This window comes from Lolium perenne, chromosome 3, assembly GCF_019359855.2.
Source record: "Lolium perenne isolate Kyuss_39 chromosome 3, Kyuss_2.0, whole genome shotgun sequence".
Taxonomy (NCBI): domain Eukaryota; kingdom Viridiplantae; phylum Streptophyta; class Magnoliopsida; order Poales; family Poaceae; genus Lolium; species Lolium perenne.
Window position 1 is genome coordinate 123,858,187 of NC_067246.2, and position 72,089 is coordinate 123,930,275.

At 45.3% G+C, this 72,089-nt stretch overlaps 1 protein-coding gene across 1 annotated transcript; it reads left to right on the top strand.

Moving 5' to 3' along the window:
• Window positions 1–17,803: 17,803 nt before the first annotated feature.
• On the top strand, window positions 17,804–19,453 carry LOC139837981 (uncharacterized). Its single transcript, XM_071827322.1, has one exon. The coding sequence runs from the start codon at window positions 17,804–17,806 to the stop codon at window positions 19,451–19,453; it is 1,650 nt and encodes a 549-aa protein (XP_071683423.1).
• Window positions 19,454–72,089: the final 52,636 nt, after the last annotated feature.

Genomic DNA, 72,089 nt, shown 5'->3' on the forward strand with positions numbered 1-72,089 from the left:
CCAAAATCACTCCTAAATAAGATATTTGTTCGAATCTATGTTTTTGATATTTGTATCATGATATTTAATAATATTAAAATATATAGATGAACACATATGTACATAGCCAAATTCGTATGCACTCACTGCATAGTTTTTGCATGTTCGGAAAACTAATACAAAGAGAAGTTTTGTTACAACATAAAATTTAAATTTAGCACAAGCAATTTTTTTAGCAATATACATTACACTTGAATTACAAAACACACTAAAGATATTTTTTAGAAACATTGTTATGTTGTTAATTGTTACATATAACTAATGAATTGTACCCATTAATGTTGTATTATGAAAGACAAGTTGAAACATGTATAAGATTTTAGTATAAAACATATTTATTTTTTATTTTCCTAAGAAATCAGTATGTTCAACTCAACTAGGAAACATGATAATAATATAGGAGGATGAACATTGTGTTTACCTTCTGAAGTAGCCATGGTCTGCAGTGATACCCAACATTTCGCATGCGGCAAACCATTGAGCTAGTTCATGCCACCGAGTATAATTGATACGTCTCAACCGTATCTATAATTTCTTATGTTCCATGCTACTTTTATGATGATACTCACGTGTTTTATACACACTTTATGTCATTATTATGCATTTTCCGGCACTAACCTATTGACAAGATGCCGAAGAGCCAGTTGATGTTTTCTGCGGTTTTTGGTTTCAGAAATCCTACAAAGGAAATATTCTCGGGATTGGACGAAATCAACGCCCAGAGTCTTATTTTTCCACGGAGCTTCCAGAAGACCGAAGGAGATACGAAGTGGGGCCACGAGGCACCGCCACGCTAGGGTCGCGCGGCCAGGGAGGGCCCGCGCCGCCCTAGTGTGTGGGCCCCTCGTGACGCCTCCAACCCTACCCTCCTGTAACACCCCAAATTTTAAAACAAAGAGAAAATGAATTTCCTTTTTCCAAAAATGAGAACCAACAAAAACTTTTCCTATATAGAGTGCTATGCATAGTGCTCATACCGTTTACTTGTGATTTTGCCATGATGAGTGTTATTATGCTTAGGTGATAAACCCTAAAACCCTAAAGTGATCAAGTGAAGATCACAAACCAAATAAAATTAAAAAAAAGAAATCAAATAAGAAAAACCCTAAACCCTAACCTTCTCAAAAATCATGTAGATCTATTTTGAGAAACCCAAAATAAAAGAAAAGACATATGTGGGCATGTAGCCCTAATGTGTAAATTTTGAACTCTACCTTTCTTACTTTTCTAAATGGTGGTGAACCATTGCAAAACTTAACCCTAAACCTCATCCCTCTTGTCATCAATCTTTGAAAAACAAAATAAAAGGAAAAGATCTTATTTAAGAAAAAGGCATATGCAAGCCTATGGCTACTTTTTGAAAATGATGATCTTTGCTTTGTCTACCTTGGGTAGATGAATTGAAATACCTCCACATACTCAACAAAGCACTTACCAACTAATTCAAGTAGGAAACAAAATAAAATCAAATATATGCATAGAGGCATATGTGGCACTTAGCGAAATTATCAAATCTTGACCTAGCCACTTCCATTGCCTCAAAATGGTGTGAACCTTTCACCCAACTCAATATAACACCAAATAAACCTTACTCTTGTCAAAATGAAGCAAAGAAAAATAAAGGAATAAAAGTTAGAAAATTACAAAACCCTCACATATGGTTTATGCCATTTTTCCAAATCTTTGACCTAGACCATTTTGGTCTTCACCATTAGTTGAATAATGTTACTAAACACTTATTACAACTTTTGGAATCAAAGAAACACAATTCAAATCAATTTCAAACTCAAATTGTGAGCACATGTGATATTGGTCAAATCTGCCAATTTCAGTCTGGTCACTACTTTGAGCCCCTCTATCTCAAATGTTTCAAACTAAACTTTGCCAACTCTTTTCACCTCATCCAAGAGCACATGAAGGAGAACAACTTTGGTCAAGACCACCATGTAAAATTCTTTTTAGATCAAATACTATACTCATCCAAAGTTGGCACTTTTTATTAAGTGGAACATTCTCACACTTAGCAAATTTTGCAATACTTTGAATTTGGAAATTCCACCACCACACATCTTTCTCTCTGGTCATTTACAACTCAACCAATCACATACATTTCAAATCTTGCCACCTTTGAACTCATTTGAATTTGGACAAAATATACAAATTTACAAATAGGGAACTATGCCAACACTATTCTAAATAGTGATCTACCCAAACCCTACTGCCCCAAATCACTCTCTTTGGTTCCCTTGACCTCTCTCACCCTAGCCAACCCACAGGAACCCTAGGAGGAGCTAGCCAAGCTAGCATGGCATGGCCATGTCGGCCATGTCCCTCTCCTTCTTCTCCCCTTCACTCACCACCCTGGCCACCATGCCCAAGAGTGCCACCTCGACTCCCTATAGCACCTAGCACCGTTACCTGTCGAGGAGGACGAAGGACATCGCCGGAATTCACGCGCCCTGGTCGATGCCGAGGACGTCGTGGACGCGCCCGCCGGCCGACTCTGGCCACGTGCAACGCCGCCGAAGCAAGCCTCCCCTGGACCCCCATGCACCACATTGAGCTTCGCCCCCGTGCCAGAAACCCACCAGACACGCTCCTTGTCTCGCTCGAGCACCGCCGCCATCGACATCATCGCCGGAATCCCGCAACCCTGCCGCCAGCACCTCGCCCTCTCGCGCGCATATCAGGCCGTCCCCCACCTCGCCCTCTATCTCGCTAGCACCGCCTAGTCGCCGCCTACCTCGCGCCTACCTCGCTAGCCCCCTTCCCTCGCCGGAGCAGCCGCTACGCTGACGACCTCGCCGCTCACCCCACGGCCAACTGGAATCCTATAAATAGGAGCCACCCCGCTCCTCCATCACCAAAGCAAACCTGCTTCCCTCTCTCCTCTGATCCTCCTCGACCACCTCTCTCATTTGATTACTCACCGGAGTTGCCCAATTGATCGCCGGAGCCCGCGGCGGAGCTGAGATCGCCGTCGACGAATTGGAGCACCATTGGCGACGCCACCAGTACCATTCGACTCGCAGTCGACGACAACGTCGCCGCCGCACCTCGCCACCCCTCGCCGGAGCTCCGGTTGGCTGCCGACCCCCTACCTCCGCCGCTCCAGCAAGCTTCTCCTCCCGACGACGACGACGATGCTCCTTCGCACGATCTGCTTCTAATCCGACGACGCACGTTGAACGGTACCGCTTTGGGTGAGTACTCTCGCTGACGGGTGGGTCCTGCTGTCAGCAGGCCCGCAGTGTTAGTTGGGCTGGCCACCCTGAGATTCAAATCTTTCGGCCCATTTATTTTCCCGCCGGCCCACTTCTCCTTTTCTGGTGAAATAAATTGGCAGAAATTTAAATACTGATCCTATTTTAGAAATTGAATAGTTTCAAATCTACCCAACCAAATTTGATGAATTTTATGTTGTTGGAAAGCTAGAGAAAATATCTATCCAACCCCACTGGTCCCACCTCAAGATTTGTTGTAGAATTAATATGATAAAAATAATAAGGCAGGGACTTTTTCATATTCAAATAATTATTAAAAATCAACCAAAATAGATATTAAGTTAATTCCAACTCCAATAGCTCACATTTGACTTACACTAATTGTTTTTGGAAGAAAATGATGTGGTCATTTTGCATGATCATGCCCTAGTTTAGTTAATGGACAATATGGTTAGTTTAATTAGGTGATATTGTCCAAAACTATTATGAAAATTATATGAAGTGCTTCACTTCATTTAAATCTTGTCCCAAATACTTTCATATGAAGTATTGACCCCTGGTCAAATACTCTCAAATGAAATGCTTGGTGATTTTAAATCCTAATAGGCATTATTAAATGGTATGAGGTATGCTACCTCATTTAAATCATTTTCTCAAATAATGATGATGAATGGTTGACTTAGGTCAACGTGATATCATGTAGGATTGTTTGAGAAATTAAATCTTAAGAAGATTCAATGAGAGGAAATTATTCCTCAAGAACTAAATGGAAACTATCATTTACATATGTAAGGAGAGAAATTATTTCTCTAATCCTAAGTAAGAAAACCCTAGATAAATTTTAAGTAGCAATGTTAAGTGATGATGCTAGATCATTTGGAGTGAGCCATTAAGGCTAATCAAGGTTACTTAAGTATTGTTTGGTGATTGTGTCCTCGTATTCGTGTATAGACGCTAGTGCCGGAGAATACCAGGAAGAGGAAGGATTCTACCCAGAAGAAGAAGAGCACTTTGACCACCTCAACAACCAAGGCAAGCTAACACCAATGCAAGCTAATATTCTTGCAAAGTGCAAAGCCCTTTGGGGAAAGGCACCATAGTCTTATCTATTCTTACCATAAGCCTATCCCAAGTTTCTACCTTACAAGTTTTACTTGTTGTTTTCCAAGAGTTACTTTTATAGTTAACTTTGGTCAAAGTGAAAGAAGTTTACTAGAGTAGTAAAGTTAGTCTCAATCAAGCAAAGCAAGATAGCACCCCTCATGATTTAGAGCTAGTGCTAATGATTAAAACTTGACTACTCTAGATGGGAACAATGTGACTTGAACTGAATTTTGAAACCTTGGAATGATGATGCATTCCATTGAATGATTTTTGAAGGTGAATATGACAAATAGAAGATGGTGATTTTTGATAAAACTAATATTGGTTTGAATGCGATACCTTTCCAATATTGAGTACCCCCACAATACCTGATTATGGGTAGGGATTAACTGGAAGTTTATGCATCTTAGTATGGGTTCCCTCTGAACACACATCATAGGGGTTATGCTTGAGGCTGCCTCCGTTGTTGAGAAATGATGTGAATTGAGGTGAATTGTACGGCCAAGCCCTGTGCAGTTCCCAGGTTGACAGTTGGTCTTCACTGGGAGGCCAAGCTCATGGGGAGAGGTGCTCATACTAGGATTTATAAGTGAAAGGTTATGGTTGATGATCCACGTACTGTGTTACGATGATTCGGGGTAATCCCGACGGATGAAATCAAATGTTGTGGCACAAGTGTGCAACCTCTGCAGAGTGTCAATCTATTCGAATAGCCGCGTCCACAGTTACGGACGGTTGGAAAGGCCATACAGTTTCCGATGTCAAATTCTTGAAAATGATGGTGAAATGAATTGTGAAGTGGTGAATTGAATTGAAATCACCACTTGAACGGCGGGAATGACACTAATGTTCCCACTTGAGTTAGTTACCACATGAATAAGCTTTTACTCAAATACTTGTGAACTAAAATTGGCTTTATGCAAATAAACTAGAGCTTAGCCAACTTTACTAGAAATGTCTAGCACTTACATTAGTATTAGTTTGCGAGTACTTGAAGTACTCATGGCTTTGTCCCTGGCTATTCAAATGGCCAGAGTATGAAGATGAACAAGGAGATGACCAGCAGGACGCCTACGACAACTAGGAGTCTTCCGACGTCAAGCGTTGGCCTGTGGACTAGAGAGTCCTTGTATCTTACGCTTCCGCTATGAACTTGTGTTTGTTCGTTGATCAATAGATCAACTATTCGTGTAATATGGATCATGTGATTCCAATTTGTAAGACAATATGGTTTGTAATGAATGATGACTGTGATACTTAACTATTATGCCTCGCAACAACAATATTCCTGGGATTGCGATGTATGACATAATAGGCATCCGGACTTAAAAATCCGGGTGTTGACAAGTTGGTATCAGAGCCATTGTTTGACCTTAGGAGACCCTAGTTAGAATGGATGTCTGAAAAATTTAGTTTCAAAAACAAATAAGTGAATATTTGTGAAAAACTTATTCTCACTCTTATCCTTGAGATCTTTTTCAAAAAAAAGGGAATTTCATGCTCTACTTTTTCCTTTGAGAACTACATAAAACTTTACACACTTGACCACTTCTTTAAACTTACTCATCCTCATTGCTCACAGATGGAGTACAAATGGTGTAGGGATACGTTGCATAGAAAACAAAAATTTCCTACCGCGAACACGCAATCCAAGCCAAGATGCAATCTAGAAGACGGTAGCAACGAGGGGATGATCGAGACTCACCCTTGAAGAATTCCAAAGCCTAAAAGATGAGGCTCTTGTTGCTGCGGTAGACGTTCACTTGCTGCTTGCAAAAGCGCGTAGAAGATCTTGATCACGGTGCCACGAACGGGCAGCACCTCCGTACTCGGTCACACGTTCGGTGTTGATGAAGTCGACGTCCACCTCCCCGTTCCAGCGGGCAGCGGAAGTAGTAGCTCCTCTTGAATCCGGCAGCACGACGGCATGGTGTTGGTGGTGGTGGAGAATCCCGGCGGAGCTTCGCTAAGCGTGCGGGGAAGAAGGAGGAGTGGGGCGGCTAGGGTTTGGGGAGAGGGGGGGCGCCGACCACTATAGGGGTGCGGCCACCTTGTGGTGTTGGTGTGGCCGGCCCCCTCCCCTTGGCCCTCATTATATAGGTGGAACACCCAAGAGTTGGTCTACAAGTCTTCGAATAAGACCCCAAACCAAAACCTTCCATATCACATGAAACCTACCCAAGCTAGGACTCCCACTATAGGTGGGATTCCCACCTTCCCTTGGGAGGGGGTGGCCGGCCACCTTGGTGGAGCCCAAGGTGGACTCCCCCCTCCTAGGGTTGGCCGGCCATGGGAGGTGGAGTCCTTCCGGGACTCCGCCTTCCTTAGTGGTTTCTTTCGGACTTTTCTAGAACCTTCTAGAACCTTCCGTAGAACATTCCAGATCATTTTAAATCTTATAAAATGACTTCCTATATATGAATCTTATTCTCCGGACCATTCCAGAACTCCTCGTGATGTCCGGGATCTCATCCGGGACTTCGAAAAAATGTTCGAACTCCATTCCATATTCAAGTTCTACCATTTCAACATCAAACCTTAAGTGTGTCATCCTATGGTTCGTGAACTATCCGGACATGGTTGAGTACTCTCTCCGACCAATAACCAATAGCGGGATCTGGAGATCCATAATGGCTCCCACATATTCAACGATGACTTTAGTGATCGAATGAACCATTCACATACGATACCAATTCCCTTTGTCACGTGATATTTTACTTGTCCGAGGTTTGATCATCGGTATCACTCTATACCTTGTTCAACCTCGTCTCCTGACAAGTACTCTTTACTCGTACCGTGGTATGTGGTCTCTTATGAACTTATTCATATGCTTGCAAGACATTAGACGACATTCCACCGAGAGGGCCCAGAGTATATCTATCCGTCATCGGGATGGACAAATCCCACTGTTGATCCATATGCGTCAACTCATACTTTCCGGATACTTAATCCCACCTTTATAACCACCCATTTACGCAGTGGCGTTTGATGTAATCGAAGTACCTTTCCGGTATAAGTGATTTACATGATCTCATGGTCATAAGGACTAGGTAACTATGTATCGAAAGCTTATAGCAAATAACTTAATGAAGTGATCTTATGCTACGCTTAATTGGGTGTGTCCATTACATCATTCACATAATGATATAACCTTGTTATTAATAACATCCAATGTTCATGATTATGAAACTAATCATCCATTAATCAACAAGCTAGTTAAGAGGCATACTAGGGACTCTTTGTTGTTTACATATCACACATGTATCAATGTTTCGGTTAATACAATTATAGCATGATATATAAACATTTATCATAAACATAAAGATATATAATAACCACTTTTATTATTGCCTCTTGGGCATATCTCCTTCAGTCTCCCACTTGCACTTGAGTCAATAATCTAGATTACATTGTAATGTACCTAACACCCATGGCATTCTGGTGTTGGTCATGCTTTGCCCTAGGGAGAGCTTTAGTCAACGGATCTGCTACATTCAGATCAGTGTGTACTTTGCAAATCTTTACTTCTCCATCTTCGATGTACTCGCGAATCGAGTGGTAACGTAGCTTGATATGCTTCAGCCTCTTGTGTGACCTTGGTTCTTGTGCATTGGCGATGGCACCCATGTTGTCACAGTAGATGACTAGTGGGTCCAATGCACTAGGAACCACACCGAGCTCTACAGTGAACCTCTTCATCCATACCGCTTCTGATGAAGCCTCTGAAGCCGCTATGTACTCTGATTCTGTTGAAGACTTCGCCACCGTGCACTACTTCGAGCTTGCCCACCATCGCAGCACCATTCAATATAAACACGTACCCAGACTGTGACTTAGAGTCATCAGGATCAGTGTTCCAACTTGCATCGGTGTAGCCGCTTACAACGAGCTCTTGGTCACCTCCATAACAAAGAAACATATCCTTAGTTCTTTTCAAGTACTTCAGGATATTCTTGACCGCTGTCCAGTGCTCCATTCCTGGATCACTTTGATATCTGCTAGTCAAACTAACAGCATGTGCTATATCCGGTCTAGTACATAGCATGGTATACATGATAGATCCTACTGCCGAGGCATAGGGGATATTACTCATCCTTTCTCTTTCTTCTGTCGTAGCCTGTCCTTGAGTCTTACTCAAGACCTTGCCTGGTAACATAGGTAAGAACCCTTTCTTACTTTCGTCCATTCTAAACTTCTTTAGAATCTTGTCCAGGTATGTACTCTGTGATAGCCCTATTAGGCGTCTTTATCTATCTCTATAAATCTTGATGCCTAATATATACGATGCTTCACCAAGGTCTTTCATTGAAAAACTATTATTCAAATAACCTTTTACACTGCTTAATAGTTCTATATCATTCCCAATCAATAATATGTCATCTACATATAATATCAGGAATGCTACAGAGCTCCCACTCACTTTCTTGTAAATACAGGCCTCTCCATGACACTGTATAAACCCGAAGTCTTTGATCACCTTATCAAAGCGTCGGTTCCAACTTCTTGATGCTTGCTTCAGTCCATAGATTGAACGCTGAAGTTTGCATACTTTGTCAGCATTTTTAGGATCGACAAAATTTTGGGTTGTACCATACACAACTCTTCCTCAATGTCTCCATTAAGGAACGCCGTTTTGACATCCATCTGCCAAATCTCATAATCGAAAAATGCAGCTATTGCTAACAAAATCCTCACAGATTTTAGCTTCGCTACAGGTGAGAAAGTCTCATCGTAGTCAACTCCTTAAATTTGTCGGAAACCCTTTGCGACAAGTCGAGATTTATAGACAGTAATATTACCATCAGCATCTGTTTTTCTCTTGAAGATCCATTTATTCTCGACAGCCTTGCGGCTATCAGGTAAGTCTACCAAAGTCCATACTTTGTTATCATACATGGATCCCATTTCGGATTTCATGGCTTCTTGCCATTTGTTGGAATCTGGGCTCATCATCGCTTCTTCATACGTCGCAGGGTCCTCATCATTGTTGTCCACAATCATGACATTTAGACAAGGATCATACCAATCAGGAGTGGCACGTTCCCTTGTCGATCTGCGAGGTTCAGTAGTTTCCTCGTTTGAAGTTTCATGATCATTATCATTAGCTTCCTCTGTTGCCGGTGTAGGCGGTACAGGTACAACTTCCGGTACTGCGCTACTCTGATCAACGAGTATAGATTCATCAATCTCACCGAATTCTACTTTTCTTCCAGTCACTTCTTTAGTGAGAAATTCTTTCTCAAGAAAGCTTCCGTTCTTAGCAACAAAGATTTTGCCTTCGGATCTGTGATAGAAAGTGTACCCTATAGTTTCCTTAGGGTATCCTATGAAGACGCATTTCTCCGCTTTGGGTTCTAGCTTGTCCGGTTGTAACTTCTTTACATAGGCTTCGCAACCCCAAACTTTAAGGAACGACAGCTTAGGTTTCTTATTAAACCATAATTCATACAGTGTCGTTTCTACGGATTTTGATGGTGCTCTATTTAAAGTGAATGCGGCTGTCTCTAATGCATAACTCCAAAATGATAATGGCAAATAAGTAAGAGACATCATAGAACGAACCATATCTAAGAGAGTTCGATTACGACGTTCGGACACACTGTTTCGTTGTGGTGTTCCCGGCGGTGTCAATTGTGAAAGTATTCCGCATTTCTTTAAATGCATGCCAAATTCATAACTCAGATATTCACCTCCGCGATCAGATCGTAGAAATTTAATCTTCTTGTTATGTTGATTTTCTACTTCACTTTGGAATTCCTTAAACTTCTCGAAAGTTTCGGATTTATGTTTCATGAAATAGATATACCCATATCTACTCAGATCATCTGTGAAGGTTAGAACATAACGATGACCACCGCGCGATGCTACGCTCATTGGTCCGCACACATCGGTATGTATGATTTCCAATAAGTCAGTAGCTCGCTCCATCATACCAGAAAATGGAGTCTTAGTCATTTTTCCCATTAGACATGCTTCGCATCTATCAAGTGACTCAAAGTCAAGTGATTCAAGTAATCCATCAGTATGGAGTTTCTTCATGCGTTTCACTCCAATATGACCAAGACGACAGTGCCACATATAAGTAGAATTATCATTCAATTTAATTCGCTTAGCATCAATGTTATGTATATGCGTGTCACTACTATCGAGATCTAACAGAAGTAAGCCATTCTTTTCAGGTGCTCGACCATAAAAGATATTATTCATAAAAATAGAACAACCATTATTCTCAGACTTGAATGAATAACTGTCTTGCATTAAACAAGATCCAGATATAATGTTCATGCTCAACGCGGGTACAAAATAACAATTATTTAGGCTTAAAACTAATCCCGAAGGTAGATGTAGAGGAAGTGTGCCGACAGCGATCACATCGACTTTGGATCCGTTTCCAACGCGCATCGTCACTTCATCTTTCAGTAGTCTTCGTTTATTCTTTAGTTCCTGTTTCGAGTTACAAATATGAGCAACCGAACCAGTATCAAATACCCAGGTACTAGAACGAGAACCAGTGAGATAAACATCTATAACATGTGTATCAGATATACCTTATTTCTTCTTCTTGACAAGGCCGCTCTTCAGATCAGCCAGATACTTGGAGCAATTACGCTTCCAGTGTCCCTTCTCCTTGCAGTAATAGCACTCAGCATCAGGCTTAGGGCCGTTCTTAGGTTTCATAGGAGGCGTGGCAGCTTTCTTGCCACCCTTCTTGAATTTTCCCTTAGACTTGCCCTGTTTCTTGAAACTGGTGGTCTTGTTGACCATCAACACTTGGTTCTCTTTCTTGATCTCAATCTCAGCAGCTTTTAGCATGTCAAAGAGTTCAGGTAACTCCTTGTTCATGTTCTGCATATTGTAGTTCATCACAAAGTTCTTGTAACTTGGTGGCAGTGATTGAAGGATATGATTAATCCCCAGTCTGTTAGGAATCACTATTCCCAAGTCACTGAGTTTCTTCGCATGTCCGGTCATAACCAGCATGTGCTCACTAACGGAGCTGCCTTCTTCCATCATACAGCTGAAGAAATGTTTCGATGATTCATAGCATTCCATAGCCGCATGAGTCTCAAATATAGCTTTTAGCTCATTGACCAACTCATGAGGATCGTGGTGCTCAAAACGTTTTTGAAGATCAGATTCCAGACTGCATAGGATGGCACACTGTACTTGAGAGTACCGAGCTTTCCGAGTAGCGTAAACATTCTTTACTTCCTCGGTTTCAGTTTCTGCAGGAGGGTCACCTAGCGGTGCATCAAGCACATATTGCAGATTTCCGCCAGCGAGGAAGATCCTCACATGACGGAACCAGTCGGTGAAGTTGCTACCGTTGCTCTTAAGCTTTTCTTTCTCTAGGAACTGGTTAAAATTGATTGGGGACGCCATCTCTACAACATATATTTGCAAAAGTTTAGACTAAGTGTAACACCCCATTTTTCAAAGCATATTTTTACAAGTTAAAAATTTGAGCCAACAAATTTTTTTATTTAACACTTGTGATTGAGTGTAGGTTAGAATTCTTGCTTAGATAAACTCAACATTTCTCTTGGTGTGTTATGTGTGTCACCACACCCTTAGGTAAATCTATGCACCACTCTCTAAATTTTTAGGGTTTGATCTACTTATTTTAAATGGCACCACCTCTAATGCATTATGCCCTCAAAAACCCTAACCCTAGGGTGGTAAGCATCACCTTTGGATGTGAGGAACACTCTACCCTCTTCTCTACACCACCACCAATTCACCTAAGGTTGCACCATCAACACCATCACCACCTTATTAATTTGTCCTCAAATATTTTCACACTTGTGCACATGCATTTTTGTCACACTTGGGCACATGCACATGGCATGGTCTCTCTTTCTCCTTTGCACCCCTGCCCCCTTTTCTTTTCTCTCTCTCTCTTCTCTCTTTGGTTATGGCCGAGAGACAAGAAGGGGAACCTCCCCCTCTCTTTTTCCCTTCTCTCTTCCCTCCTTTTTTCTTCTCTGTTTTGGACCGTGGCCGACGCCACTCCCCTCTCTCTACCCTGGCCCAACCCTGGCCCTCTCTTTTTCTCTCTTTCTCTCTTCTCTGGCCCAAAGGCCACCATCCCACCTCCCTCTCTCACGCCCAGAAAACCCTAGCCCGCGCGCCGGTCAAGCGACATGATGGCACGGAGCCTCGCTCGACGTGCCATCACGCCTCGTCTGTAGCGCGTCGCCTCGACTCCCTCCCCCGCTGACGCTCCCTGGCTACGTCACCGCTGGGCCTACGCGTGACGCCACCACCCGCTCGCCCGTTGGCCGTCGCCACCGCCCACGCCACTGCCTCGCCTCCCTCCGCCTATATAAACCCCCCCAGAGCCACGCCTCCCTCTTCAGCTCCCACCTCCACTACGCCGCAAAGCTGCTCCACTCCCTCTCTGGCTGCTCGAGCAGCTGCTCGAGCCGCTGCCACCACTGCTGCTGCCACCCGACGCCGTCGCCCGGTGATCACCGTGAAGGTGACGAGGAGGAGCCGTCGACGACGCCGTTCCCCTGCCACTCCCCACTCTCCTTCACCGCCAGCACCTCCTACTGCCTCGCCTAACCCCCTCTGCTGCCCTCTGCCTTGCAGATCTGCAGCAAGGCGACGACGAAGGCGACGCACCGGCGACACCCATGACGCCGACGCCGCCAAGCAAGGCGACACCGACGCATCCGAGCCTCGCCAGGACGCCAACAAGCTGCACACCTACGCCACCACACCGCCTGCACCGATCCACACCATCGCCAGCCGCCGGTAAGCCCCTGGCCGCCCCCTTTCTTCCTCCGCGCCGGCGAGCGCCACGGACGTCGCGCACGCGCCAGTTCTGGGCCGTCGGATCCAGATCGGGCGGGCGCATGGCGCATGCACGGCTACGTCGGCGTGCATGGCCACGTCGGCCTGCCTGGACCGCCACGGGCCCCCGGCCTTTTCTCTTTCTCTTTTTTTTCGCTGGCCACCGGAGAGCCCCACTGGGCCGGCCCATTCGGCACAGCACCTGCACGGCCCAGGGCGTTCCCGCCCATTTCATTTATTTGAAAAATTGATTAACAGAAATTAAAAATGAAAACTGACCAGTGTACTGTTTTGCTTATAAAAATAATTTGGTAGCTCGGATTGATGTGATTCCAATTGCATTAGAACCGGTATGTAATTACCTTTCAGATGCCACTGGCCTTGTATTTTTAGGATTTTTGTGCGATTTTTAATAAACGAAACATGATCTCTGTTTCTGGGTAGTAATTTGGACCTTAAAAATTGAAAAATAAATATTTTTGAATGATTCCAATTGGGTTAGTCTTATTTTGTTACTGTGCATCTAGGAAAAATACCAGTAGCCTCTGTTAGTAATTTTTCATCTCTGGTTATAAGTGCATGTGTGTCACATAAAATGATAGGGCTATAGTTTGATGTTTATATTTAAACTTTAATACTTCTTGTTTATAAAAATGGCCAAACCATGTTTTGTTACTGTCAAACAACTCCCCTGCATATTTTCCCTTTTCATTTATTTATTCTTGTTTCTTGAGCTATGTGTTGATTGTATGCATCGTTTACTTTTGCGACGCTAGATACAAACGAGGGAGAAGTGGAAGGGGAGGACTTTGGTGAAGAACTTGAGGAGGACCAGGGACAAGCCAACCAAGGCAAGCCATCTTTGAACTCTGAATGATGTGTGTTGGATGTCATTTGTTGATGTCCCTAAGCATCTTATCTATTTATGTGATGCTCTCTCTATGTTGGTCCATATATGGTTGTAATAGGAATAGTTCCTTGTGGTGGTTCTTCATCTTGGTTCACACGTTGGAGGGATGCATGGTGTCACTGCCGTGCTACTCCCTTGGGTCCTTATGAGTGCTCAACATGAGCATGTATCGTTCCAAATCGGAGTTTTACACCACACCCCCACTTTATTGAGTATAGAGATATCAAAGTCACGATGCTTGGTGTAATTCTCACATTGAGAGGACTATGCCGTGTACCCTCTTGACTTGTTGAATGGGTCATACACCCACACCACCCTAGTTGTAGAGTAGCACCACCAATATGAAAGTTTGATCCACCCTATGCTATATTCTTACATGCTTACCCTAAGCAAGTAAGATTTTCTTTATGCCACTCACATATGCTCTCATGGCATGATGACCTTCATCTCGGCCATGGTACCATAGTAGTTCATTCTCATGAAACTATAGGTTGGGAACCCCTCAAGGTTTACCTTGTTGTAAATGTTTACGAAAACCTTGGGTGAGTTAACCCAAGTGTATGGTTTATAAAGGCAAAGGATCTTGATGTTTTGGGAAAGATGTGTATGGAGGTTGGTTGAGCAACCGAGGTGTTGTGGGAAAAAGAAGTGTTTTCTAAAAAGGAGCACTGCGTATATGTGTACACCAGCCCAACTCTATTCGCGCAACCACATTATCCAATATGGGCACGGGCTTAGTCCGTAGTTTGTTGAAATTGGCATGAGCACCCTTCACAACTCTCTAGGGAGGGTCACGATGACCTCCGACGCCGGGTTGCGCTCTGGAGGAGGCAATACACTGTCTAAACCGATAGCCGGACGATTACTGAGGGTCTTCCGTCATGGCGCCGGAGATACGCTCAAAAGGAGGTATGCTACCGGGGTGCTGGGAAGGGGTAAGCCCGCATGGAAGGACTTGTGCCAATGGAGACAGGCGAAAGACTATGACTGGTTATCCGAGACTCGCATACTTTCGTATGACGATCCGGGGATGATCCCGACGGATTTATCAGTTCTTGTGGGGAAAGTGCGCAAACTCTGCAAAGTTAAATCTATTCGAATAGCCGCGTCCGCGGTCATGGACGGGTTGAAATGGTCTACCTTTACCGGGGCTTGTGTTTTGTTTTGAGCAAATGTTTTGCAAAGAAAGTGTTGTGTTGGTGTGTACCGATGAGGTACGGAAAAAGGGCGTGTGTTGACCATATGGAGATGGTCGTGGAAATAATGAGACTAAGTGGGGAACTCTTTCCTAAATGTTTCTTGAAGAGGAACTCTTCTTTAACAAAGATATAGAGATGTCATAGGATTTCCCTCGCATATTCATCACTTGAGATGAAAGAATGCAACTCTTCTTTAACAAAGATATAGAGATGTCATAGGATTTCCCTCGCATATTCATCACTTGAGATGAAAGAATGCAACTCTTCTTTAACAAAGATATAGAGATGTCATAGGATTTCCCTCGCATATTCATCACTTGAGATGAAAGAATGCAACTCTTCTTTAACAAAGATATAGAGATGTCATAGGATTTCCCTCGCATATTCATCACTTGAGATGAAAGAATGCAACTCTTCTTTAACAAAGATATAGAGATGTCATAGGGCAATCTTAGTGTTCCCTTCCCTTGAGGAGTCGAGATGCCATGCCAACAATTGTTGTTGGTACATGCTATATCCACAAGAGAAACTCACGCTCTTGTGAATGCCACATCCACAAGAGAAACTATTTCTCCTCTACATGCTATATCCACAAGAGAAACTATTCTTCCTCTCTTGTCTCCTTTAGTTAGATTATGTTAGCACCCCTCTTATGATGGTTTGCAAGTACAATTCCAAATGTACTTACGGCTTTGTCCCTGGCTATTAACTTGGCCAGACTATGAGGAGGACTATGAAGACGATGGAGGATATCATGACGACTATGCGACCTAGGACGCTCTCTGAGTCAGACGCCTGTAGGATCTAAGGCATGACTTGGGCCCGATGACGTTGATTTGTATCCGCTGCTGTGTTTGTGAACTTGCCCATTGAGGCATTTATGTAATCCAGGGTCATGTGACCCCGCTCTGTAAGACTTATTTATTCGGTACTGTAATGGATGATGTAATTCTGGATATTCAGTTCGGTTATGTGCTCACGGTGCACTGATCATGGGATCGTGAGTTGAATGCATAACAGGGTATTTCGGACAGCTAGTCCGGGGTCCCCATAGAGCTGGTATCAGAGCCATCCTGACCTTAGGAAGCCCTAGTTAGCATGGACGCAAAGTTAGTACCAAACTATTTTCTATATCAAAAACGAGATGACTATTTGCTGAAATAATGCCTAGTCTCTCCCCTAATTTCTTTTAGATTAAATATTACTTGCATTAATCTTTAATGTTTTACATTATGCACTTAAAATTTTGCACACCTTGATCATGATGCTAATTATGAACTTAAAATTTTTGTGTAGATGGATCCACCGATGTTCACTGAGAGCATCCAGCTTGGCTTCAAGAAGCCCCCCTACCTGTTTGAGACCTCCCTCGTCGAGGTGTCACAGGCCGTTGGACGCCTGGCACCCGAAGTGAAGGGTGGGCAGATGGAGAGCACCAAGGACGGCGAGATGTCCTGGATGGTGGTTTGCACACTTCGCGGCTCTCATGTGAAGCAACTTGAGGAGATTGAGGTCCAGGTCTTTGACCGCACATGGGAGGATGGACTTGTGAGGGTGCTCCAAGCAGCCCTCTCCCGCCTTGTCTTCCACCACCGTGTTGAGTTGGAGGCCATGGGACTTCCTCACGCCTTCTTGGGACGCCGCAATGAGGAGGGGGTTCCCACTATGATCCCCTACTTTTGCCCCCTTGGGCGCCAGGTGTGCCAGTTGGAGAACTTGCTGTTCAAGACTCAGCTCAGCCTTGACTCCAACAGGATGGAGAACGAGGTGTTGAAGCATGAGCTTGAAGGGCTCAAGATGGATCTGAAGTTGGCCAAGCTCAAGCATCGCCGCCAACAGAAGAAGACCCTCCGTACTCGCGATTCCAACTACATGCTTAAGGTCAAGGTTATGCACCTCAAGGCCGCCCTCCGCGACGCGGAGGACAAGCTCGAGAACACTCAGGACGACGGCGAGGATATCCGCAAGGAGCACACCGCTCTCATTAGCGACGATGAGGACTACATGGAGGAGGAAGGACTTGATGGGCTTGACGACGAGGATGAAGATGACCGCGCCTTCATCAACAACGCGGCAGAAGAACCCGCACCACTTCGCACCGTGGAGGCTACTCCGGAGGATGAGGAGGATCCCGAGGAGCCTCCGTTTGATGGCCCTTCCGCACCACTTGATGACTTCTAGGCGTGCACCCCCGCGACTTGTTTTATGTTAGGATGTCCCTTATGTATGGCGTACTTTGGATTGGTCCATGTGTGACCTTGATGGATGTGAACTTGATGCTTTTGGTAGTACCAACGATGGTGTTTGATTGTTGCTATTCGTGTTGTTATGTTTTGCTACTCTTTTTCCAAATTTTCTTTTCTTATGCATGCATGTTCCTTCCCCTTGGCAAAGCACTTGAACTTCGAACATCCCTCTTTCCCGTCATCTCATGACCATGGCTATCCTCTTTACCTCCCCAGATGGTTGAGACTCGCCATGGAGGTTCCACCTCCGAAAACCCACCACCACCACCTCCGGATCCCAACATGGCTCAAATCCTGCGCCTCTTGATGGAGGATCGCCAGCGTGCCCGCCAGGAGAGTGAAGCTAACATCGCAGCGCTTCGGCAGATCGCTCAAGTCGCCGCGGGAAACCGCAACAATGAAGAAGGAGAAGGACACGGCAAAGAGGCGCCAAGATCACGCCTTCGGGACTTCCAGAACACCAATCCACCCGTGTTCTCCAAGTGTACCGCTCCCCTCGATGCAGACGATTGGCTCCGCACCATTGAAAACAACTTGGAAGTCGCTGCCGTAGGAGACAACGAGAAAGTCCTCCTCGCCACCCACTTTCTCGCTGGACCTGCACGAGCATGGTGGGAGAACGTCAAGGCCATGCAAGCTCCTGGACATGTCATCAACTGGGAGGAGTTCACCGCCAAGTTCCGTAAGGCTCACATTCCTACGGGATTAATCAAGATTAAGCGGGATGAATTTTTCAATCTGAAGCAGAACAACTCCAATGTGGTGGATTACCTTGACAAGTTTAACACTTTAGCAAGGTACGCCCCTCAAGACACAGACACCGATGAGAAGAAGCGCGACCGTTTCATGAATGGCCTGCATGAGGAGATTCAGAGTATTCTAGTGGTTGTACCCTACCCAGACCTGGAGGCGCTTGTGGATGCCGCCATTATGGTGGAGTCTAAGCGCAAAGCTGCCATTGAGACCAGAAAGCGCAAGATGCTACAGCAACAGGGTGGACCCAACAACCCCAAGTACCGCAGTCCGCCCCCATCAAGACCCGCCAACCCACCCCAGAGGAACCCTTCACCAGCCCCAGCTTACCGCCCCAATAACTACGCCCCCAATCGTTCAGCTCCGCAGCACCGTTCTGGAGGATTCAATACCAACCCTCGCCCCAATCCGCCAGCTCGCCCTCAAGGCGATGGATGTTTCGCTTGTGGGAAGCCTGGACACTTCTCTCGTGAGTGCCCTACCAAGATGAGGACGCCCCAACGCGCCAACGCGCCAAGACCCAATCAGGCTCAAGCTAGGACGGCGTCAGGGAAGAATCCGGTTGTCAAGAAGCAGGCCAACGCCGCCCATGGACACTTGAACCACGCCAGCGCTGAAGAAGCTGAGGAAACACCGGACATTGTGATGGGTACGTTCCTTGTCAACTCCACTCTCGCCCGAGTTCTCTTTGATTCCGGAGCATCTCATTCTTTAGTTACTGAGCCTTTCGTTAAGAAAAGTGGGATGAAACCAACCGTTATGAAACGCCTCATGTTAGTACAAATACCTGGATCCACCGCTAAAACCCGCCTATCTTGCAAGCAAGTTCCTATAATCATACAAGGTGTACATTTCCAATCCGACCTAATAGTTTTAGGAGCCCAAGGTTTGGACGTAATACTTGGAATGGATTGGATGACCAAGTACAAAGGACACATTGACTGCGTCCAAAAATCTATTACCCTAACCAATGATCAAGGCCTACCAGTAAAATACATCACCACCATACACTCATCCAAAGCCTTCTGTAAGAAAAGCATCTCTGGACCCGACCTCGAACAAGTTCCTGTTGTCTGCGAGTACCCTGATGTTTTCCTGGAGGAATTGCCCGGTATGCCTCCTGACCGAGACATCGAGTTCATCATAGAACTAATCCCAGGAACTGCACCCATAGCCTAGAGACCTTACCGTATGAATCCCCAAGAATTGATCGAGTTGAAGCGACAGTTGGATGATCTGTTGGCCAAAGGTCTGATCAGGCCGAGTGCATCACCATGGGGATCGCCTGTGATCTTCGTGGACAAAAGAGATGGCACCATTCGCTTATGTGTGGACTACCAGAGACTAAATGATGTAACCATTAAAAATAAGTACCCTATGCCCAAGATCGATGATTTATTCGATCAGATGAACGGAGCAAAAGTTTTCTCCAAGATCGACCTTCGCACCGGGTACCACCAACTCAAAGTCCGAGAATCGGACATTCCCAAGACTGCATTCACCACCCGTTACGGACTGTATGAGTACACCGTAATGTCGTCTGGACTCACCAATGCCCCCGCCTACTTCATGAGCCTCATGAACAAGGTCTTCATGGAATACCTAGACAAATTTGTGGTAGTGTTCATCGATGATATCTTGGTCTACTCTAAAACTGAGGAAGAACATGAAGAGCATCTGCGACTAGTCTTGGGTACCCTTCGGCAACACCAAATGTATGCAAAGTTCAGTAAGTGTCAGTTCTGGCTCAAGGAAGTTGGATTTCTTGGCCACGTCCTGTCTGCCGGAGGACTCTCTGTTGACCCCTCTCTGATCAAGTCTATTGTGGACCGACAACCCCCTAAGAATGTTACAGAAGTGAGGTCTTTCCTCGGATTGGCGGGATATTACCACAAATTCGTTGAAGGATTCTCGAGCATCGCCAAGCCAATGACCCTTCTGCTTAAAAAGGGTATGAAGTTTGAATGGACAGAAAAGTGTGAGGAGAGTTTTCAAGAACTAAAAAGGCGACTCGTATCAGCCCCCATCTTGACCATGCCCGACGTCACTAAGGACTTCGTCATCTATTGTGATGCTTCCAAACTTGGTCTTGGAAGTGTCTTAATGCAAGAGGGAAAAGTGATTTCTTATCTCTCCCGACAGCTGAAACCCCATGAAGCCAATTACCCCACCCATGACCTGGAGTTAGCCGCTGTAGTTCATGCTCTCAAGACTTGGCGCCACTATCTTATAGGAAATAGGTGTGATATTTACACCGATCACAAAAGCCTTAAGTACATCTTCACTCAGAGAGAGTTGAACATGCGATAGAGGAGATGGATAGAGCTCATCAAGGACTATGATCTTAGTATCCATTACCACCCCAGAAAAGCTAATGTAGTTGCCGACGCCTCAGCAGAGAACCATGTTCCCTTAATTTTCGTTTGAAAGTCGAGCAACCCCTGCTTTATCAAGAATTCGAGGAATTCGGATTAGAATTGGTTAGCCATGGATTCCTTGCTGCCATGGAAGCCAAACCCACCCTCCGAGATCAAATCAAGAAAGCACAAGTTGGGCATAAGAGTATTGAAGGGATCAAACACCGCATGGGCAGGGAAAAGGTAGAAGGATTTTCGATGGACTCCAACGGAGTACTGTGGTATAATGGATGCCTCTGCGTACCCAATATCCCTGACTTGAAGAACCTTATAATGGAGGAAGCCCATAATACTCCTTATTCTATTCACCCTGGAGGATCTAAGATGTACCAAGATCTGAAAGACACGTTTTGGTGGCATGGAATGAAGAGGGATATTGCCTCCTTTATCGCTCGATGTGATGTCTGCCAGAAGATTAAAGCTGAGCACCAACGCCCTGCCGGATTATTGCGTCCTTTGAAGATACCAGTATGGAAATGGGAGGAAGTGGGAATGGACTTCATCACCGGACTTCCCAGATCTAGCCGTGGACATGATTCCATCTGGGTGATAGTTGATCGCCTCACTAAAGTCCCTCACTTTCTACCGGTCAAGACCACCGATCACGGGAGAGCGTTAGCCGATCTCTACATCTCCCGTATAGTTAGCCTTCATGGTGTTCCCAAGGTTATCGTGTCAGATCGAGGCACCCAGTTCACTTCTCGTTTCTGGCACAAGCTTCACGAAGCTTTGGGCACCAAGTTATCGTTCAGCACCGCCTATCATCCTCAAACCGGAGGACATACCGAAAGGGTAAATCAAATCCTCGAGGACATGCTTCGAGCCCGCGTTCTCGCTTATGGAACCAAATGGGAAGATTGCCTGCCCTTCGTGGAGTTTTCCTATAATAACAGTTATCAAGCCAGCCTTCGGATGGCCCCTTTTGAAGCCCTCTATGGGAGAAGATGCCAAACCCCTCTCAATTGGACTGAGACCGGAGAAAGCCAAGTGTTCGGGCCAGACATACTTCGGGAAGCAGAGGAACAAGTTCAACTTATTCGTGACCGACTGAGAGTTGCACAGTCCCGCCAGAAGAGCTACGCTGACACCAAGCGTCGGGAGTTAACCTTCTGCACCGGAGATTTCGCCTATCTCCGGGTAACTCCTCTCAAAGGAATGAAACGTTTCCATGTTAAAGGCAAGCTTGCGCCTAGGTATATCGGTCCTTTCAAGGTGCTAGGACGAAGAGGAGAAGTATCTTACCAGCTTGAATTACCCCCGGAGTTGTCAGAGTTCCATGACGTTTTTCATGTCTCCCAACTTCGGAGATGCCTCCAAGCACCAAACAAGCCTGAAGTTTTTAAGGATATCGACTACCGTGCAATCGACCTCAATCACGACTTAACCTACAGAGAGAACCCCATCCGTATTCTGGATGAAGCCGTTAGGGTCACCCGCCGGAGGAAGATTAAATTCTTCAAGGTCCAATGGAGCAATCACTCTGAAGATGAAGCCACATGGGAAAGGGAGGATTATCTGAGACAAGAATTTCCACACCTGTTCAAGCTCTTAGCCGTGGAATCTCGGGACGAGATTCTTTTAAGGGGGGAAGGTCTGTAACACCCCATTTTTCAAAGCCTGCATATTTTTACAAGTTAAAAATTTGAGCCAACAATTTTTTTTATTTAACACTTGTGATTGAGTGTAGGTTAGAATTCTTGCTTAGATTAACTCAACATTTCTCTTGGTGTGTTATGTGTGTCACCACACCCTTAGGTAAATCTATGCACCACTCTCTAAATTTTTAGGGTTTGATCTACTTATTTTAAATGGCACCACCTCTAATGCACTATGCCCTCAAAAACCCTAACCCTAGGGTGGTAAGCATCACCTTTGGATGTGAGGAACACTCTACCCTCTTCTCTACACCACCACCAATTCACCTAAGGTTGCACCATCAACACCATCACCACCTTATTAATTTGTCCTCAAATATTTTAACACTTGTGCACATGCATTTTTGTCACACTTGGGCACATGCACATGGCATGGTCTCTCTCTCTCTCCTTTGCACCCCTGCCCCCTTTTCTTTTCTCTCTCTCTCTTCTCTCTTTGGTTATGGCCGAGAGACAAGAGGGGGAACCTCCCCCTCTCTTTTTCCCTTCTCTCTTCCCTCCTTTTTTCTTCTCTGTTTTGGACCGTGGCCGACGCCACTCCCCTCTCTCTACCCTGGCCCAACCCTGGCCCTCTCTTTCTCTCTTCTCTGGCCCAAAGGCCACCAGCCCACCTCCCTCTCTCAAGCCCAGAAAACCCTAGCCCGCGCACCGGTCAAGCGACATGATGGCACGGAGCCTCGCTCTACGCGCCATCACGCCTCGTCTGCAGCGCGTCGCCTCGACTCCCTCCCCTGCTGACGCTCCCTGGCTACGTGACCGCTGGGCCTACGCGTGGCCACCACCCGTCACCCGTTGGCCGTCGCCACCGCCCACGCCACTGCCTCGCCTCCCTCCGCCTATATAAACCCCCCCCAGAGCCACGCCTCCCTCTTCAGCTCCCACCTCCACTACGCCGCAAGGCTGCTCCACTCCCTCTCTGGCTGCTCGAGCCGCTGCCACCACTGCTGCTGCCACCCGACACCGTCGCCCGGTGATCACCGTGAAGGTGACGAGGAGGAGCCATCGACGACGCCGTTCCCCTGCCACTCCCCACTCTCCTTCACCGCCAGCACCTCCTACTGCCTCGCCTAACCCCCTCTGCTGCCCTCTGCCTCGCAGATCTGCAGTAAGGCGATGACGAAGGCGACGCACCGGCGACACCCGTGACGCCGACGCCGCCAAGTAAGGCGACGCCGACGCATCCGAGCCTCACCAGGACGCCCACAAGCTGCACACCTATGCCACCACACCGCCTGCACCGATCCACACCATCGCCAGCCGCCGGTAAGCCCCTGGCCGCCCCCTTTCTTCCTCCGCGCTGGCGAGCGCCACGGACGTCGCGCACGCGCCAGATCTGGGCCGTCGGATCCAGATCGGGCGGGCGCATGGCGCATGCATGGCCACGTCGGCCTGCCTGGCCCGCCACGGGCCCCCGGCCTTTTCTCTTTCTCTTTTTTTTCGCTGGCCACCGGAGAGCCCCACTGGGCCGGCCCATTCGGCACAGCACCTGCACGGCCCAGGGCGTTCCCGCCCATTTCATTTATTTGAAAAATTGATTAACAGAAATTAAAAATGAAAACTGACCAGTGTACTGTTTTGCTTATAAAAATAATTTTCTAGCTCGGATTGATGTGATTCCAATTGCATTAGAACCGGTATGAAATTACCTTTCAGATGCCACTGGCCTTGTATTTTTAGGATTTTTGTGCGATTTTTAATAAATGAAACATGATCTCTGTTTCTGGGTAGTAATTTGGACCTTAAAAATTGAAAAATAAATATTTTTGAATGATTCCAATTGGGTTAGTCTTATTTTGTTACTGTGCATCCAGGAAAAATACCAGTAGCCTCTGTTAGTAACTTTTCATCTCTGGTTATAAGTGCATGTGTGTCACATAAAATGATAGGGCTATAGTTTGATGTTTATATTTAAACTTTAATACTTCTTGTTTATAAAAATGGCCAAACCATGTTTTGTTACTGTCAAACAACTCCCCTGCATATTTTCCCTTTTCATTTATTTATTCTTGTTTCTTGAGCTATGTGTTGACTGTATGCATCGTTTACTTTTGCGACGCTAGATACAAACGAGGGAGAAGTGGAAGGGGAGGACTTTGGTGAAGAACTTGAGGAGGACCAGGAACAAGCCAACCAAGGCAAGCCATCTTTGAACTCTGAATGATGTGTGTTGGATGTCATTTGTTGATGTCCCTAAGCATCTTATCTATTTATGTGATGATCTCTCTATGTTGGTCCATATATGGTTGTAATAGGAATAGTTCCTTGTGGTGGTTCTTCATCTTGGTTCACACGTTGGAGGGATGCATGGTGTCATTGCCGTGCTACTCCCTTGGGTCCTTATGAGTGCTCAACATGAGCATGTATCGTTCCAAATTGGAGTTTTACACCACACCCCCACTTTATTGAGTATAGAGATATCAAAGTCACGATGCTTGGTGTAATTCTCACATTGAGAGGACTATGCCGTGTACCCTCTTGACTTGTTGAATGGGTCATACACCCACACCACCCTAGTTGTAGAGTAGCACCACCAATCTGAAAGTTTGATCCACCCTATGCTATATTCTTACATGCTTACCCTAAGCAAGTAAGATTTTCTTTATGCCACTCACATATGCTCTCATGGCATGATGACCTTCATCTCGGCCATGGTACCATAGTAGTTCCTTCTCATGAAACTATAGGTTGGGAACCCCTCAAGGTTTACCTTGTTGTAAATGTTTACGAAAACCTTGGGTGAGTTAACCCAAGTGTATGGTTTATAAAGGCAAAGGATCTTGATGTTTTGGGAAAGATGTGTATGGAGGTTGGTTGAGCAACCGAGGTGTTGTGGGAAAAAGAAGTGTTTTCTAAAAAGGAGCACTGCGTATATGTGTACACCAGCCCAACTCTATTCGCGCAACCACATTATCCAATATGGGCACGGGCTTAGTCAGTAGTTTGTTGAAATTGGCATGAGCACCCTTCACAACTCTCTAGGGAGGGTCACGATGACCTCTGACACCGGGTTGCGCTCTGGAGGAGGCAATACACTGTCTAAACCGATAGCCGGATGATTACTGAGGGTCTTCCGCACTAGTTGTGGGGACCCCGGACTAACTGTCCGAAATACCCTGTTATGTATACAGTTCACGATCCCATGATCAGTGCGCCGTGAACACATAACCGAACTGATATGAAAATACGCCATCCATTACAAAGCGGAATAAGAAAAATTACAATCGGTCACATGACCCAAACTTACATAAAAGCCTCGAAGGGCCTAATCTAATCATCAGAGTAGCGGAATCACTTCAGCAGCGCAGAGCCCAAGTCATCTGCCATAACCTTACATGCAACTGACTGGGAGAACGTTCCTAGCTCGCATAGACGTCGCCAAGTCCTCCTTCATTTGTTGAGTTTCCTCCATGTCTGGCCAAGTAAATAGCCAGGGACAAAGCCGTGAGTACATTTGGAATTGTACTCGCAAACCATCAAGAAGGTACTTTGCAAGAGTGGAAGATAACAAGTGCTAATCTAGATGACAAGAGGGAAGAGATAATTTCTCTTGTGGAAATAGCATGTAGAAGAGAAGTAGTTTCTCTTGTGGATGTAGCATCCCATCATCACAGTTGAAGGGGACACTAAGAAGATCCTATGACATCTCTATATCATTATTGAAGAAGATACTTCAAAAGAATTCTACAACATAAAACACTAGGAAGGGAGTAACCCAGTTTATTTCCTTTCCGACCATCTCCATATGGTCATCACAACTTTCCCGTACCTTCCCGGTACTCCGAAAACAAGTTCCTTCCTTTCCTTTGTCAAACACTTTCATAAACAAAACTCTTTAGGCTAAGCAACAGCCATTCCAACCGTCCATGACCGCGGACACGGCTATTCGAATAGATTTGACTCTGCAGAGTTTGCACACTTTCCCCACAAGATCCGCGAGTTCATCATGTGGGCATCATCCCCGCATATCAACTATGCCATGACAAAAACTCGGACATAGCCTTTCGCCTATTCGTCTTAGCACGGGATCCTACCCTATGAAGTATGTACCTCCCCGGCACCATGGCAGCTCACCTCACTTTGAGCGTGGCTCCACCGCCAAGCCAGGAGACCCATAGTGTCTTCCGGACGGGTCAACCCCGAAGGCCTCCCGTTATACTATTGTCTCCACCAACGACAATCCGGATTTAGGGGTAACCTTACCCTTATATAGTTGTGCGGTGTCCCATGTTAAGAAGAACAAACTACGAGCTAAGCCCCGTCCCACTCCAGGGTAATGTGGTTGCGCGGGTTAATTGTCACGGGTGAATACTTAGACGCCAAAGTTTTCGAAAACAAGATTTTCTTTCCAACCATCTTTGCCAAGATCCTTTCCTTTCATAAACACACACTTGGGTAAGTCCAACTCACCCAAGGTTTTCAAAAAATATTTTCAACAAGGTATTTTTCCAAGGGGGTTCCCAACCTATAGTTTTATGAAGGATCTAAGAGTCACAGTGACATGATGCTAGCCATCATACCACTAAAGGGATGATAATTGAAGTGTTAAGGGGATCATACATACTTAGGATAAGCATGTATCGGGACAACATAATTAAGATGATTCAAACAGGGGTCATGATGTTAATCATCATACCACTAAGAAGATGACAACATGGATATGGTCAAGGGGGCATACATGCTTAGGGTAAGCATGCATAACATCAACAAGGGGGTTCACATACTTGGGAGCAAGTATGCAAATCATCAATCAAGGGGTTCAACATACTTTGGGAATAAGGATGCATGGAGTAGAGGACCAAAAATCACACATGATACAAGGAACCAAGTATATAATGGAGCAATGAGCACAACAAGAAGGATAAATAGCAAGGGATCAAAAGATGGCTTGCCTTGGTTGGCTTATTTGTCCCTGGACTTCTTCAAATTCTTCGAATCCTTCCTCTCCTTCAATCTCGACAATGCCTGAATCTATCATCGTGAAAAGGAAAGGAAACTCATTCAACACATTGTTCAAACAAAACAACATTCAACAATCAACAATCAAATAGCTAACAACTCTACTAAGGGATAATATACTAGGGACTTATAGATACTTCAAAACAACTCTAAATTTTATTTTAATAAAACCCATTTTATTCCTCCTAATTAAAGGTATGAGAGCATCAAAAATTAGCAATTGCCTCTTTGGGTATCACCATGGCATAAATCAATTATCCGCTAGTATTTAGCACCATAAGGAAGACAAGTGCGATACCTTTTCCTCAAAAACATTCATATTTTATTTCAAACATCTTTGGGAAGACACAAATCATTTTCCTATTGTATTTTGCTTACAAAACACTACACCAAAAATAGGAAGTAAACAAGGTACTACTCTTTTTGGAATCTTAAGAAAAACAATAACACTTGGTTTAAGTTTCAAAAGGTTTTGTTTTTCAGGAATAAAACGTAGGTTGACCATTTTTATGAAAAAGAAATGGTCAAGAATTTTAAATAAACTAAAAGTTTTGGTTCAACAATTCATGTGACACACACATATCACTAAAAGTAACAAATAAGAATGAACAGAGACAAACAATATTTTTACTACATGGCCAGTACTAAAACAAGACTAACAAAATTGGATTTATCGAAAAAGGTTAATCCTACTATTTTTAAAGCAGATTTGAATTTAAAGAACACATAGAGCAAGATACACATAGAATAAATCATATAAAAATCCTAAAAGTACGAGGCCAGTGGCATTGGAAAGGTATTGAAAATTGTGAACTAACACAATTGGTTTCACTGGATTTGGGTAAGTACATCTCGAGTTATTAATAAAACAGTGCCACTGGTTTTGACACAAAATTTACAGCAAGAGTCAAAAAATTAAACGAATTACTAGGGCGGGAAAATCTGGGCCGTGCGGGGTGGCAGCGTTGGGCCGGCCCAGGTGGGTGTCCAGGTGGAGAGAAAAAAAAAAGACATGAAAAAGGGAAGGGGACCCAGGCGGGCCAGGCCTGCATGCATGGGCTGAAGTGGCCTCACGGGCCGACGTGGCCATGCACGCACGATTAGGTCGGGGCTCTTCTCCCTCCCGCGACCATGCTCGCGTATCGGAAGAGACCGGAGGAGGACGGCGGTCCAGGGGCTCACCTGCGCGAGTGGGCGGCCGACGGCGAGGCTCCGGCGAGGCGGAGCGTCGGGCCGTCCAGGAGAGTGTCCAGGAATTCCTCCTTTTCCCACAGCAGCTCTGCCCGACGATCTTCTTCCACAGATGCTCCCGGCCAAGACTCGACGGCGGAGGCTACCGGCGGAGCTGGGCGCTGAAGAGGAATGTTTGAGGGTGAGCTAGCGGAAAGTGGTGCACAGGTATAAATATAGAGGGATGGAAGAGGGCGTCAGGGGCGATATCCTTGTCACCCGTCACCACCATGGTGATCTCATACGGGGTGACTACGCCGGCGAGAGCACCTTCTCCGGCGAGCAGCAGCCAGAGACGCTCTTCGGCGCTTTTTGTGAGGGTTCTGGGAGGGAGAGGACAGGTGTGAGGGAGTGGGGAGTGGGAAGGGGTGAGCGGGGAGTACGCGGGTGCCCTTTTTATAGCCGAACGTCGGCGTATGGTGAGCGTAGTGCACGCGTTCATGGGCGCGCGAGTTTGAGTGTGATCGAGAAGCTGGGTGAGGGAAATCTTGCAGAGCATCCAGAGGTGGATCTAGTGCCGCAGAGAACGAGAAGAAAGTCGTGCCGAGTCTCCCATATCGAGGTAGTGATTGTGCGGGTACCGAGGTGTTTGATGTGTCGTGCTCGGTCGTAGAGGGAGGAGGGTGGCTTATAGCCATTGTGTTCGAGTCCTGGTACGATGCCATTGTAGGCTAGGACTAGGCGTGGCCAAAGGAGGTCTACCGGTCTGGGAACGCGCGAGCAAGATCAGGACGGGGTGATCACGTTCATGGCGAGCACGGGAGAGACTTTTGCGGGGCAGCGCTGGCCTCGGGAGCATGCGCATTGGGGAGAGGGATTCCAGGACTTCTCCTTGGCGCGGTCTCGGGGGCTGGGGCGCTGGTTGTGGTCCGGATTGAAATTGGGTGACCACCGAGAGAGAGAGGAGGGATGGAGGGGATAGAGGCCGCCTAGGGCTGCTTTATGCTGCCCAGGGGTGGTGTGAGGGTTGGCTGTTCGTTAACATTGAGTGGAGGGAGGAGAGGTAGGCTGCAAGCAAGGTTTTCATTGTGCTTATGCCATTGATGGTATTGGGAAGGGGGAGAAGAGCCATGATGGTGGAGGGGTATAGGGCTCATATAGGATTGCAGGTTAGAGGGGTAGGGATGCAGGTGTGTGGCTTCCCAAGGTTTGACCAAGAGAGGAGGGAGGGAGAAAGAATAAGGGAGAGGTGGTGCATGGGGAGGTGGCATGGCATGGTCGGCCACTTTCTCTCTCAATGTCATGCAATGATGGACAAGGCAAGGGTTCAAGTGTAGTGTAGATCAACCAAGGTGGAGTCTAGATGATAGATAGATGAATGAGAGGATGACCCGAAACAAGTTAAGTAGTTGGTGATGGTAAAAGGGATTGATTACAAGGAATGATCAATAGATCATCTATTTAGATCATATACTAAGCAAGTGAGGTGATGATGTTGTAGGAGAGGTACAAAGGATTCCCAAGACTTATCACTTGATCTTGACCCTAAGGATTTGATTTGGATCACTACCTATGCATATGGCTCATTTGAAGGAGATTAGTTTTTTTTTAAAAAAATTGAGATAAGCTACATAGAATTTTAAAATGATCTTCCCACTTTATTGAACAAGGTAGATTTTTCACAAAATTGAGTATGAGATAAAGGATGGTAAGAAATGGTATGAATACCATATCATGCATTTGGTTAAAAAGAAGGAATAAATACTTTTATAGAAAGTATTTGTGGGTTGAAGGAAATGAGATGATGCAAAACACCATCCAAATTTCATATTTTAAAGGTTTACAAAGCTTTGATAAATCTAGGATTAGTTTTGTAGTGAAAATTAGGGAATAGTCTTAAATAGGATTTTTTTGGCAAATAAAATATTTTGGGAGAAGTGATCTCAAGGGTGGATGATGACCTACTAGTGTAGATATCATCATCACTCTTGGTTTTGTGGAGATTAAAACTTGGATTTATAATGAAAACAAGAAGTAAAAGTGGAAGAAGTGATCTAGTGTTGAAATAGTGGATAGGGAAGAAGATCAAGTGAAAATAAGAATTGCGAAGGTAGAATGGGACATGCAAGACGTGGAAGTTGTAGAGGGTATTGCATAGATGAGATCCATGCATTGAGGTCACCAATAACAGTTGTGGGTGCTTAGATATGAAGTGCCAAAGTTTGAATCTTTTAAGCCTGCCAAAACATCTTATTGACTTGGCTTCAAAATCATCGAGGACAATTGGGTATAAGAGATATTTGGTTCAAGGCAAGGACATGGTTGGGAATTGATCATGATAAGGTAGGTTTAGGACCAAGTGCATTGCCTCAGATGGCAAGGGTTAGCTTAATCCAAGGGTTTCAAAATGGATCCTTAAACAGATTTTGGGACTTAGCCAAATTTATGATGCCTTAGGGTTTTTGACTAGGGTAAGAGAGAAGGATGTATTAAGGGGTAGATGATCCCAAGTTTTGAATTCAAGGATGATTTTACCACTAGAGGTGTTTTTTTTTGAGGTAGCTCAAGGCAAAACTCAACAAGCAAAAAAAGACAATGCATCTACCAACAGATCAAATCAATTCATCATATTAGTCTTAAGAAAAAGTTTTTGTTCCCCCTGATTTTTTGCAATAAGGACAACTAATCAAGGCTGCAAAAGTTGGGGTGTGACAGATCTTCCACCCTTAAAATAATCTCGTCCCGAGATTAGTAGGCGTAGGACTAGAGGGGTTGTAAAGTTTAACTAAAGTTAGACTCCATTCTTCTGTAGATGTGCCGCTGTCGAGAGGGTCGCAACTTCAGCTTCTGAGAGGCACTTCAGATTTTCTTCCGAGGGCAAGCTTTGTGAAGAGGTTGGCTATTCCATGGAGGTGTTAGATCTGAAACTTCTTAACGATCCTAGCGGCGTTCAAGATTCTGGGAGGGTTAGTGCACCCAAAGGTGCTTTAGCGGGGTTGAAGACTTTTTAGAGTTAGCTTAAATTTAGTGGAAGACGAAGTCTTCCACCCTTAGGATTGTTCAGCGGGGTTCCTGAAAACTTAGAACTTCAGCCACGGGTCTTGTCGGCGCTTTTGAAAGAGTCATTAATCTCTCGTCTTGAGTCGAACATCTTTAGGGGGCGAGGTGCAGTCCACAGCTTCAAGGGGAGTTTGTGCAATCCCACGTTTCCAACGGTGTTTTTAGAATGATTAAAACTTTTAGGGTTAGCTCCAATTTTTAGCGGAAGACGAAGTCGTCAACCCTTAAGATTTTTCATCGGGCTTTCGGAAAAAAAAAACTCGGAGCTTCTGCCTTGTGGTTCCTTCTGGGGCTTCTGAAGAAGTCATCGATCATCCGTATTCTGTTGATGGATCTTTGGGGGGAGACGTGTAGACCACGACTTCAATAGGCTTTCACGGTGTTTTCTAAACCATAAGGGACGCGTAGTGAGTTAGTAAGTTGATGAAACACCTAGTTGGTATCCATATGAAGAAGCAACAAAGGTCGTCGAAGACAATCTTCAGCTTGAGGATCGGTACTGACTTCTACCAGCTAAGAAGTGAGCGGGGAAACTACACCTAATCTTGAGTTCTTGAGGTATCTTCAGGAGTCTTCACTTGATGAGGACCAGATGAACCAGGTGATGTAGCTTGGCTTTGACACTATCGTTCGCTCAGCTTGTTAGACGGTGTGTTAGAGGGTGGTTTTCAAGAAGATATCCTCGGGGTTAGCACGATTATACTCCAAGTTCAGACCAAGTTAGTAAGGCTTCTCGCAGAGGTGTAGTCACCTTTGAAGGTACGGGCTTCTTGTTTTCTTGGCGTAGTAGAGATGCTCCAGCTGATCTTGAAGGTAGTCAGCGAAGATAGGGGTCTGGGTTAGTTTCTCTGACGGTTGTGAAACAACTGTTAACAGGTTTAGAGTTAGAGTTTTCCAGTAACCTATCCAACTAACTAGCAGTTAGCAAAACAACGGCGAGGTAGGTGAGGGTGAAAACATCCTAGGGAGGCTTCCTAAGCTAGGTTATCAAAGGTGTTTTTCAGACCTAAAGACCAAAACAATTATACACCCAACAAACAGATAAAAACACTCAAAGCAACACACTAGGGGACTACAGGCAATCATCAAACTAGACATGGTACTCTAAGTACTCGGAAATTCCTAATGCGCGGGGGTAGCTCAATCAAAGCGATTGAGTTTGTCCTATCCATCCTATAGGTTTGGGGGCACCTGGTCGCATATGTTGATGTCTTCATCTGACTGGCATTGACTTCAACAAGGATTCTCGAAGCAGTTGGTGGCGAAGCAGCCTGGTGTTGAGTCATCGACGTTGGAGGCGAAAACTGTGTAGAACTTCTGATCCCAACATCCTAGGGACGTGAAGTCTTCAGAGGGGTAGTTGGTGAGGTACTCCCGAAGTTGACAACTTCTTGTAGCTGGCCTAAAAATTACTAGTCAAGAAACTGAGGACTTGATCACCGACGACTGCAAAAAGTGCGAGTTCATGGAGGAACAAGGTCAGCTCCCTGACAGACTTTGGTGACAATCAAAGACATGATCTAATTATCCATTTGTGGGCACACTAAGTCGGCCTCCAATCTTCTAGCTGTTGTTTGAGTTACACGAGTCTTCTTGAGGGATTGGTACATCTTTGAGTTCGAGACTCCAATCTGAGTTGGGGACATCGTCCAATATGTAGGTTTGAAGTGGATGAGACAATAGAGTAAGAATTTTCAACTTTTTTAATAAAGCGGAGGGATAAGAATTTAGAAGTTTTCAGGAAACAAGGGGAGTAGAAGCTATGCTTCTGGTTAAAGAAAGAATCTGTTTGGTAAATAGTTTTGCCCAAGTACTTGTTTCCTAACTAACGTCCGTGCTAACTAAGGTCTCCTACAGTCAGGATAGCTCTGATACCAGCTCTGTGGGGACCTCGGACTAACTGTCCGAAATACCCTGTTATGTATACAGTTCACGATCCCATGATCAGTGCGCCGTGAACACATAACCGAACTGATATCAAAATACACCATCCATTGCAAAGCGGAATAAGAAAAATTACAATAGGTCACATGACCAAAACTTACATAAAAGCCTCGAAGGGCCTAATCTAATCATCAGAGTAGCGGAATCACTTCAGCAGCGCAGAGCCCAAGTCATCTGCCATAACCGTACGAACAGCGGCGGGAGAACGTTCCTAGCTCGCATAGACGTCGCCAAGTCCTCCTTCATTTGTTGAATTTCCTCCAAGTCTGGCCAAGTAAATAGCCAGGGACAAAGCCGTGAGTACATTTGGAATTGTACTCGCAAACCATCAAGAAGGTACTTTGCAAGAGTGGAAGATAACAAGTGCTAATCTAGATGACAAGAGGGAAGAGATAATTTCTCTTGTGGAAATAGCATGTAGAAGAGAAGTAGTTTCTCTTGTGGATGTAGCATCCCATCATCACAGTTGAAGGGGACACTAAGAAGATCCTATGACATCTCTATATCATTATTGAAGAAGATACTTCAAAAGAATTCTACAACATAAAACACTAGGAAGGGAGTAACCCAGTTTATTTCCTTTCCGACCATCTCCATATGGTCATCACAACTTTCCCGTACCTTCCCGGTACTCCGAAAACAAGTTCCTTCCTTTCCTTTGTCAAACACTTTCATAAAGCAAAACTCTTTAGGCTAAGCAACAGCCATTCCAACCGTCCATGACCGCGGACACGGCTATTCGAATAGATTTGACTCTGCAGAGTTTGCACACTTTCCCCACAAGATCCGCGAGTTCATCATGTGGGCATCATCCCCGCATATCAACTATGCCATGACAAAAACTCGGACATAGCCTTTCGCCTATTCGTCTTAGCACGGGATCCTACCCTATGGAGTATGTACCTCCCCGGCACCGTGGCAGCTCACCTCACTTTGAGCGTGGCTCCACCGCCAAGCCAGGAGACCCATAGTGTCTTCCGGACGGGTCAGCCCCGAAGGCCTCCCGTTATACTATTGTCTCCACCAACGACAATCCGGATTCAGGGGTAACCTTACCCTTATATAGTTGTGCGGTGTCCCATGTTAAGAAGAACAAACTACGAGCTAAGCCCCGTCCCACTCCAGGGTAATGTGGTTGCGCGGGTTAATTGTCACGGGTGAATACTTAGACGCCAAAGTTTTTGAAAACAAGATTTTCTTTCCAACCATCTTTGCCAAGATCCTTTCCTTTCATAAACACACACTTGGGTAAGTCCAACTCACCCAAGGTTTTCAAAAATTATTTTCAACAAGGTATTTTTCCAAGGGGGTTCCCAACCTATAGTTTTATGAAGGGTCTAAGAGTCACAGTGACATGATGCTAGCCATCATACCACTAAGGGGATGATAATTGAAGTGTTAAGGGGATCATACATACTTAGGATAAGCATGTATAGGGACAACATAATTAAGATGATTCAAACAGGGGTCATGATGTTAATCATCATACCACTAAGAAGATGACAACATGGATATGGTCAAGGGGGCATACATGCTTAGGGTAAGCATGCATAACATCAACAAGGGGGTTCACATACTTGGGAGCAAGTATGCAAAGCATCAATCAAGGGGTTCAACATACTTTGGGAATAAGGATGCATAGAGTAGAGGACCAAAAATCACACATGATACAAGGAACCAAGTATATAATGGAGCAATGAGCACAACAAGAAGGATAAATAGCAAGAGATCAAAAGATGGCTTGCCTTGGTTGGCTTATTTGTCCCTGGACTTCTTCAAATTCTTCGAATCCTTCCTCTCCTTCAATCTCGACAATGCCCGAATCTATCGTCGCGAAAAGGAAAGGAAACTCATTCAACACATTGTTCAAACAAAACAACATTCAACAATCAACAATCAAATAGCTAACAACTCTACTAAGGGATAATATACTAGGGACTTATAGATACTTCAAAACAACTCTAAATTTTATTTTAATAAAACTCATTTTATTCCTCCTAATTAAAGGTATGAGAGCATCAAAAAATAGCAATTGCCTCTTTGGGTATCACCATGGCATAAATCAATTATCCCCTGGTATTTAGCACCATAAGGAAGACAAGTGGGATACCTTTTCCTCAAAAACATTCATATTTTATTTCAAACATCTTTGGGAAGACACAAATCATTTTCCTATTGTATTTTCCTTACAAAACACTACACCAAAAATAGGAAGTAAACAAGGTACTACTCTTTTTGGAATCTTAAGAAAAACAATAACACTTGGTTTAAGTTTCAAAAGGTTTTGTTTTTCAGGAATAAAACGTAGGTTGACCATTTTTATGAAAAAGGGATGGTCAAGAATTTTAAATAAACTAAAAGTTTTGGTTCAACAATTCATGTGACACACACATATCACTAAAAGTAACAAATAAGAATGAACAGAGACAAACAATATTTTTACAACATGGCCAGTACTAAAACAAGACTAACAAAATTGGATTTATCGAAAAAGGTTAATCCTACTATTTTTAAAGCAGATTTGAATTTAAAGAACACATAGAGCAAGATACACATAGAATAAATCATATAAAAATCCTAAAAATACGAGGCCAGTGGCATTGGAAAGGTATTGAAAATTGTGAACTAACACAATTGGTTTCACTGGATTTGGGTAAGTACATCTCGAGTTATTAATAAAACAGTGCCACTGGTTTTGACACAAAATTTACAGCAAGATTCAAAAAATTAAACGAATTACTAGGGCGGGAAAATCTAGGCCGTGCGGGGTGGCAGCGTTGGGCCGGCCCAGGTGGGTGTCCTGGTGGAGAGAAAAAAAAAGACAGGCAAAAGGGAAGGGGACCCAGGCGGGCCAGGCCTGCATGCATGGGCTGACGTGGCCTCACGGGCCGACTTGGCCATACACGCACGATCGGGTCGGGGCTCTTCTCCCTCCCGCGACCATGCTCGTGTATCGGAAGAGACCGGAGGAGGACGGCGGTCCAGGGGCTCACCTGCGCGAGTGGGCGGCCGACGGCGAGGCTCCGGCGAGGCGGAGCATCGGGCCGTCCAGGAGAGCGTCCAGGAATTCCTCCTTTTCCCGCAGCAGCTCCGCCCGACGATCTTCTTCCACAGATGCTCCCGGCCAAGACTCGACGGCGGAGGCTACCGGTGGAGGTGGGCGCTGAAGAGGAATGTTTGAGGGTGAGCTAGCGGAAAGTGGTGCACATGTATAAATATAGAGGGATGGAAGAGGGCGTCAGGGGCGATATCCTTGTCACCCGTCACCACCACGGTGATCTCATACGGGGTGACTACGCCGACGAGAGCGCCTTCTCTGGCGAGCAGCAGCCAGAGACGCTCTTCGGCGCTTTTTGTGAGGGTTCTGGGAGGGAGAGGAGAGGGGTGAGGGAGTGGGGAGTGGGAAGGGGTGAGCGGGGAGTACGCGGGTGCCCTTTTATAGCCGAACGTCGGCGTATGGTGAGCGTAGTGCACGTGATCATGGGCGCGCGAGTTTGAGTGTGATCGAGAAGCTGGGTGAGGGAAATCTTGCAGAGCATCCAGAGGTGGATCTAGTGCCGCAGAGAACGAGAAGAAAGTCGTGCCGAGTCTCCCATATCGAGGTAGTGATTGCGCGGGCACCGAGGTGTTTGATGTGTCGTGCTCGGTCGTAGAGGGAGGAGGGTGGCTTATCGCCATTGCGTTCGAGTCCTGGTATGATGCCATTGTAGGCTAGGACTAGGCGTGGCCAAAGGAGGTCTACCGGTCTGGGAACGCGCGAGCAAGATCAGGACGGGGTGATCACGTTCATGGAGAGCACGGGAGAGACTTTTGCGGGGCAGCGCTGGCCTCGGGAGCATGCGCATTGGGGAGAGGGATTCCAGGACTTCTCCTTGGCGCGGTCTCGGGGGCTGGGGCGCTGGTTGTGGTCCGGACCGAAATTGGGTGACCACCGAGAGAGAGAGGAGGGATGGAGGGGATAGAGTCTACCTAGGGCTGCTTTATGCTGCCCAGGGGTGGTGTGAGGGTTGGCTGTTCGTTGACATTGAGTGGAGGGAGGAGAGGTAGGCTGCAAGCAAGTTTTCATTGTGCTTATGCCATTGATGGTATTGGGAAGGGGGAGAAGAGCCATGATGGTGGAGGGGTATAGGGCTCATATAGGATTGCAGGTTGGAGGGGTAGGGATGCAGGTGTGTGGCTTCCCAAGGTTTGACCAAGAGAGGAGGGAGGGAGAAAGAATAAGGGAGAGGTGGTGCATGGGGAGGTGGCATGGCATGGTCGGCCACTTTCTCTCTCAATGTCATGCAATGATGGACAAGGCAAGGGTTCAAGTGTAGTGTAGATCAACCAAGGTGGAGTCTAGATGATAGATAGATGAATGAGAGGATGACCCGAAACAAGTTAAGTAGTTGGTGATGGTAAAAGGGATTGATTACGAGGAATGATCAATAGATCATCTATTTAGATCATATACTAAGCAAGTGAGGTGATGATGTTGTAGGAGAGGTACAAAGGATTCCCAAGACTTATCACTTGATCTTGACCCTAAGGATTTGATTTGGATCACTACCTATGCATATGGCTCATTTGAAGGAGATTAGTTTTTTTAAAAAAAAATTGAGATAAGCTACATAGAATTTTAAAATGATCTTCCCACTTTATTGAACAAGGTAGATTTTTCACAAAATTGAGTATGAGATAAAGGATGGCAAGAAATGGTATGAATATCATATCATGCATTTGGTTAAAAAGAAGGAATAAATACTTTTATAGAAAGTATTTGTGGGTTGAAGGAAATGAGATGATGCAAAACACCATCCACATTTCATATTTTAAAGGTTTACAAAGCTTTGATAAAACTAGGATTAGTTTTGTAGTGAAAATTAGGGAATAGTCTTAAATAGGATTTTTTTGGCAAATAAAATATTTTGGGAGAAGTGATCTCAAGGGTGGATGATGACCTACTAGTGTAGATATCATCATCACTCTTGGTTTTGTGGAGATTAAAACTTGGATTTATAATGAAAACAAGAAGTAAAAGTGGAAGAAGTAATCTAGTGTTGAAACAGTGGATAGGGAAGAAGATCAAGTGAAAATAAGAATTGCGAAGGTAGAATGGGACATGCAAGACGTGGAAGTTGTAGAGGGTATTGCATAGATGAGATCCATGCATTGAGGTCACCAATAACAGTTGTGGGTGCTTAGATATGAAGTGCCAAAGTTTGAATCTTTTAAGCCTGCCAAAACATCTTATTGACTTGGCTTCAAAATCATCGAGGACAATTGGGTATAAGAGATATTTGGTTCAAGGCAAGGACATGGTTGGGAATTGATCATGATAAGGTAGGTTTAGGACCAAGTGCATTGCCTTAGATGGCAAGGGTTAGCTTAATCCAAGGGTTTCAAAATGGATCCTTAAACAGATTTTGGGACTTAGCCAAATTTATGATGCCTTAGGGTTTTTGACTAGGGTAAGAGAGAAGGATGTATTAAGGGGTAGATGATCCCAAGTTTTGAATTCAAGGATGATTTTACCACTAGAGGTGTTTTTTTTTGAGGTAGCTCAAGGCAAAACTCAACAAGCAAAACAAGACAATGCATCTACCAACAGATCAAATCAATTCATCATATTAGTCTTAAGAAAAAGTTTTTGTTCCCCCTGATTTTTTGCAATAAGGACAACTAATCAAGGCTGCAAAAGTTGGGGTGTGACACTAGTAGGAAAAGCCTCATCAGTGGCGCACGAAAATGGGCTTCTGTGGCGCACGGGTGGTGCGCCACAGAAACGTCACCACAAAAATAAGGTTTCTGTGGCGCATCTGGCTGTGCGCCACAGAATTAAGGTTTATGTGGCGCACTGGGTCCTGTGCGCCACAGAAATAGGTAGTTCTGTGGCGCATGAGATGTAGCTGCGCCACAGAAATAGGTGCGCCACAGAATTATGTTTTGGTGCACCACAGAACAATCTACAGGTATACTCGATTTTGTGCTCCCTGGTGTATTATACAGGTTTTATACTGGTTTTATACACCGTATACAGGTTATATACTAATGTAATATAGACAGATATAATATGGACATATATAATCATCACATCATCATCACATTACTTAGAGCCCGATCGAGTTATAGATATAGCTCCATACAACTCATAATCGATGCAAATTAAGAAAGTTCTCATCATCTCAAGATACAAACGAAGTGACACCAGCCGCCGCATACACTAGGATGAAATAGAGTACCGCCGCGACGATGGTGAGCAAGAGCGAGAGCACAAGGAAGGTCTTCATCTTGCTCTTGTTCGCTTGGTGCGTGATACGTCTCCGACGTATCGATAATTTCTTATGTTCCATGCCACATTATTGATGATATCTACATGTTTTATGCACACTTTATGTCATATTTATGCGTTTTTCGGAACTAACCTATTGACGAGATGCCGAAGGGCCAGTTCCTGTTTTCTGCTGTTTTTGGTTTCAGAAATCCTAGTAAGGAAATATTCTCGGAATCGGACGAAATCAACGCCCAGCATCCTATTTTTCCACGAAGCTTCCAGAACACCCAAGAGTCGCCAGAGGGGAGCCCTGGTGGGCCCAGGAGGTAGGCCGGCGTGGCCCAGGCCCTGGCCGCGCCGCCTTACCCTCTCACCGCCTCTTCGACCCTCTGACGCCGCCTCTTCGCCTATTTAAGCCCCCTCGACCTAAAACCTCGATACGGAAAAGCCACGGTACGAGAAACCATCCAGAGCCGTCGCCATCGCGAAGCCAAGATCTGGGGGACAGGAGTCTCTGTTCCGGCACGCCGCCGGGACGGGGAACTGCCCCCGGAAGGCTTCTCCATCAACACCACCGCCATCTCCATCAACGCTGTTGTCTCCCATGAGGAGGGAGTAGTTCTCCATCGAGGCTCGGGGCTGTACCGGTAGCTATGTGGTTCATCTCTCTCCTATGTACTTCAATACAATAATCTCATGAGCTGCCTTACATGATTGAGATTCATATGATGATGCTTGTAATCTAGATGTCATTATGCTAGTCAAGTGGATTTTACTTATGTGATCTCCGGAGACTCCTTGTCCCACGTGTGTAAAGGTGACAGTGTGTGCACCGTGTGGGTCTCTTAGGCTATATTTCACAGAATACTTATCCACTGTTATGAATGGCATAGTGAAGTGCTTATTTATATCTCTTTATGATTGCAATGTGTTTTGTATCACAATATATCTGTGTGCTACTCTAGTGATGTTATTAAAGTAGTTTATTCCTCCTGCACGGTGTAATGGTGACAGTGTGTGCATCGTGTTAGTACATGGCGTAGGCTATGATTGTGATCTCTTGTAGATTATGAAGTTAACTATTGCTATGATGGTATTGATGTGATCTATGCCTCCTTTCGTAGCGTGAAGGTGACAGTGTGCATGCTATGTTAGTACTTGGTTTGGTTATGTTGATCTGTCATGCACTCTAAGGTTATTTAAATATGAACATTGAATATTGTGGAGCTTGTTAACTCCAGCATTGAGGGTTCATGTAATCCTACATAGTTAGTGGTGTTCATCATCCAACAAGAGGGTGTAGAGTCTAGCATCTATCTATTTATTCTGTTATGTGATCAATGTTGAGAGTGTCCACTAGTGAAAGTATGATACCTAGGCCTTGTTCCTAAATACTGCTATCGCTGCTTGTTTACTGTTTTACTGTATCTGTACTACCTGCAATATTACCACCATCAATCACACGCCAGTCCTGGATAGCAAAGCACTTTTCTGGTGCCGTTACTACTGCTCATATGTATTCATACCACCTGTATTTCACTATGTCTTCGCCAAACTAGTGCACCTATTAGGTGTGTTGGGGACACAAGAGACTTCTTGCTTTGTGGTTGCAGGGTTGCTTGAGAGGGATATCTTTGACCTCTTCCTCCCTGAGATCGATAAACCTTGGGTGATCCACTTAAGGGAAACTTGCTGCTGTTCTACAAACCTCCGCTCTTGGAGGCCCAACACTGTCTACAAGAATAGAAGCTCCCGTAGACATCAGTGCGCCCTCCACTTGGCAACCGCCTCGTGTCTAGTCGGGTACCCTTTGTAGCAGTTGCCGCTGAACTTGTGCACCTGTTTCTTGCACTCCTCCCACTCCTCGTACACTCCTGGAACCCGCCCCTCGAACACGACGTAGTACGTCATCTCTATGGACACAAGGCATATTAGTATATAACGCAATGGAAAGAGTTAGAGGGTTCACATGCATACATATTCACAAGAATTAAAGCAAGGAAATAATAATAAACCTAAAAGACATATAGCATCTGTATCACATAAGTAATATGGTTCAATGATAACGACTACAATAGTAATTGAAGTCCAACAATGACGACCACCGTTTCGAGCAAATTAAGCAAGTTTAGTTTACAACACTGTACAAATTGTCCATCGATTCAAAGTAATGCTAGGCACACCGGCCTCGGTCAACGAGACGTCTTCTTGAGCGGCTCCGGGAACGGCTTGTACAAGTCCTTCGTCATCCACGTCCTTCCATCACCCTGCCTATGTAGGCGTTCTTCGATATCCCTCTTAGACAACCCTCTGAGTTGGTGTAAGAGCCCCGATGAGTTGGATACATCTTGCAAGATAATTTCCGAGAGCTTTACTTGGATGCGATGGAAGTCTTCTCTAAGATCATCATCATTGATTTGCCTCGACATTTTAATGGGGTCTCGCTTACTAGGTGGGAAAGACATCATCTCTGCATCCTCGACAAACCCTTTAAGGTGATGGAGGACATAGAAGGCCTCCTTAATGCTGCCAGCTGGCTGCTTGACACAAGGGAAGTCGATCACGTGCTTGAACCCGGGCTTTTTAGTGTCCGGCCTGATATGTTGCCCATTTTTGTCGAAGGTGCCTCCATTTTTGGAGTAGCCAAGGATAGCCTCATCGAGAACACCCCTTATTATCTTGTAGTCTTTCTTCGTCGTCGTACTTGATGAGTTGAAATACTGGGCTAGTGACCACTTCGGATCTAGGATGATGAGTGTGCAGTATTTGTCCCTGCTCAACACATGCAATTGAAATGGAATGTTGGAAATGATCGGCAATGGAAGAAATATATAAGAAAGCATAAGTTATGACGGCCGTGAGCGGATGTGTACTTACTCGGGAAAGACAGGCAGAAGAATGGTGTTGCTCTCTTTGTACATGAGCATGAAGTTCTGGAGGTATCGCACCGCCTTGGTCCGTGTCCTTGAGCCGTCCTGGAGCTGGCTATCGCGCATGTAGTAGGGATCCGCTACCGCGATGTGGCGGGGTCTCTCTCTGTTGATCTTCATCTGAAGATTGATCGCGTATAGGCGGACCAAGTTATAGTCGAGCCGTTTCGAGTGAAATAGGTTGAAGACGTCCTCGAACGCTATGAAGAAGATATCCGCGGGGTCTTCATTGACGAAGTTCTGGTCGGACGGCACCTTGACCGAGAACACCGGGTAATTTGGATCCTTTTCTTTAAGAAGGACGCTCTCTAGATAAATAATAGTGTTCTGCAAAGGGAGCATTGGTCCACTTGCGAGGCGTTCCATGTCCGAAGGCAGTATCAGTTTACCAGCTTCATGACACCGGGGCAAGCCATCCGGTGTAGGTGGTACCATGTCATCGGCCCGGATCCTCTTAGGAGCAGGTTGGCTCGAAGATGCGCCCTTCTTGGCTCCTCTCTTCCTTGCCTTCTTCACCTGACCTACTGGGGGTGCTGGTGGTGCAGCTGGTGGTGCTTCGGGTGCTGGTGGTGCTTCTGAGGTCGCTGGGGTTGATTTGGGTGGCTCCCCGATGATCGTCTTACGCAGCGTGTTAGGGCTGAAAACGGTAGCAGGCTTGACTTGAGCTGGATTGCCAGCCTTCGGAGGAGTGTCTTGAGAAAGACCCGTGAAGACCAGGCGCTGCTTCGTCACTGTAGGGGGATGACCAAGTTGATCGACGTGTGTGAGGAAGGCTTGTTCATCCATAGGAGGCATGTACATATCTTGGCTGCAGGCGCCAGTGTTGATGTAGGCATCGATGTCATCATCATCATCTGCATCGTTGCCATCAAGTGGCACCATGTCCTGGACCTTAGGTGGTGGCGGTTGCGATGCCGCCGCTTGGCGTACCGTGCGTCTAGTTGACGGTCGTTGCGGTAGCGCTCCCAACAACTGTTTGTGGCGTGTGGTGGTGGCGGCGATTGTCGGTTCCTTCCGGGTGGCGGCGGCGACCGCCGGTTCCTTCAGGGTAGTGGGGGCGGCGACCGCCGGTTCCTTAAGGGTGTCGTCGGCGCTGGGGATCTTGGGCCGGATGATAGGGGAGGTGGCGTCGGTGCTTTTCTTAGCACTCGGAAGACCCCCCCCAGACGAATCTGGTTCTTCGGCCATTTCATAACCCATGAGGTGCAATCCCCAAGGGTCAAAACGTCGCCTTCGTCTGTGCCCGGAGGTTGAAAGGGGGGCATGGCGTAGCGGTACTCCGGCACTACCATTACCAACTTGACCTTCGCCACGTCTTCCGCCAATCTAGCGCCGTGCATAATGCGGGAAGCCATGACATGGCCGCTAGCAACTTCCACCAACTTGCCGCCGGGCTCCACCGCTTGCAGAAATATGCATGGTTCATCCTGAGTCAGGGGCGCCATGTTGGGCATCGTGAGATGGCAGTCATGAAAGGCATATATAGTTAAACAAGATGACCCTAAGGAGTAACTAATGAGTTTACCTCCTTGATGGCGTCGATCTCGGCTACTGTCGATACAAGGGCGGCGGTTGGGGGCATCGATGCGACCAGTTGGAGCTGCGGCGGCGGTTGGAGCTGCGGCGTCGGGTGGAGCGGCGGCGTCTGGTGGAGCCCCGACGCCGGCGTCGGGTGGAGCGGCACCGTCGGCGACACGTGGAAGCTTGAGTTGCTGCCGCTGATGCTGGGCACATGTATCGGCCCCACTTGACCTCCCGCATTCCAAGCAGCTAACCCCTCCATCAACCCAGGGGGGATGATCTGTCGGATCTTCTCGTCCAATAACTTGTTCATCATCTCCGTGTTCTCCACAGGCTTTTCGGCCACCAGCTTCTCTAGTGACTCCACCTTCTTCTTCAGCTCCTGAACCTCGGATTTATCCTTAGCCGACGACCTCCTCTCCAGCTTTCTCGTCTTGGCATCCGATCTGTAGTACTCGGATAGCTTCATACTTGTGGCAAAGCCGGACACACGGCCACCCGACGTCGGTGGCTTGTCCAGCTCCCTCTCCTTGTATTTGTTCATCGCCCTGTTGAAAGGCGTGTCCCACGGTTCCGTCGACCCCTGGGACGACGGGCCAGCCTTCGTCAACTCTTCATCCTTCAGACAAAGGAACTTAAGGTTAGCCCATTTGGCTTCATTGCCTGATAAGATGAGCGAAATAATATAGAACTATCCTTACCAGGTACTTCTCGAAATCCCTCACGTCTTCGTGATCCGTAATAAATTCCCCCGTCTTCCAGTCTAAGTAGTAGCGGGACCGGACAAACTTCCTAGCCTGTTCATCCTGGATTTTGTGCCAGGGGTTTTCTTTCCCCAGACGTACCATCTTGGCATCCTCCTTGTCCCAAGTGGGCTGTTTTCCTCGGTAACCGCCGCTTCCGCAATGGTGGGTCCCTAAGTTCAAATCCCGCATTTTCTTCCCCCAGGCGGTCAATTTTTTAACACTGTCACTCTCTAAGTAAGACTTGAATGCATTAAAGTCTTCTAAGGAGATCGACGGGTCTTTGGTACTTATCCTCTCCCAGCTTTCACCGGCATCGATCTTTTTCTTCAGTCGGTTCTTCCAGCTGCTCAAGGCGGTGCTCATCTTCGTGAGAGCTAAAGAGTCCACCTTCTTATTGAATGGCTCCGGGAATGTGTATCGTTGGTGAAGCTTCTGGAGGAGGGATTGGGCGAGAGCCTCGTTCTCCTTGCTTCTGAGGTCCTGAGTTAGGATCGGCACGGTTTCACGGACGATGCACCCTAGTTGCATGCCGTACCCTTTGGCAACCCACGAAGGCTCCAAGGGTAGGCCACTTTTGAAGACTACCATGAAATGATCGGTGACGTTGGCGAGCACTTGCGGCCTCCGATCCCTCCTTGGCCTCCTCGCCGTCCTCTTCTTCTTACCCTCCTGAGGGTTGCCGCCGCTATCACCTTCCGTGCGGTTGGCCGCGTTCTCTTCACCGGTCGTCTCTTCACCGGTCTCGGCGGCGGCGTCCCAGTTATCGTCATCGTCGCCGGTGTCGGCGGTGCCCCCCCGGCCCTCTCCCTCGGAGGCGGTGTCCCGGCCCTCGTCGGTGTCGTCGGCGGCCTCCTGGCCCTCTCCCTCGGAGGCGGCGTCCCGGCCCTCTTCCTCATCGCCGGGCAACTCGGCAGCGGCCTTACGGGGCTGCTCGTAGCCCTCCCAGAAGTCCTTGTTGGCCTCTCTCGCTTCTTCGTTCTGGCTCCTGGGCTTAGAAGTGCTGCCCAACATGTTTATTTGCACTTCATTCAAAAGAGGCAACAAGTTAGTACAAAAGTTAACAAAAAAATTCGGCATGACTTTTGCTAATTTTTCTACGTAGGAGTGCCCATTTCTCAACCGAAACGGAAGTTAATCAACGCTTCGGGAGAAATGGGCAACTCAATAAAATCCCTGCAAAAATATCCACCATATACACCATATATCCAACATATCCACCATATATCGACCATACAAAGTTGCCCATCTACAATACATCAAACAAAAGCCAACATAAACCTGGAGCATCTATTTCAGCATATTTTTTAACCTGGAGCAGTACAACAACAATGACTTTCTTAACCTGGAGCATCTAGCACCTGGAGCACTACCACCTGGAGCACTACACAATCTGGAGCACTACACAACCTGGAGCACTACAAAAACCAGAGTACATTAAAGCTAGCACTTCAAACCAGAGAACTGCACTTCAAGTTTTTAGCTAACATTAATTCATTATATATGGGCAGTACCATTGGTACAGCATATAGAGAACTCCACAAAAGCATATACAAGATAATGAGCATGAGCATGATCGTTTCATAAATGAATTCAAATAGTAGCATTTCATGTACTAGTAGCATTATAGAGCATAAACAAGCATACAAGCTTATAGAGCAAGCCAACCAGTAGCTACTGCCAACATGTGACTTCAAATGAAAATGCAATTATTCCAGATATAATTAAATAGCAGAAGCTTGAGCATCATATGGAAATGCTAGTGACTTCAAATGAAAATGCTATTACTCATAAATATACATTACAAAAGGCAGTAGCTAGTGACTTAAATTTTTTATAAATTCAAAGAGAATTACTAATCAAATTTTAGTAGATAATTACTTAAATTTAAAAAGGCAGTATAGAGCAAGCCAACCAGTAGCTACTGCCAACATTTGAGCATGAGCATCATTTAACCTTACATTACATACATTATTTCCTACCATCTGCATAGAAGCATTACATAAACCCTTTTATTCATCATTGCATGGAAGCATTACATCAACCCTTACATTACATAATTATTCAGACAACCTAGGACACACTAAAACTAGATGGCTGAAACTACAACTAACTACAACAAACTAGGATACCAAATCTTTGATTTTTTTCATGCCCTTCCTCAGCCAGCACAAGATAACTCCAGCTTTAACCTTTTCTTCAAGATTTGGTTCTACATAGTAGGGCAACACCTCTGTGGGTCCTCCTTCCCTCAACTGATGCTTATACTTTTTCAGTTTGATCATGCCCTTAGGTCTGGATTTTGGAACTGGGAGAACTTGTGTAGTGTATGTGAACACACCTAGCTGGTTCAAGCCATCTGCTGCTTCTTCTTCCCTGAACCTGGCAGCAGAAGCTTCCCTCTCTTGCACACTTCTCCTACGATACACTAGCAACTCCTTGTCTGCCCTACCCATAGAAAAAGTCTTGGAAAGAGTGGCATCCCTAGAGCCAGAGGCACCAAGGGAGCCAGTGCTCCTCCTCTTTGCACTCCAGGACAGGTTGTCCATGTTTGGTGTGGTTTTCAGGTTCACTACACTAGGCATTTATATAGGATGGAGGGCATGCACAGAGGGTATGAGAACACAAGCTGAACAGTTGTGTTACATAGGACAATGTCATCAGTTTCTTTTTTTGAATTGTGATGTCAATCCACAAGAGGGAGAATATTCTCCAAAATGGGTCAGAGACAAGCCATTGGGAATATTCCCCAAAATGGGCCAGGAGAGCCTGTCCATTCTTGATAGGCAGAGGCATTTTTGGTTCAGAGGAATATTCTTGCTAGGGCAGAGGTGGCCAGAGGTGAATTAACCCAAGCATTTTCATTTTCTAAACCTAGGCAGTAGCATTTCATTTTATTAACAAATCCTAGGCAAAAGAGTATTTCATTTTATTAACCCAAGCATTTTCTTTTTCTAAACCTAAATTTTCTACTCCCAACAAAATAGCAAGAACTTTATTAGCTCTAGTGCAAGCAATGAATTAAAAAAAACAGCAACCAATGAATTAAAAAAATAGCAAGCAATAAATTAAATAGCATTTGACTGCATCATTTGCATTAACATTTAAACCAGTAGCATCATTTGCATGAACAAGAGAACCTAAATCAATTTCTAGCTTGTACATTTCATAATTTCATCATAGCATCATTTCATCATTTCCATTTAAACCAGTAGCATCATTAGCTTTCACCAAGAATTGCTAACAAATCCTAGCAATAACATATACATACTACACTACAGCATGCCACCAAAGTAGATATAGGTCATTTGTTTCTACATTTATTTTGCTACAACATTATTCTTGATAGCAAGTAGCTTTTTATCTGCTAAGTTTCTACTGCATTCATTTGCTACAACATTAGCTTGTTCATTTTTATTTGCTACTGCATTCATACTAACCCTCTTTTGACTCTCTCTTACAAAGCAAATTGAGGTGTTCTTGAAATTCTATTTGACTACAGCAGCACTACAACCTAGTTTTTTTTTGTTTTGCTACAACCTATTTGACTACAGCAGCACTACAACCTAGTTTTTCTTGAAATTCTATTTGACTACAGCAGCACTACTGCATTCATTTGCTACTGATGCATTTTATTGAACCAACCAAACTACTAATGGAGATGCACATTTGAGCAATCCATAGCAACATTGCAAGCAATCCATAGCAACTAGGCTAGCCATAGAGGGAATTCGAAGCAGCATTGCAAGGAGAGCATTCACTGGGGAGGTGAGAGGGGCAGGGGACAGGGGAGTGGGGAGGACAGGGGAGAGGAGCTCTCACCGAACGGGTGGCGGTGGCGGGGATCAAGCAGTGGTGGTGGCGCTATCCTCCTCCTCCTCCTCGGCGACGGCGGCTCGGGTGTCCTCCTCCTCCTCGGTGGCGGCGGTGGCTCGGGCGTCCTCCTCCTCCTCGGTGGCGGCGGCGGCTCGGGCGTCCTCCTCCTCCTCGGTGGCGGCGGCGGCTCGGGCGTCCTCCTCCTCAGCAGCGGCGGCGCTAGGCGGTGGCTCTAGGCGGTGGCGACGGCGCTAGGCGGTGGTGGCGGTTGCGCGAGAGAAGTGTGGCGCTAGGGTTGTGAGTGACTGAGTGGGGAAGAAACTGCCGTTGATCGAGTTATTTCACTAAGTGTCCAAATTCTGTGGCGCATCCCTCTCAGTGCGCCACAGAATTGAGCTTTCTGTGGCGCATCAGCACTGACATGCGCCGCAGAATTCCTTATTTCTGTGGCGCACCTAATGGGGAGTGCGCCACAGAATTTAGACACTTGGCAAAACAAAACGGTTTACTGCTGTGTCCTGACAGATACATAGCACTAGTCTAGTGGTTAAGGCCAATGTTAGGCAGTTAGTAGCCAGGTTCGAACCCTGGCTGCCACACAATTTTTATTCCTTTTTTCATATTTTAGTTACATTTCAATAAATACAATAAATAACACAACATTATTTAGTAATTAGTAGGGAACTATAAATTACTTGTCTCATACAAACATGTTCTTGTTTCTCTCACACACACATGCATGTACTTGTCTAACACACACACTCACACACATGTGATAGACCAAAAAAAGATCTTCTTCGTCCCGGCTCCGAGCTCTAGCGTCTCTTCGCAATCTTCTTGCCCTTTCGGTTGTTGGCGGTTGAATACTTTATGCCGGCCACCTTGAGATTTCTTCGCGTGAACGGACAACCTTTAGAGGGTAGGGAGGTCTTCCTTCTTACTTTACTAGTAGTAGGCATGTCGAAGTGCCTGTCGAATTCCTCCTCCATCTTCGGGTCACCGTTTTTGTCCAAGTCTTCCTCGTTGGTGTCTCCTTGCATTCCTATGATGCTCCTCTTGCCCCTCCTCACGACAACACGGCTAGGCCTCGACGGATCAGTGATGAAGAAGCATTCGTCAACTTGGCTACCGAGTACCCATGGCTCATTTTTCGCGGATGCGTTCTTCGATTTTGCATCGGGTATAACCATGGTTGTGAAATATCGGCCTTGTTTTTCGACCTTCTTGGCCCATCTCACACGAAACATTAGCACCGTCTCTCCACAGTAATTGAGCTCCCATATCTCCTCGATCCTTCCAAAAAATCTTTCCTTGACATTAGTCTCGTCATCGGCGTATGACAGTATAGTTACTCCTGAGTTTTGATTTTCACTATTTCTGTCCTTTTCCTCGGTGTAGAATCTGTAACCGTTGATGTCGTACCCCTGATAGGTCCTTACGTTATGCGCGGGTCCCTGTGATAAGGTGTATATGAGTTTTTCATCTTCAGTAGAAGGCCTTTTTCTCTGTGCTTCAACCAGTTGAGTTTGCTTGAACCAACGCGTGAAGCTGGAGTTGTGCTTTTTGGTTACGTCTCCCATCTTCCTCGGCCGGCCCATATCGATGTAATTCTGCTCGACCATGCTTTTGTGCTCTTGCACGAAAGGTTCGATCAGTTTTAAGTGTTGTAGCGCGACCCGGTGAGCCCTCTCAAAGTCGTCGCGTCGATTTTCAATGCCGACATGGACTGAGCGGTAGCCCTCGCGGTGACCGACTCCAGCGAGCCTCCCGAGGTGCGTCCTGGGGGGTAGACCAACATGATCCTCGTCGTCCTCGGTGCTTAGATAATTCTGGCAGAAGGAGATGCACTCGTAGGTTAGAAACCCCTTGGCCATGCTTGCAGAAGGAGCTGCTTGATGTCTTCAACGACATGGAGAAGGAGATGGACGCATATATCACAGAATGCAGGCGGGAAGTAAATCTCGAGCTCACATAGTATCACCACGATCTCATCATGTAGCATCTTGAGCTGCCTCACGCCGATCGACTTCCTGGTGATAACGTCAAAAAAGTTGCAAAGGCCAAACAGCGTATCACGGACGTGCTCGTCCATTATGCCTCGGATCGCAACGGGAAGTATCTGCGTCATTAGCACGTGGCTATCGTGAGACTTCATTCCGGTGAACCTCTTCTTCGCTACGTCCAGATATCTGCTTATATTCCCCGAGTAACCGTGAGGAACTTTCACTCCTAGGAGGCACCTGAAAAACTGCTCGAGCTCCTCCGGACTCGTTGTGAAGCAGGCAGCGGTAAGCTGCACCGCGTTCTTCTTAGCCCTTTTGCGGAGACGTTGAGTCCCTTCCGTCTGATCATCATCATCATCATCATCGTCGTCGTCAGTATCGGGGGCTTGAAGATCTTTCCTGATGCCAAAATGTTTAAGATCGTATCTTGCTTTCGGTCCATCCTTGGACTTTTCTGAGTTGCAAAGAGTGCCAAGCAGACTCTCAGTAACGTTCTTCGTAATGTGCATGACATCGAGGCTGTGGGGCGTGTGGAGGACCTTCCAGTACTCCAAGTCATGGAAAACAGACCTCGCTTTCCATACACCGAGCAGCGGCTCTGGCTTCGGTCGCTTCTTTCCCGGCGCTGGGCACTCCTTCCAATTTTTCCGAAGATCATCGATTTCTGCGCCGCTCCTTGGGCGTGGGGGTCCATCGGGCTCATCTTTACCATTGAACATATCACCGCGTTTTCTCCACGGGTGATCCAAGCGAAGCCACCTTCGAGCACCTGGGTAGACAGTTTTCGAGGACCCGGGATCCCTTGGTAGTTGTAGATGCGGGGTATCGTCCATGCACTTCACATAGCCGTTGAATCCGTGGCCGACCTGGGCAGATACATATGCGTAACCAGGATAGTCTGTGACCGTCGTGATCAACGCGGCTCTCATATCGAAATAAGTTCTAGTGTAGGCGTCCCACGTACGGGGTGGCGTCTTCCACAACGTGTCTAACTCCTCTTTCAGCAGCCCGAGATACAAATGCATGTCGACACCTGGTTGTTTCGGCCCCTGAATGAGAATACTCAGGTGTATGTACCTTTGCTTGGTGCACAGCCACGGGGGTAGGTTGTAAGGCCATACAAACACAGGCCAGGTGCTATGCGTGCTACTCTGGTTGCCGAACGGATTGAGTCCATCGGTGCTCATACCCAGCCTGATGTTCCTTGCGTCGCCCCCGAACCTAGGGAAGGCGATGTCCAATGCTTGCCACTGTCCAGCGTCTGAAGGGTGTGTCAGCATATAGCCCATCTCCGGATCTTCTTCGGGCTTCTGCCTTTTCGCGTGCCATTGCATGAGCTTTGCTTCCTTAGGGTCCACGAAATACCGCTGCAGACGGGGAGTGATAGGAAAGTACCATACCACTTTTCGAGGTACCTTCTTGTTCCCAACCTTGTACCGTCCGTGGCCACACACCGGACATGTGGTTCTGTCCTTGTACTCGCACCTATAAATCACACAATCATTAATGCAGGCGTGGTATTTTTCGTGCGGTAGGTCAAGGGGACACACGACTTTCTTGGCCTCCTCGATACTACTTGGCAATGTGTTCCCCTCCGGGAGACGATCATGCCAGAATTTTAAGTTCTTGCTAAAGCTGGAATCGGTCCACTTGTTCTGCGTCTTCATCTGTAGGTAATCAAGCGTTACATGCAAGCGCGTATCCTGCGGACGACACCCAGGAAAGATCGGAGTCATCCCGTCTTTCTCCATTTGCGACAGCTTGGCTCTCTCTCTAGCTGCAACTCTATCGTTGCTCGTCTCCTGGAGGAGAAGATCTTGAACATGAGAGTCCCACAAGGCTGAAATTAGCGGGGTCGCGCCGGAATCTTCTTCTTCATCATGATGATGTTCTCCGCCGGCATCTTCTTCTTCATGATGATCTTCTCCGCCGACTTCTTCTTCATGATGATAGTCCCCGTCGGCATGATGATAGTCTTCTTCATGATGATAGTCATCTCGCTCGACATGGTCTTCATGCGCACCATTTGATGGGGCCGGCCGCGCCTGGTTGTCTTGCATGAAACCGCGCCTCAGCAGGTGCTCCTCCAGTTGTCCGGAATCAGGGTTGATCCAGCGCTCGAGTTTGCATGATCGACACGGACATCTTATCTGGCGCCTATTGTTCTGAATCATGTCCTCCTTCGCGTCTATCTTGTATCTAGAGATTCGAGCGGAACTCATCGAGAGGACCATGCTTGCCTACAAATGGTATACATAGAACAGGAAATTAGAACCGCACCAAATGCACACACATGCATGGGCCGTACCTCTCCTCAAGGTATTACATGGAGCGGAAAAATTCGGCATGACCTCTCCTCAAAGTAGGACATATGGGTAGTGCAAAATTTGCCGAAACGGAAATGAATCAACATTTCGGCAAACATCCATGCACCACACCAGCACACACACAAGCGCTTCACCTGCAACAAGCATCCATACACACGACGGCCACACAAGATCTACAAGCAAATGCATGTCTCCTCCAAGCATATGTATATCTCCTCCAACTACTCACCTTGTAGATTCGATACCGAGACGAGACCGCGATCGATGAGTTCGATAGGAGGAGAGAGTATGGAGAGCCTTCTCCTCAACTCCAATTAAGTATCAACCAAAGTAAGTGCAATAAATACCCAAGCAAGTGAAAAGTAGAGTCAAAATGGTATGAGAAAGAAGGGGGGACGAGCTAGATGGAGGAAGAAGAATGGCTTGTGTAGTCTGGTAGGTGGGAGGTTGGCTCACTTTTGTAGATCTGGTTTGCTAATTCTGTGGCGCACCGAAAATAGTGCGCCACAGAATACCTTATTTCTGTGGCGCACAAGGCAAACTGCGCCATAGAATAGCTTATTTTTGTGGCGCACAGTTGCAGTGCGCCACAGAATATCTTATTTTTGTGGCGCACTGTCGCCGTGCGCCACAGAATAGCTTATTTTTGTGGCGCACGGTGGTCCGTGCGCCATAGAAATAGTAAAACCAATGATTGGGGGTGACAGCTTGTTGGGCCCACCAAGTTTTTGTGGCGCACGGTTAGCTGGTGCGCCACAAAATTAAGCTATTTTTGTGGCGCACCTTGCCTGGTGCGCCAAAAAATAAATTTCTGTGGCGCATTTTTCGAGGTGCGCCACAGAACTAAGCTCCGCCTATAAGGGTTTTCCTACTAGTGTCGTCGTGGCGCCGGAGATACGTTCAAAAGGAGGTATGCTGCCGGGGTGCCGGGAAGGGGTAAGCCCGCAGGGAAGGACTTGTGCCAATGGAGACGGGCGAAAGACTATGACTGGTTATCCGAGACTCGCATACTTTCGTATGACGATCCGGGGATGATCCCGACGGATTTATCAGTTCTTGTGGGGAAAGTGCGCAAACTCTGCAGAGTTAAATCTATTCGAATAGCCGCGTCCACGGTCATGGACGGGTTGAAATGGTCTACCTTTACCGGGGCTTGTGTTTTGTTTTGAGCAAATGTTTTGCAAAGAAAGTGTTGTGTTGGTGTGTACCGATGAGGTACGGAAAAAGGGCGTGTGTTGACCATATGGAGATGGTCGTGGAAATAATGAGACTAAGTGGGGAACTCTTTCCTAAATGTTTCTTGAAGAGGAAATCTTCTTTAACAAAGATATAGAGATGTCATAGGATTTCCCTCGCATATTCATCACTTGAGATGAAAGAATGCAATTCTTCTTTAACAAAGATATAGAGATGTCATAGGATTTCCCTCGCATATTCATCACTTGAGATGAAAGAATGCAACTCTTCTTTAACAAAGATATAGAGATGTCATAGGATTTCCCTCGCATATTCATCACTTGAGATGAAAGAATGCAACTCTTCTTTAACAAAGATATAGAGATGTCATAGGATTTCCCTCGCATATTCATCACTTGAGATGAAAGAATGCAACTCTTCTTTAACAAAGATATAGAGATGTCATAGGGCAATCTTAGTGTTCCCTTCCCTCGAGGAGTCGGGATGCCGTGCCAACTATTGTTGTTGGTACATGCTATATCCACAAGAGAAACTCACGCTCTTGTGAATGCCACATCCACAAGAGAAACTATTTCTCCTCTACATGCTATATCAACAAGAGAAACTATTCTTCCTCTCTTGTCTCCTTTAGTTAGATTATGTTAGCACCCCTCTTATGATGGTTTGCAAGTACAATTCCAAATGTACTTACGGCTTTGTCCCTGGCTATTAACTTGGCCAGACTATGAGGAGGACTATGAAGACGATGGAGGATATCATGACGACTATGCGACCTAGGACGCTCTCTGAGTCAGACGCCTGTAGGATCTAAGGCATGACTTGGGCCCGACGACGTTGATTTGTATCCGCTGATGTGTTTGTGAACTTGCCCGTTGAGGCATTTATGTAATCCAGGGTCATGTGACCCCGCTCTGTAAGACTTATTTATTCGGTACTGTAATGGATTATGTAATTCTGGATATTCAGTTCGGTTATGTGCTCACGGTGCACTGATCATGGGATCGTGAGTTGAATGCATAACAGGGTATTTCGGACAGCTAGTCCGGGGTCCCCACACTAAGTTTATGACAAATTGAGTTCAAATTTTAATTCAACATAATTAAAAATCTAGGTGAACTCCCACTCAAAACAATATCCCTCGCATTGTCTTAGTGATCACACGAAGCAAATCCAGCACACCTAAGTCCGATCATCACGAGACAAGGTGTAATTTCAATGGCGAACACTGAAAGTGTTCATCATATCAACCATATGATTCATGCTCTACCTTTTGGTATCACGTGTTCCAAGACCATGTCTGTACATGCTAGGCTCGTCAAGGCCACCTTAGTATCCGCATGTGCAAAACTGTCTTGCACCCGTTGTATGCACTTGTTGATTCTATCACACCCGATCATCACGAGATGCTTCAAAATGACAAGTCTTGGCAACGGTGCTACTAAGGATGAAAACTTTATTATCTTGAAATTTTAGTGAGGGATCATCTTATAATGCTACCGTCGCGATCTAAGCAACATAAGATGCATAAAAGGATTAACATCACATGCAGTTCATATGTGATATGATATGGCCCTTTTGTCTTTGCGCCTTTGATCTTCATCTCCAAAGCACGGACATGATCTCCATCATCTTCGGGCATGATCTCCATCATCGTCGGCGTAGCGTCAAGGTCGATGGCGCCGTCTTCATGATTGTCCTCCATGTAGCAACTATTACAACTACTTTGAAATACTACTCAACATGAAATTTAAAGACAACCACAAGGCTCCTGCCGGTTGCCACAATACAATAATGATCATCTCATACATATTCATCATCACATTATGGCCATATCACATCACCAAACCCTGTAAAAACAAGTTAGACGTCTCTAATTTGGTTTGCATATTTTACGTGGTTTAGGGTTTTCGAGAGAGATCTAATCTACCTACGAACATGAACCACAACGTTGATACTAATGTTGTCAATAGAAGAGTAAATTGAATCTTCACTATAGTAGGAGAGACAGACACCCGCAAAGCCTCTTATGCAATACAAGTTGCATGTCGAACGAGGAACAAGTCTCATGAACGCGGTCATGTAAAGTTAGTCCGAGCCGATTCATCCCACTATGCCACAAAGATGCAAAGTACTCAAACTAAAGATAACAAGAGCATCAACGCCCACAAAACCATTGCGTTCTACTCGTGCAACCATATATGCATAGACACGGCTCTGATACCACTGTAGTGATTCGTTGCATAGAAAACAAAAAATTTCCTACCGCGAACACGCAATCCAAGCCAAGATGCAATCTAGAAGACGGTAGCAACGAGGGGATGATCGAGACTCACCCTTGAAGAATTCCAAAGCCTACAAGATGAGGCTCTTGTTGCTACGGTAGACGTTCACTTGCCTCTTGCAAAAGCGCGTAGAAGATCTTGATCACGGCGCCACGAACGGGCAGCACCTCTGAACTCGTTCACACGTTCGGTGTTGATGAAGTCGATGTCCACCTCCCCGTTCCAGCGGGCAGCGGAAGTAGTAGCTCCTCTTGAATCCGGCAGCACAACGGCGTGGTGTCGGTGGTGGTGGAGAATCCCGGCGGAGCTTCGCTAAGTGTGCGGGGAAGAAGGAGGAGTGGGGCGGCTAGGGTTTACGGAGAGGGGGGCGCCGACCACTATAGGGGTGCGGCCACCTTGTGGTGTTGGGGTGGCCGGCCCCCTCCCCTTGGACCTCATTATATAGGTGGAACACCCAAAAGTTGGTCAACAAGTCTTCGAATAAGACCCCAAACCAAAACCTTCCATATCACATGAAACCTACCCAAGCTAGGACTCCCACTAGAGGTGGGATTCCCACCTTCCCTTGGGAGGGGGTGGCCGGCCACCTTGGTGGAGCCCAAGGTGGACTCCCCCCTCCTAGGGTTGGCCGGCCATGGGAGGTGGAGTCCTTCCGGGACTCCGCCTTCCTTAGTGATTTCTTCCGGACTTTTCTAGAACCTTCTAGAAACTTCCGTAGAACATTCCGGATCATTTTAAATCTTATAAAATGACTTCCTATATATGAATCTTATTCTCCGGACCATTCCGGAACTCCTCGTGATGTCCGGGATCTCATCCGGGACTTCGAACAAATGTTCGAACTCCATTCCATATTCAAGTTCTACCATTTCAACATCAAACCTTAAGTGTGTCATCCTACAGTTCGTGAACTATGCGGACATGGTTGAGTACTCTCTCCGACCAATAACCAATAGCGGGATCTGGAGATCCATAATGGCTCCCACATATTCAACGATGACTTTAGTGATCGAATGAACCATTCACATACGATACCAATTCCCTTTGTCACGCGATATTTTACTTGTCCGAGGTTTGATCATCGGTATCACTCTATACCTTGTTCAACCTCGTCTCCTGACAAGTACTCTTTACTCGTACCGTGGTATGTGGTCTCTTATGAACTTATTCATATGCTTGCAAGACATTAGACGACATTCCACCGAGAGGGCCCAGAGTATATCTATCCGTCATCGGGATGGACAAATCCCACTATTGATCCATATGCCTCAACTCATACTTTCCGGATACTTAATCCCACCTTTATAACCACCCATTTACGCAGTGGCTTTTGATGTAATCAAAGTACCTTTCCGATATAAGTGATTTACATGATCTCGTGGTCATAAGGACTAGGTAACTATGTATCGAAAGCTTATAGCAAATAACTTAATGACGCGATCTTATGCTACGCTTAATTGATTGTGTCCATTACATCATTCATATAATGATATAACCTTGTTATTAATAACATCCAATGTTCATGATTATGAAACTAATCATCCATTAATCAACAAGCTAGTTAAGAGGCATACTAGGGACTCTTTGTTGTTTACATATCACACATGTATCAATGTTTCGGTTAATACAATTATAGAATGGTATATAAACATTTATCATAAACATAAAGATATATAATAACCACTTCTATTATTGCCTCTTGGGCATATCTCCTTCAAATGGGAGTTCTATCAGCTTGGTCACGGAGGAAACTTGATGTTTGAGGAAGACTTGAAGCAACTAGTGGATTATCTGGGACGCCCATATCCCGAGTTCTTCGGAACACCCCTCAACAATCACTCCGGAGGACCACCTCGGTGGGAAGTTTCTGCAGACCTACGAAGAAAGCTTGGAGCCCCGATATGGGAAACCATATGGTTTTCTGTAACGGGAAACACCTGGAAGGAAGGACTAGTCAGAGCAATGCAAGAAGCAATTTCCCGTCTGTGTGGACAAAATGAGAACAAGATCAAGAATACTCGCTTCATCTACTACCCAAGACATGACCCCATGGGAAGACCGATGACCATGCCCCCGCACACGGAGATGAACCATTATGTAGCACACCTCGACTTCATGCTGTACAAGACCCGCAAGGAGTTGGACAACGCCCTCGCCTCTCGCCCAGCACATTACCCGTGAAGACAAAGAATCCACCCCGAAGAGTAGTATCACTCCAGCACTTAAGTAGGTGTGAGTTGTATCAGGATCCCCTTGTATCGTAGAGCGAATGAATGGTTCTTCAAACCAACGGTGTGCTAGATTTGTAATGTGTGATGTTTGGTATGAATGAAAAAGTGTTGTTGGTTTGATCCCCTCAACACTACTCAAGTTTTCAAGTTTTGAACTTCGTGAACTTTAATTCAAACAGACCGTAGAAATTTCCCTCTTATCTTATCATCCACTCCGATGTTCAGATGGCCCCACCAACCCGCAACGCCACCCAAGACGCCATGCTGCAGATGCTAGAGATGATGATGGCCGACCGAGAAGCCGAGAGAGCTGAACGCCAAGCCAACATTGCTGCACTGGAACAGCTCGCTCAGAACAACAATGGCCATGGAAACCATGACCACCCTGGGTCAAAACTGAAGAACTTCCAGAACACCAACCCACCCATTTTCAACAAGACCGAAGAGCCCCTCGATGCCGATGACTGGCTCCAGACAATGGAGAACAACGTCGAAGTTGCGGGAGTTGAAGCCACAGAGAAAGTACTATTCGCCACCCACTACTTGTCAGGACCTGCACGAGCCTGGTGGACCAGCACCCGCGCAATGAATGCGGGACAGATGATGACCTGGGAAGACTTCAAGCTGAAGTTTAGCAAGTACCATGTGCCCCAAGGACTGATCAAGATGATGAGAGACGAGTTCCGCGAACTCAAGCAAGGCAGAATGTCTGTGGAAGAATACCGCGACAGATTCCTCACTCTTTCAAGGTACGCCCCGGACGAGACTGATACGCGTACAGCACGTGACCGTTGGGAACCCCAAGAGGAAGGTGTGATGCGTACAGCGGCAAGTTTTCCCTCAGTATGAAACCAAGGTTTATCGAACCAGTAGGAGCCAAGAAGCACGTTGAAGGTTGATGGTAGCGAGATGTAGTGCGGCGCAACACCAGGGATTCCGGTGCCAACGTGGAACCTGCAAAACACAACCAACGTACTTTGCCCCAACGAAACAGTGAGGTTGTCAATCTCACCGGCTTGCTGTAACAAAGGATTAGATGTATAGTGTGGATGATGATTGTTTGCAGAAAACAGTAGAACAAGTATTGCAGTAGATTGTATTCGATGTAAAAGAATGGACCGGGGTCCACAGTTCACTAGTGGTGTCTCTCCCATAAGATAAATAGCATGTTGGGTGAACAAATTACAGTTGGGCAATTGACAAATAGAGAGGGCATGACCATGCACATACATGATATGATGAGTATAGTGATATTTAATTGGGCATTACGACAAAGTACATAGACCGCTATCCAGCATGCATCTATGCCTAAAAAGTCCACCTTCAGGTTATCATCCGAACCCCTTCCAGTATTAAGTTGCAAACAACAGACAATTGCATTAAGTATGGTGCGTAATGCAATCAACAACTACATCCTCGGACATAGCATCAATGTTTTATCCCTAGTGGCAACATCACATCCACAACCTTAGAACTTTCTGTCACTGTCCCAGATTTAATGGAGGCATGAACCCACTATCGAGCATAAATACTCCCTCTTGGAGTTACTAGCAAAAACTTGGCCAGAGCCTCTACTAATAACGGAGAGCATGCAAGATCATAAACAACACATAGGTAATAGATTGATAATCAACATAACATAGTATTTCTATGCATCGGATCCCAACAAACATAACATATAGCATTACAGATAGATGATCTTGATCATGTTAGGCAGCTCACAAGATCCGACAATGAAGCATAATGAGGAGAAGACAAGCATCTAGCTACTGCAATGGACCCATAGTCCAGGGGTGAACTACTCACTCATCACTCCGGAGGCGACCATGGAGGTGTAGATTCCTCCGGGAGATGAATCCCCTCTCTGGTAGGGTGCCGGAGGCGATCTCCTGAATCCCCCGAGATGGGATTGGCGGCGGCGGCGTCTCTGGAAGGTTTTCCGTATCGTGGCTCTCGGTACTGGGGGTTTCGCGACGAAGGCTATTTGTAGGCGGAAGGGCAGAGTCGGGAGAGTCACGAGGGGCCCACACGCTAGGGTGGCGCGGCCAGGGCTTGGGCCGCGCCGGCCTACTGTGGCGCCGCCTCGTGGCCCCACTTCGTTAGTCCTCCGGTCTTCTGGAAGCTTCGTGTGAAAATAGGCCCCTGGGCGTTGATTTCGTCCAATTCCGAGAATATTTCCTTACTAGGATTTCTGAAACCAAAAACAGCAGAACACAGCAACTGGCTCTTCGGCATCTCGTTAATAGGTTAGTTCCAGAAAATGCATAAATATGACATAAAGTATGCATAAAACATGTAGATATCATCAATAATGTGCCATGGAACATAAGAAATTATCGATACATCGGAGACGTATCAGCATCCCCAAGCTTAGTTTCTGCTCGTCCCGAGCAGGTAAACGATAACAAAGATAATTTCTGGAGTGACATGCCATCATAACCTTGATCATACTATTGTAAGCATATGTAATGAATGCAGCGATCAAAACAATGTAATGACATGAGTAAACAACTGAATCATAAAGCAATGACTTTTCATGAATAGTACTTCAAGACAAGCATCAATAAGTCTTGCATAAGAGTTAACTCATAAAGCAATAATTCATAGTAGAGGTATTGAAGCAACACAAAGGAAGATGAAGTTTCAGCGGTTGCTTTCAACTTGTAACATGTATATCTCATGGATAGTTGTCAATGCAAAGAAATATAACAAGTGCAATATGAAGTATGTAGGAATCAATGCACAGTTCACACAAGTGTTTGCTTCTTGAGGTGGAGAGAGATAGGTGAACTGACTCAACATAAAAGTAAAAGAAAGGCCCTTCGCAGAGGGAAGCATTGATTGCTATATTTGTGCTAGAGCTTTGGTTTTGAAAACAAGAAACAATTTTGTCAACGGTAGTAATAAAGCATATGTGTTATGTAAATTATATCTTACAAGTTGCAAGCCTCATGCATAGTATACTAATAGTGCCCGCACCTTGTCCTAATTAGCTTGGATTACCGGGATTATCATCGCAATGCACATGTTTCAACCAAGTGTCACAAAGGGGTACCTCTATGCCGCATGTACAAAGGTCTAAGGAGAAAGCTCGCATTGGATTTCTCGCTATTGATTATTCTCAACTTAGACATCCATACCAGGACAACATAGACAACAGATAATGGACTCCTCTTTAATGCATAAGCATGTAGCAACAATTAATGTTCTCATATGAAATTGAGGATATATGTCCAAAACTGAAACTTCCACCATGATTCATGGCTTTAGTTAGCGGCCCAATGTTCTTCTCTAACAATATGCATGCTCTAACCATTAAATGAGTGGTAAATCTCCCTTACTTCAGACAAGACGGACATGCATAGAAACTCACATGATATTCAACAAAGAGTAGTTGATGGCGTCCCCAGGAACATGGTTATCGCACAACAAGCAACTTAATAAGAGATAAAGTGCATAAGTACATATTCAATACCACAATAGTTTTTAGGCTATTTGTCCCATGAGCTATATATTGTAAAGGTAGAGGATAGAAATTTAAAGGTAGCACTCAAGCAATTTACTTTGGAATGGCGGAGAAATACCATGTAGTAGGTAGGTATGGTGGACACAAATGGCATAGTGGTTGGCTCAAGGATTTGGATGCATGAGAAGTATTCCCTCTCGATACAAGGTTTAGGCTAGCAAGTTTATTTGAAACAAACACAAGGATGAACCGGTGCAACAAAACTCACATAAAAGACATATTGTAAACATTGTAAGACTCTACACCGTCTTCCTTGTTGTTCAAACTCAATACTAGAAATTATCTAGACTTTAGAGAGACCAAATATGCAAAGCAAATTTTAGCAAGTTCTACGTATTTCTTCATTAATAGGTGCAAAGTATATGATGCAAGAGCTTAAACATGAGCACAACAATTGCCAAGTATCACATTATCCAAGACATTTTAGCAATTACTACATGTATCATTTTCCAATTCCAACCATATAACAATTTAACGAAGAAGATTCAACCTTCGCCATGAATACTATGAGTAAAGCCTAAGGACATATTTGTCCATATGCAACAGCGGAGTGTGTCTCTCTCCCACACAATGAATGCTAGGATCCATTTTATTCAAACAAAACAAAAACAAAAACAAACCGACGCTCCAAGCAAAGTACATAAGACGTGATGGAATAAAAATATAGTTTCAGGGGAGGAACCTGATAATGTTGTCGATGAAGAAGGGGATGCCTTGGGCATCCCCAAGCTTAGACGCTTGAGTCTTCTTGAAAATTGCAGGGGTGAACCACCGGGGCATCCCCAAGCTTAGAGATTTCACTCTCCTTGATCATATTGTATCATCTCCCTCTCTTGATCCTTGAAAACTTCCTCCACACCAAACTCAAAACAACTCATTAGAGGATTAGTGCACAATCAAAATTTACATGTTCAGAGGTGACATAATCATTCTTAACACTTCTGGACATTGCACAAAGCTACTGAAAGTCAATGGAATCGAAAAATCCATCAAGCATAGCAAAACAGGCAACGCGAAATAAAAGGCAGAATCTGTCAAAACAGAACAGTTCGTAAAGAAGAATTTTATTGAGGCACCAGACTTGCTGAAATGAAAATGCTCAAATTGAATGAAAGTTTCGTACATATCTGAGGATCACTCACGTAAATTGGCATAATTTTCTGAGTTACCTACAGAGAATTAGGCCCAGATTCGTGACAGCAAAGAAATCTGTTTCTGCGCAGTAATCCAAATCTAGTATGAACCTTACTATCAGCGACTTTACTTGGAACAACAATGCACAAAACTAAGATAAGGAGAGGTTGCTACAGTAGTAACAACTTCCAAGACTCAAATATAAAACAAAGGTACTGTAGTAAAAACATGGGTTGTCTCCCATAAGCGCTTTTCTTTAACGCCTTTCAGCTAGGCGCAGAAAGTGTATATCAAGTATTATCAAAAGATGGTGCATCTACAGCGGGGTGTGGAGTTTTCTCAACCATGCATAGTATATTGGATACATAAGTTTCAGCGGATCCCTTTTCATTAGTCTTGGGCTTGCTACTCTCATCAAACAAATTTTCAGGAACAAGCCAAGCATAGTTATTTTCTAGTGCCTCATGCATTGCTAGGAGCTTACATGGTATTGGTGCTTTAATCTCCCCACCATTATTAACATTATTAGTATACTTAATTCTATCCATATCCATCTTTTCAAGTGTTCTTTTAAAATTGGTGATCATGCCAAGCCTATGCTTACTAAAAACTTTTCTAGCTTCTTTAGCTATATCCGCAAATTCTCGCACTAAGACTTTTAGAACAAAATCTCTCTTCTCTCCCCTCTCCATATCAGAAAGTGTAAGAAACATGTGTTGTATCATGGGGTTGAGACTAATAAATCTAGCTTCCATCATGCGTACCAAACAAACAGAGGCATCTTCATAAGTAGGGATAGCTTTTGCAAGGGGTATATCTTTAAGATCTTCATGCATACTAACGTGGGTGAAAAATTCTTCTATATTATCTCTCCCAATTATAGACCCTTGTCCCACGGGCATATCTTTTACAGTAAAATTAAAAGGAAACATGTTGAAATAAGTAAAGCAAATGCAAGTAACTAATTTTTTTGTGTTTTTGATATAGAGTGCAAACAAGACAGTAAAATAAAGTAAAACTACCAACTAATTTTTTTTTGTATTTTGATTTAGTGCAGCAAACAAAGTAGTAAATAAAATAAAGCAAGACAAAAACAAAGTAAAGAGATTGGGATGTGGAGACTCCCCTTGCAGCGTGTCTTGATCTCCACGGCAACGGCGCCAGAAAACGGTCTTGATACACGTACAGCACGCCACCGTTGGGAACCCCAAGAGGAAGGTGTGATGCATACAGCGGCAAGTTTTCCCTCAGTATGAAACCAAGGTTTATCGAACCAGTAGGAGCCAAGAAGCACGTTGAAGGTTGATGGCAGCGAGATGTAGTGCGGCGCAACACCAGGGATTCCGGTGCCAACGTGGAACCTGCACAACACAACCAAAGTACTTTGCCCCAACGAAACAGTGAGGTTGTCAATCTCACCGGCTTGCTGTAACAAAGGATTAGATGTATAGTGTGGATGATGATTGTTTGCAGAAAACAGTAGAACAAGTATTGCAGTAGATTGTATTCGATGTAAAAGAATGGACTGGGGTCCATAGTTCACTAGTGGTGTCTCTCCCATAAGATAAATAGCATGTTGGGTGAACAAATTACAGTTGGGCAATTGACAAATAGAGAGGGCATGACCATGCACATACATGATATGATGAGTATAGTGAGATTTAATTGGGCATTACGACAAAGTACATAGACCGCTATCCAGCATGCATCTATGCCTAAAAAGTCCACCTTCAGGTTATCATCCGAACCCCTTCCAGTATTAAGTTGCAAACAACAGACAATTGCATTAAGTATGATGCGTAATGTAATCAATAACTACATCCTCGGACATAGCATCAATGTTTTATCCCTAGTGGCAACAGCACATCCACAACCTTAGAACTTTCTGTCACTGTCCCAGATTTAATGGAGGCATGAACCCACTATCGAGCATAAATACTCCCTCTTGGAGTTACTAGCAAAAACTTGGCCAGAGCCTCTACTAATAACGGAGAGCATGCAAGATCATAAACAACACATAGGTAATAGATTGATAATCAACATAACATAGTATTCTCTATCCATCGGATCCCAACAAACACAACATATAGCATTACAGATAGATGATCTTGATCATGTTAGGCAGCTCACAAGATCCGACAATGAAGCATAATGAGGAGAAGACAACCATCTAGCTACTGCTATGGACCCATAGTCCAGGGGTGAACTACTCACTCATCACTCCGGAGGCGACCATGGCGGTGTAGAGTCCTCCGGGAGATGAATCCCCTCTCCGGCAGGGTGCCGGAGGCGATCTCCTGAATCCCTCGAGATGGGATTGGCGGCGGTGGCATCTCTGGAAGGTTTTCCGTATCGTGGCTCTCGGTACTGGGGGTTTCGCGATGAAGGCTATTTGTAGGCGGAAGTGCAGAGTCGGGAGAGTCACGAGGGGCCCACACGCTAGGGTGGCGCGGCCAGGGCTTGGGCCGCGCCGCCCTACTGTGGCGCCGCCTCGTGGCCCCACTTCGTTAGTCCTCCGGTCTTCTGGAAGCTTCGTGTGAAAATAGGCCCCTGGGCGTTGATTTCGTCCAATTCCGAGAATATTTCCTTACTAGGATTTCTGAAACCAAAAACAACAGAAAACAGCAACTGGCTCTTCGGCATCTCGTTAATAGGTTAGTTCCAGAAAATGCATAAATATGACATAAAGTATGCATAAAACATGTAGATATCATCAATAATGTGGCATGGAACATAAGAAATTATCGATACGTCGGAGACGTATCAGAGACCAACACCAATGAGAAGAGGAAAGAGAGATTTCTGAACGGACTCCACGACGAGATGCAGACTGTACTGGTCAACATTCCATTTGCTGACCTAGAAGCCCTGGTGGACTCCGCCATCCAGATGGAAGGAAAACTTCACCAAGCCAACGAGAACCGCAAACGCCGGATGATGAACCGCAACAACTCATCTGGAGGATATACTCCAAAATACAACAAGCCCCCTGCTCAGAATTACCGCCCAAACTACGCCAACAACCACAGAGGACCCCCGAAGCCCGGAGGCAACAACAACAATCACCCCAACAACAACAACAACGTGAACAACAACAACAACAATACTGGCCCTAGGACTGGAAGCAACGCCATCCCTGTCGCTAACAAGGACAAGGCCACCATCACTTGTTATGAGTGTGGAGTAGTTGGGCATTACTCAAATGAGTGCCCCAAGAGACTCGCCAAGATTGCCGCCAACACCACTGCACCTGCTCAGAACCAACGCCGCTTTGCCGCAAGAAAGAACCAGAACAACAACGGCCGCTTCTACAACATGACTGCCACAGAAGCCCAAGAAGCACCTCAGGCCATGCCAAGTATGTTTCCCTGTTAAATCATATCGCCCAATCTCTCTTAGGAACCTAACTTTTCTTAAAATCTCGGGACGAGATTTGTTTAAGGGGTAAGGGTTTGTAACACCCCAAATTTTAAAACAAAGAGAAAATGAATTTCCTTTTTCCAAAAATGAGAACCAACAAAAACTTTTCCTATATAGAGTGCTATGCATAGTGCTAATACCTTTTACTTGTGATTTTGCCATGATGAGTGTTATTATGCTTAGGTGATAAACCCTAAAACCCTAAAGTGATCAAGTGAAGATCACAAACCAAATAAAATTAAAAGAGAAAAAAATCAAATAAGAAAAACCCTAACCTTCGCAAAAATCATGTAGATCTATTTTGAGAAACCCAAAATAAAAGAAAAGACATATGTGGGCATGTAGCCCTAATGTGTAAATTTTGAACTCTACCTTTCTTACTTTGGTAAATGGTGGTGAACCATTGCAAAACATACTAAACCCTAAACCTCATCCCTCTTGTCATCAATCTTTGAAAAATAAAATAAAAGGAAAAGATCTTATTTAAGAAAAAGGCATATGCAAGCCTATGCCTACTTTTTGAAAATGATGAGCTTTGCTTTGTCTACCTTGGGTAGATGAATTGAAATACCTCCACATAATCAACAAAGCACTTACCAACCAATTCAAGTAGGAAACAAAATAAAATCAAACATATGCATAGAGGCATATGTGGCACTTAGCCAAATTATCAAATCTTGACCTAGCCACTTCCATTGCCTCAAAATGGTGTGAACCTTTCACCCAACTCAATATAACACCAAATAAACCTTACTCTTGTCAAAATGAAGCAAAGAAAAATAAAGGAATAAAAGTTAGAAAATTACAAAACCCTCACATATGGTTTATGCCATTTTTCTAAATCTTTGACCTAGACCATTTGGTCTTCACCATTAGTTGAATAATGTTACTAAACACTTATTACAACTTTTGGAATCAAAGAAACACAATTCAAATCAATTTCAAACTCAAATTGTGAGCACATGTGATATTGCTCAAATCTGCCAATTTCAGTCTGGTCACTACTTTGAGCCCCTCTATCTCAAATGTTTCAAACTAAAATTTGCCAACTCTTTGCACCTCATCCAAGTACACATGAAGGAGAACAACTTTGGTCAAGACCACCATGTCAAATTCTTTTTAGATCAAATACTATGCTCCTCCAAAGTTGGCACTTTTTATTAAGTGGAACATTCTCACACTTGGCAAATTTTGCAATACTTTGAATTTGGAAATTCCACCACCACACATCTTTCTCTCTGGTCATTTACAACTCAACCAATCACATACATTTCAAATCTTGCCACCTTTGAACTCATTTGAATTTGGACAAAATATACAAATTTACAAATAGGGAACTATGCCAACACTATTCTAAATAGTGATCTACCCAAACCCTACTGCCCCAAATCACTCTCTTTGGTTCCCTTGACCTCTCTCACCCTAGCCAACCCACAGGAACCCTAGGAGGAGCTAGCCAAGCTAGCATGGCATGGCCATGCCGGCCATGTCCCTCTCCTTCTTCTCCCCTTCACTCACCACCCTGGCCACCATGCCTAAGAGTGCCACCTCGACTCCCTAAAGCACCTAGCACCGTTACCTGTCGAGGAGGACGAAGGACATCGCCGGAATTCACGCGCCCTGGTCGATGCCGAGGACGTCGTGGACACGCCCGCCGGCAGACTCTGGCCACGTGCAACGCCGCCGAAGCAAGCCTCCCCTGGACCCCCATGCACCACGTTGAGCTTCGCCCCCGTGCCAGAAACCATCCAGACACGCTCCTTGTCTCGCTCGAGCACCGCCGCCGTCGACATCATCGCCGGAATCCCGCAACCCTGCCGCCAGCACCTCGCCCTCTCGCGCGCGTATCAGGCCGTCCCCCACCTCGCGCTCTAGCTTGCTAGCACCGCCTAGACGCCGCCTACCTCGCGCCTACCTCGCCAGCCCCCTTCCCTCGCCGGAGGAGCCGCTACGCTGTCGACCTCGCTGCTCACCCCACGGCCAACTCGAATCCTATAAATAGGAGCCACCCCGCGCCTCCATCACCAAAGCAAACCTGCTCCCTAATACGCGTACAACACGCGTCCGTTGGGAACCCCAAGAGGAAGGTGTGATGCGTACAGCGGCAAGTTTTCCCTCAGTATGAAACCAAGGTTTATCGAACCAGTAGGAGCCAAGAAGCACGTTGAAGGTTGATGGCGGCGAGATGTAGTGCGGCGCAAAACCAGGGATTCCGGCGCCAACGTGGAACCTGCACAACACAACCAAAGTACTTTGCCCCAACGAAACAGCGAGGTTGTCAATCTCACCGGCTTGCTGTAACAAAGGATTAGATGTATAGTGTGGAAGATGATTGTTTGCAGAGAACAGTAGAACAAGTATTGCAGTAGATTGTATTTCAGTAAAGAGAATTGGACCGGGGTCCACAGTTCACTAGAGGTGTCTCTCCCATAAGATAAACAGCATGTTGGGTGAACAAATTACAGTTGGCCAATTGACAAATAGAGAGGACATGACCATGCACATACATATTATGATGAGTATAGTGAGATTTAATTGGGCATTACGACAAAGTACATAGACCGCTATCCAGCATGCATCTATGCCTAAAAAGTCCACCTTCAGGTTATCATCCGAACCCCTTCCAGTATTAAGTTGCTAACAACAGACAATTGCATTAAGTATGGTGCGTAATGTAATCAATAACTACATTCTCGGACATAGCATCAATGTTTTACCCCTAGTGGCAACAGCACATCCATAACCTTAGAGGTTTATGTCACTCCCCCAGATTCACGGAGACATGAACCCACTATCGAGCATAAATACCCCCTCTTGGAGTTACTAGCAAAAACTTGGCCAGAGCCTCTACTAATAACGGAGAGCATGCAAGATCATAAACAACACATAGACATAAATTGATAATCAACATAACATAGTATTCTCTATTCATCGGATCCCAACAAACACAACATATAGAACTACAGATAGATGATCTTGATCATGTTCGGCAGCTCACAAGACCCGACAATTAAGCACAATGAGGAGAAGACAACCATCTAGCTACTGCTATGGACCCATAGTCCAGGGGTAGACTACTCACACATCACTCCGGAGGCGACCATGGCGGTGTAGAGTCCTCCGGGAGATGATTCCCCCCTCCGGCAGGGTGCCGGAGGCGATCTCCTGAATCCCCCGAGATGGGATTGGCGGCGGCGGCGTCTCTGGAAGGTTTTCCGTATCGTGGCTCTCGGTACTGGGGGTTTCGCAACGAAGGCTATTTGTAGGCGGAAGGGTAGCTCAGGGGGCGTCACGAGGGGCCCAGGAGACAGGTCGGCGCGGCCAAGGGTGGGGCCGCGCCGCCCTACCCCCTGGCCACCTCGTGGCCCCACTTCGTTGACTCTCTGGTCTTCTGGAAGCTTCGTGGCAAAATAGGACCCTGGGCGTTGATTTCGTCCAATTCCGAGAATATTTCCTTACTAGGTTTTCTGAAACCAAAAACAGCAAAAAACAGCAACTGGCACTTCGGCATCTTGTTAATAGGTTAGTTACAGAAAATGCATAAATATGACATAAAGTGTGCATAAAACATGTAGATATCATCAATAATGTGGCATGGAACATAAGAAATTATCGATACATCGGAGACGTATCAGCATCCCCAAGCTTAGTTCCTGCTCGTCCCGAGCAGGTAAACGATAAACAAAGATAATTTCTGGAGTGACATGCCATCATAACCTTGATCATACTATTGTAAGCATATGTAGTGAATGCAGCGATCAAAACAATGTAAATGACATGAGTAAACAACTGAATCATAAAGCAATGACTTTTCATGAATAGTACTTCAAGAAAAGCATCAATAAGTCTCGCATAAGAGTTAACTCATAAAGCAATAATTCAAAGTAAAGGTATTGAAGCAACACAATGGAAGATGAAGTTTCAGCGGTTGCTTTCAACTTATAACATGTATATCTCATGGATATTGTCAATGTAAAGTAATATAATAAGTGCAATATGCAAGTATGTAGGAATCAATGCACAGTTCACACAAGTGTTTGCTTCTTGAGGTGGAGAGAGATAGGTGAACTGACTCAACATAAAAGTAAAAGAAAGGTCCTTCAAAGAGGAAAGCATCGATTGCTATATTTGTGCTAGAGCTTTGATTTTGAAAACAAGAAACAATTTTGTCAACGGTAGTGATAAAGCATATGTGTTATGTAAATAATATCTTACAAGTTGCAAGTCTCATGCATAGTATACTAATAGTGCCCGCACCTTGTCCTAATTAGCTTGGATTACCGAGATTATCGCAATGCACATGTTTTAACCAAGTGTCACAAAGGGGTACCTCTATGCCGCCTGTACAAAGGTCTAAGGAGAAAGCTCGCATTGGATTTCTCGCTATTGATTATTCTCAACTTAGACATCCATACCGGGACAACATAGACAACAGATAATGGACTCCTCTTTTATGCATAGGCATGTAGCAACAATTAATTTTCTCATATGAGATTGAGGATATATGTCCAAAACTGAAACTTCCACCATGGATCATGGCTTTAGTTAGCGGCCCAATGTTCTTCTCTAACAATATGCACGCTCTAACCATTAAAGGTGGGAAATCTCCCTTACTTCAGACAAGACGAACATGCATAGCAACTCACATGATATTCAACAAAGAATAGTTGATGGCGTCCCCATGAACATGGTTATCGCACAACAAGCAACTTAATAAGAGATAAAGTGCATAAGTACATATTCAATACCACAATAGTTTTTAGGCTATTTGTCCCATGAGCTATATATTGCAAAGGTAGAGGATTGAAATTTAAAGGTAGCACTCAAGCAATTTACTTTGGAATGGCGGAGAAATACCATGTAGTAGGTAGGTATGGTGGACACAAATGGCATAGTGGTTGGCTCAAGTATTTTGGATGCATGAGAAGTATTCCCTCTCAATACAAGGTTTAGGCTAGCAAGGTTATTTGAAACAAACACAAGGATGAACCGGTGCAGCAAAACTCACATAAAAGACATAGTGTAAACATTATAAGACTCTACACCGTCTTCCTTGTTGTTCAAACTCAATACTAGAAATTATCTAGACTTTAGAGAGACCAAATATGCAAACCAAATTTTAGCATGCTCTATGTATTTCTTCATTAATGGGTGCAAAGCATATGATGCAAGAGCTTAAACATGAGCACAACAATTGCCAAGTATCACATTATCCAAGACATTTTAGCAA

Coding starts and splice junctions, on each gene's coding strand:
- LOC139837981 (XM_071827322.1), top strand. CDS start 17,804: ATGGCTCAAATCCTGCGCCTCTTGATGGAGGATCGCCAGCGTGCCCGC.